Here is a 51,915-nt window from a genome sequence, read left to right as displayed (position 1 = left end):
TTAACATTGTGAATTTAATTGTAACAAAGTAAGCTAACAAACTAACAAAGTATTTTTGTTTCCTAAACCTAACCAAGTATTTTTGTTGCTTTTGCACAAAACACAAGCAGTGCATGCACATAAATCATCACATCTCAAGTGAGAATTTTGCAGCTGTGAAATTGCCCTCTAATCAGGATTTGGAGGTGTAACGCCTCACTGGCTCTTTGCACCTTGATCCTCTTGGCTGCAGGCCCCAAAGCTTCTTCCTCTTCCTTTTCATCTCCTGAAAAGACATTTTTCATCGAGGGAGGATCCCTTTAAGTCCCTCCCCACTGACCTTCTCCTGAAATCCTCTGATAGAGTGAACATAAAGGAAAGAGTGCATCAGAGAGATTGGAAAAGCTGCAAGAGTTGTGCATAGAACATAACTCCTGCATGCCTGGCATTGTCAAGCCTGTCATCTCCTAAGAAAAGAGGTGTATCACTGAACCTCGCCTCGGGCAGAACAGTGATACCATACACTATGATGTGCAGATGGGTTATTTTCAGGAAGCCGCATCAAATACAGTGGCTCCCTTTGGTTTTACCACAAAACCACATATTTGCCCACATGAGCTTTAGAAAAAGGGAAATTAGTCCCAGCTCGATAGGCAAATTGAGGTTATTTTCACCGTATTCATCCGAGGGAAAAACAGAGTCACTATGTGGTTAAAGGGTTTTTCTGTTCTCTGTAATTACTTATCACTGCCACTCAGTGAATGGATGTTGTGTCTTAACTGTGCGCGCTCACACTGTTGCTGTGTTCACATTCACACGGATAGACAAACTCGTTTTTGTGTCGCAAGGTCCCTTCACTGAGCAAACAACTCACACGGCACTTGCTATCTGTGTTGTGTTGTACTTGCACACACACGCACACCGCCTTTAAAGCGAAAGCGAAGGAGTGGTTATCAAGCATTTTCCTCTGGAAGTGCCGGGGGAAAATTCACTGGAAAGCCAAAACGAATGCCTCTCGTGTTTCTTCCATACAAGTTAAGTTTATACACCAATCAAAGTAGTCTCCAGAGGGAACTCTCTCTTTGACCTAGTAATCAGAAAGAGGAGAAAACACTCACTCTTGTAAGGAAGTGAGGGCACGCGTCAAACAACAATACAGAGCCACATAAATAGCTCTGCTGACCCAGTTAACAGGCCCTCATTCTATCATTGTTTATATGGCATACTTGTATGTATGAGGCAAGTGAGGAAAAAGAGGTGGATATAAGCAGTTTGCATGGATACATATAGGTGTCTATTGTGAGATATGCAGCATGTGTGTGTCTGCATAATTCTGCACACATTAATTTTTTGCATGCGTGTCTGGGCTGATGTAATGCTGAGGCTTGCTGTGTCCCAACAATACCCTCCTTCAGATTCTTCTGCAGCTTCTAGTAAAGAAGCAGAGCCTTTGTGTGTCTGCCAGCCTTCCAGCCTGGGTCCTATTGTAAAACTGAACAAACCGGTCTGCTTAGGCGATGCACTAACGTATGGTGGAGAGCACAAGTCCGAGGATAGGGAGGAAGGGGGAGGGAGGAAGTGAGGAGTCGGCAGAGGAAAATAGTTTCGAAAGGTGGTAGAGAGTGAGGGTGGAGGAGATGTGGAGTGACAGCGGAAGGAAGAAGAGATAGAGAAACTTCATTGTCTGATGACACAAAATGGGGTGACTCGCTTAATGTTTTCCCTCCTTGTCTCCACCCTTTTCCTTCCTAGACACTACCTATTCATTGTCATTTCCCACATGGCCATACCCTCCCTTCTGCTACTGCTAGAGGTAATTTCATGTTCTGTCGAAAGTTTGGGCTGTGAGGAAGCGTGGTGCACCGAAAGCAGCTTCTCTCTGACGCACAGAGGTCGTAGCGACATCTTCCAGTAAAGATTACAGCTGCCAGGATTTCCTCGCTTCTTCCCAGCAGCAGTGGAGCAGCAGCACAAGATCCTCCAAACCTCCCCCCTCCCCGAAAGAAAAAATCTCTCTCTCCCTCTCCGCTCTGCGTGTTGACTCAGCTCCACAAGTCCTGCTATCAATTTACTACCCCTGTCAAAGCCAGGAGGCCCAGGCTTACCGTAAAATACCCCCTCTTCTGGTCGACACGGATGACTGAAAATGGGAGGATTGGAGAGAAACATAGAGAGAGGGGGGAGATTTGATTTATTGTATACCACAGGTCTTCAGTTTCCCACTGGAATAAGCATGCAAAGTGTCTTGAACAATGAAAAACAATCTGCCTCAAGAACCTGCACTAAGAATAAAGCCCTGCAGCAACACCTCCCGCCACAAAAAGAGCCTAGACACTTGCTGATACGTCATCCTGACTCAAGTGACTGAGCAGTATCAGGCCCGGTGTCATGCATGTCGTCCGTGGCATTGCTTCTCAGCTGGCGACACAACAACCTCACCCTCAGACAGGCATCCTCGCAGCGTGCCCGTCATCACATGGCAACAAAAACTTTTCCAGACAGGTCGTCGGTAGTCAAACTTGTTTGTGATTCACGTCAAGCGTCACAGTGTCGATCAAGACACCGACTAGGAATTTTTATAGTAATGTAATTCAGCTTTACCTTGAACCTTCTATCTCTCGCCTAGCTTCCATTCATCCATTTAATACCTGTTAAATGGATAATTGCGTCTGGTTTATACCTCAAAAAACCTTATCCTTTCATGCAAACACACAACCTGTTCAGACATCTGTAGTCATACTTTGTGCCAAGAGTCAGTTCAATGCTTTCAAGTAGCTCTGAATGAGCTTGTGTGTGGCCTTAAACGCTCCAATTATAGTCGCTAAATTGCTCCAACCCTTAATGAAAATAACACTCTCATTATGTGTCCCTATGGCGCTTGTGGCCCGTAACAAAGACATGTAATGTTTAGGCCACAGGTCGGTGCTGTTCATTGACGAGCTGTCACTTTGCTAATGCCACACCAGCACACAAAGAGGCCTTGTCCAGTTTTTGGCAATTTAAGGAGCTAATAATATTTACCTCAGTCCCTCGTTGTCACAGCAAATGGTCTCAAGGTGTGATGTAACGGGACTCAGGTGCTCTGCTGTTTAGATAGGATGTAAACCACACAGTCAGAGGCCATGCATGTGTATGCTGTGTCTGATGTTTTTCAGTTTATGACCTCTTGTTAAACACATGAGCTGTTGTGCGCAACATCTGTTAATGGGCACTTAGCGCTAATAGACGCCTGATGTCGCTCCAGAAGCAAACAGACACAAGAAGTTGCAGAAAACTGCTGCAGCTGACGAACTCAGAAACTTTATAAGATCTACTTGAGCTGTGCTGGCAATTTTTAACCACTGTGCTGTCCATAATAACTCTGTGTTTCCTGTTGTCATACTGTATCTTCCTGTATACACACTCTGTAGTTCCCCAGCAAGCAAAAGACGTCATTCAGACGTCTCGGTTAGAAAGAGCCCCAGTTTCGTCGACTATCTATAACCCACTTCTGGCCAAAAGGATCTTTTTTTTTCGATTGTGTTTTAGCTGCTGCAGCTTGCAGGACGTATGATATTTCATCACGTAAGAAAAGTGATTACAAGGTGAAAACAAGGCAAATAATTAATGTAGTTACAACATCTTGGCTTTAGTTCTGATTTAGACCAGCAGCAACCAGCTAAAATATGGTTACAACATCAACATGTGACAAAGCACATATGTGGTTCATCATCTTAATAATTTGTTCAATATTGAGACAATATTGATGAGTTTTAAGTGTTTCTCCAGAGTCACTGGTGGGGGGAATATGGCCGACACAAAGGCATCATTTCATAGCATTTGATGTTTCATTTAAAATGTCATAACTGAGCTCGCAAAGTCCTTTTTTATTATCCAAATATCTTTTTTTCATATTCACATACAAGTCAATTGTGCATTCAAGAGTTACTTTCATGGATCTTACAATTGTGTACCCAGCATTGGATTCATGAGGGGGGAAAGTAACAGGCACACAAGTAACATCTAAATAACTTAACAAACAGACAGTAAAGAAATATCTAAGTACAGAAAAAAGAGTCAGAGAGCATTTTAACTTCCCATCGTATATCACGAGACTGATAGCTGTTTGTAATATTTAACAAAAGCTTGCATCTTTTAAAGATTTATTAGTAAATTTGTGATGTTTTCTTGCAAATGTCCTCCCCCCACCAGGACACTTCTCCACAGTGACCCACTGAACTTTGACCCCCTGGCCGTCGGCTCCCTTTTGTTATCTTGTTTCCAAAGCAACGCACTGACAAAGAATGATGGGTTGTTTTTGTCTACCTGTCCGGTTGGGTTTATAGCCCATTCAGCGTCATTGTTGCTCTCCATGTCAACCTTTTCTCTCTCCTCCGGGGAATGTCACTTCTTATCAAATCAATATCCTCAGTGGCTGTGGCCTTGCTGTTTTTAGACAGAAAATACACCACGTGAAGTGTCAGATCACGAGGGGATACATTGCAGATGCTTATAGGAAAATTATCTTATAATTCATTCATGTGAGTGTAGATGTATTTCCACTGCAGTTTCGTTGAAGAGAAATGTTTGCTGGGTCCCAGAGCTCCCGGTCCAAACCGCTAGCTGCACGGCTAACTGCGCTAACTAGCTAAAGGCAGCCATAATGATCAGCAGTTAGCGGTTTCTCTGGTCATATGCAATTTGTCATAATTTGTTTTGAGTATGAATTTGACAGGATGCCAGTCCATGAACTACAGAGTAATATAAAACTGAAGGACAATTCCAAGTGTAAAGCATGGCTTCAGTATTTATTTAAAAATTTCAAACAGTTCACACAATATTACAGAATATTAAGTGCTGCATGTCATACAAAAACAGTCGTGCCTTCTGGAAAAAAAGGCCAGTATGAACTTTTCAAACAATTCAGAAAAAATAGGTATAAATACAAAACAAATTATGTACAAATACCAGAAAAATAATGCTCATTGAAAAAAAACTAAAAAATTCTGAATTTAAATTCTCTAATCTACATCGTAAAAACTCACAACACACAAACACACCATGACACCACCCATTTCCCAAGCTGTCAAATACACACACAAACGCACACTTTTCAAGTTTTGTTAGGACAGGACAGTTAGCTTATCTCTGCAACGTAGAGGGAAAGCCAAAAATACATCAGCATGAAATTCATAAAAAGTCGCAGCTGCACCACATCGTGTGGTGAAAGACTTCATGGGCTTCAAAAATGATCTCATCGTTTCTGTTGCTGCGCGATCAGCAGATTTCATTCATTTCAGGACAAGAGGGAAAAAAACACTATTCTAATTGAACTCTAATTACATCAATTAACCCCCCTTCAACACAGAGGCTGCATTTAATTTATTTGTTGGGTTATTTCCTTAGAAATACAATAGTAGTTTCACACTACTAAATCAAAAAATCGTCTACTAAAATCAGCAAACTCACATCAATAGAGGATTTGAAATAAAGCTGCCAAACCAACAAGAGTGAGTGTGACCCACTCTGGGTCCAGTATCAGTTGTAAGAGGCTGCCTTTCACATTTTGGCACGGGACACGACACCAAACAGGTACGAGGCCTGACATAAAGCTTAAGGCAGGAGAGAGCAAAGACAGAAGCAAAAAAATCTGATTTCACCAATACAGTATGTTCAAGCTGTAGGACCGGTTATTCACAGTTAATTTGGTCAGTGTTGAAGGACTAGGACTCTTGAAAAACAAAACACACACCCTGCGTATGGTTCTTTAGCCTTCTCTCATCCAGTGATTGAATCCTGTAGAGCTGCATGGCAGTTAAAGCTGACATAATACAAGGCTGCCCCCTACGGGCCAAAGAGTGGCACAAACATTTAGACTTTGGAAACAAGGAAGAAAGAAAATAATTCCTGAGTTGTCACAGTGTAAACACTGCCTGATAGCCAAATGCATCAGATTTAGTTGCTGGTGGTGTGTTATGCATATGAACTGCTGCTTTTGTACAAGTTTCAATCTGAAAATGTGACAGAAAATCTAAACAATCCTTTCTTTTTAAACAGTGTTTCCTAATGTTTGGAGATGACATACATTAGTGTCTATCTCAGCATCACCCAACCTCCCGGTTTGATCCTTTTTTACAATCATATGTACAAATGATTTTTATTTGATCAAAATAAACAAAGGGGGAATAACTCCTCCTTTATAACAGGCATGGCAATAACAAAGATTGATGGCTTCATAGTGTAATATTTCCTACCTCGAGAAGGCATTCAATTAAATATCCCACCCCTTATTCTCCCTATCCCCCCCCCCCCCAATCATCTATACCTCAGCTCTTCAACAGATCTCCGAGATCATATGTGTCAAAGAAATCTGACACTCCCTCACTATCCTCTAGGCTCCACAGGTAATCGTCGTGGTCCAGAGGTGGAGAGAAACTGACAAAGGGGGTGTTGGGGTCTGGGGTGAAAGAGGTGCAAGGAAGCTGGTCCTCGGTGATCTGGAGCAGGCTGGGGGGCAGACCCAGCAGACCCTCAACGTCCAGCAGGGTGGAAGTTGAGGCTGGAGCTGCTGTTGACATGTTGGCTGTGTTTAAAGGAAGAAGAGAGCAGGGGAGAGATTTGAGTTTGAGTGTGTGTTTCTGCACAACAAAAAACTTTGGCGAGGCTATGTTTAGATGCTGTCCTGTCACCAGCATCCCTGAGTATAAATGTATTCCTTTTAATTCATATATTTAGCCATGTTTACAAAGAAAAAGCCTCAAATAGTGCAGCACCACTGCATTGGTGCAACCAACCCCTGACTATGCTGACTATCTTAAGTGTGAAGATAAAGTCAGAATCATACGTGACCCTAGAGTGAGCTCAGCTTACATTCAACAGGCTCCTCTTTGATGCTGTAGCTTGGCAGTGATGGCACTGTTGGGGTCGTAGTCGGAGGGCCGAGGGGTTGAGGGAACTCTTTTTTAGGGGTGACAGCACTTTTGACTGGGCTAGCATCTTCAAGGCCCTCCTCTGGACACAGGTAGACTTCAATGGGGCCATTCTTACTCTTTAAATAGATCTGTAATGAGCTCTGCTGTAAGGAGGAGAGGATACAGAGAATTTGTGTTATCCATCTGTCAGCAGTGTTGACACATGATAACAATTTACATCATGGCACAGCTGCCTAGGAACTGAAAGACTCAAATGAGGATGTGGTCTCTCACCCCTGCCGTGTCTGGCACCTCCAGCTGGGTGTCAGCGGGGGCCTTGACAGCGATGACGGTCTGGTCTCTGAGACTGCCGACGGAGCGGATGTCCTGATACGTCACATAGCCCAACGTAAGTTGTAGGGTCAAGGGTCAGAACAGAAACATTAAGTGGACTTTTGCGCATATAATCAGACCAAGAAGACACCCAGAGAAACGTGTAGACACACACACAACGGCATGTAAAGGATATCTCTGATTATCTTCATATTCGGTGAGCTGTTTGAGCTGTGTGGTGCTGGAGTGGATCAGTTCATCCAGAGATCTCTCTACTCTCTCCAGGTCTCCGAGCTCTTTCCTCAGGGCGCAGGCCTTCTCTCCTCCGCCTGCACCGCCCTCGAATACATCTCCAACCCTACGAGAACACATAAACAAAAAGTGTGATGATGTGATTGTATCAGAAATTATCTGTAGCTGTCTAAAGGTGTTGCAATAGCCCCTGACCACCACTAGGGGGCAGATAAGCTAAGTGTAAGCAGGAATAGATACGCTGATTGTTGCCATTGTGATGCAAAGAAACCATCTTTTTTAGTAAACATAAACACAATATCTATCTTCTGTTAAGGCTATTACTACACTTCCTCTTCCTCTATTGGTACTCACAGCCACTGGATGTTGTTCTTGGACTTCTTTCGGATGAGCTGGACTCCCTCCAGGACGTTGGTGATGTCATATATCCGTCTCTTCTGGACCTCCAGGACCTCGGTGGCCCAGTTCAGGTCAAGAACTCCATCAGGAGACTCAGCGATCAGACCCACAAATTTCTTCGTCAGCAGGCCCAAGGACGTGTCATAGCGCGTCCGCTCGCCTGGAGACTTTGGAGCTGATAGCAAAGATGAAACGAAGGACAGAGGACGACAGTTAACATGGAATACTATGTACATATATGAGACAAAAAGGTAAGAAATAATGACAATAAGACATAAACAATGAATATCAACACTTCACTTCCTTTTATTTATTTACACAAAACGTTGCAGTAAAATTTGACATGTTTCAAATCTCCCTCCAAGAATGTAAAAGGCATGAGAAGATAAACAAACACTATTCAGAACTAATATGAGTAATTCATTCAGTGGATCTGTCTATTATGCAGAGAACTGACTCACGCTCTTGTTAAATCAGTCATTCAGGCTGTTGTAAATAGTCTATCATGAAAACAAACTGTTAGATGAATGTGTCAATTGCCTTAATTCCTGTGTGAATATGACTCACGCTGCAGTCTGTGTTTGCCACCTTATTTATTGATTGTAAACAACATTCACACAACAGATTAGAGCCGCAGCGATTAGTCTATTAATCAATCGTTTCTATTTTGATAACTGAATAATCCTTTCAGTGATTTTTCAAGCAAAAATGTCAAACATCTGTTGGTTCCAGCTTCTTGAATGTAAGGTTTTGCTCTTTCAGTAAAAGTAAATGAAGGGTCTTTGGGTTTTGGAATGGTGGTTGGACCAAAGAAGCAATTTGAAGACGTCACCTTGGATTATGTTATGTTATGTTAGATAAACTGTGATGAGCATTTTTCATTTTTTGACATTTTATGGACTAAATGATCAATCCGTCGATAGTTAAAAGAATCTAAAGTTGAATCGATGCGGAAAATACTGTGATAGATCTCTGTTATCTCAAGGCACATGCATTTCAAAGTATTGTACAGAAAAAATTACATTAATGCTCTGCCTCCCACATGTTGATTATTTGTGTCCCACACGTTTTAATCTGACCACATCTCCCTGGTTACCATACAATCTTGCCAACTGCTCCACCCACCATAACGTCAAACCTCTCCTCTCCCTGCCCCCCAATGTAAAGACCTGTAATTAGACAACTTCCTGAGACTTATCTCTTTGTACTCACTCTACTTACAATTAAACTGGACTTAATATAACCCTGTGTTGACCAAAAAACTTGATATGACTTGACTAGAAGCACTACAGTGATATTATCAACACTACTATTGGTGAACCTCTAGTATGTACCCACAAAACCCACTAGGATAGACCATTTCGGTCACACTCCTCTGATCTGTACTTGTTTACTCACTCCTTGGACTTGGTATCCTGGCCGCGATGCTACATTTGCCTTTTGGTGTGCGGAACTCTGGCAGGTAAAGAGGGTCTTCTAGATCCAGCTTCCTTTTCGCCTGGAGAGAAAAGAGTTCATGTACATTAGAAAAAGAAATATCAGAGCAAAGAGGGTGTTTCTTCTCTGACGATATATGAAGAAAGAAGTCCTTCCTAGTCTTTGGTCTGCTGCACACAATCATTCATCCTTCCTGCTTAGCACATCCTATTGATGTAACATAATGGAAAGTCAAAAGTTGAATTGTGACAATGAAGTGTGTAGGGCAAGTCCAGCCCATCCATGGAACCGTGACATCAATGTGCTAAATAGGGGGTCGTTGAAAAGTGCCGTAAATGTGCCAACAGCCCTCAAGTGCAGGAACAAAGCACCCCCCTCACACTTTCCCAAGCACTTCACAAGAGAGCCTGATCCTGTGTGTATGTGTGTGTGTGTCGGCGGAGAGGGAATGAGGTGGTGGTGGGGGGGGGATTGGCTCTCGACCTACTGCCAGCAGAATCCAAGGAAATCCCTGGAATCACTCAATGACCTCTCCTCCCCCTCTAAAGCCTCCCGACGTAACTCCTCTAGGCAATTGACTCCTTTCCCTTTGCCAGTAGACAAGTTTTCCTTTCTGCATTTTTGTTCTCTGGTGTGTCACTTTCAATGTCACAAACATGCCAGAAAACAGGGAACAGGAGAAGGCAGCAGATCATATATCTCACCAGACTGCATCCAGAAGACGATTTAAAGTCTTAAATCAGACACATCATAATTAGACACATTTTTCCCTGAGCAGATAATGGTAAGGAGTGATCCATATGGAGGCTTGTGACAATGTTACGCTGGTTACTTTTATATATCTTTTACCTCAGTCTCTCTTTCAAACTCCAACTGAACGATGTTCGAGTGTTGCTTGAATGGAGACGGATGGAAAACTATTCACGCGCCAGTGTCCTTAAATTCAACACACTTGTTGGCATCGCACCTAAATAGGGGCAAAGATTAGCATGTGCACCGGGGTGTCATGTCTCCATCACTGCCTATTGGGGCTGCTGGTAAACACCCACGACTACTGCAGGAACATTTGAGCTGGGAGTGAATGTAAATCTTACCCTTTTCTGAAGGTTAAAGCTAGCTGCTAGTGGGTACGTGGGTTTCCCATCCAGTGTAAAAGGGGAATATATTCAATCCAAAGAACACACACAACCTTTGGACATAATATAAATCAAATGTGAGCATTACTTCTTCCGGTGACCTACATACTGTAGGTCCGTAAAAACAAAAGTGAAAATCACATGAACCCTGTCTCCCTCTCAGGGAAATGAAACAACTGGTGACACCCTCACATGAGGAATTCCTGCCAGTTAATTGTTAACTCCAACAAATGTTTCACATCGGGCGAGAGAGTTTGCAGTCAATCTGTAATTATTCCCCCCGTCACGCAGTGCGACCACACAAAACACTCTGGTGACTGAGGTAACAAGGCGTGTGATTTCAGCTGGACGCCACAGAGGCTGCTGGGTAATTTGCGGCATCTGGTTGGGGACCTCATCCCAGTCACCTACAGTTGTGTCCTCTCTTACCCTCTCAGCTCTGTATTGTCTCGCTTTTCCTCTGCTTCTCTTCACAAATACTTGGCAGCAATAATCCCTTTTCGTCTAATAGGTTTAGGCAACTGACTTGTCAAAGATGTGGAAAAGAGGCGACTCCACCACGTGTGGATGTGCCTGTGCGAGTGTGTGTGTGGATAATGAAGGCTGCCATTGTCCCAGTGTGTTCCCTGACATGTCCACCTGTTGACTGGCGACATCTGGAGCAGCACAGCAAGTGTATGTGCTGTTGGTGGGGTAGATTTTAAGCCCTACAGCACACAGGGAGCCATACAGAAACTCTGAATCAGACGGGCCAGGACTGCATTTATTAAGACCTCTTGTGGGATTAAAAGCTGTGTTTTCTGTTGGCTTGGAGTCCTGACAGAAGCTGTCAACCACCAAGGGTCGCAGAGAGGAATCTGATGACACGGGTTGTGCTTGTAAGGAGTGACAGCTGTAGTTTAAACAGAGAAGATCTATCTGGGCTTACTCGGCTGTCCAAACCATCCAGTCCCAGAAAAAGCATTGAATAAAAAGAGCAGCTTGCGCTTAAAAATAAGGTTCACCAAGCTGCACCTGTGTCTACATTCTTCAGGCTTGCAGGTCGACAATTTGAGAGTTGCAGCCACAGAACATGGCGACATGTTGTGAGAGGGGAACCAACGGTTTCACCCTGCAGCTGTATGGGTTGGGTGGGGGCTTGGCTGCTCCCATTTTTGCATGAAGGATTTCACTGGTGAGTCAAGCATATTACGCAAACACCATTGCTTCTGGTGGAAAGACAGCCTGCTTGCAGACTACTGAGAGTAAACGATTTATAGGCAAGCACACCAGCATGTTGCTTGAGATATATAATATCCTTTCCGTCTTAGACAGAAAAGATAATATGGTTTCATAGTTTCAAACCAGTTTCCATGTTGTTACTGTGCATTGAGCCACCGTTGAGGCTAATTGCTGTGAAAGGAAATGGGAAACGCCCGAGCCAAATACACTCCTATTAGCTCTTTATCTCCAAGACTTGCAGCATTCACAGCGCTCACGTTTGCCATAACCTCACCCTGCATGCCTGCCCAGTTACACCCAAACACTACACGTGGCCTCTTCCGTTTGCTGTGCATTCTTTGGCTGATTTTTCTAGACACTGCGGTGAAATCTCCACAGCGCCGGTTCACACACATTGTCACAGTCACGTGAGGGACTTTCAGCAGCCGGGCCTCTCATCAAAAACCAACAAACCTCGTCCGTCAGGCTGGGACGTGGGACTCTGATTCCCACTGAGCCAAGGGCAAGTTACAGTATGCCTGCAAATTCTCTACTCCTCTGTACACAAACCCCTCAACACCACACCCTTGGGTAGTCAAAAGAAAAACAATGGCTGCATTGCTGAAGAGCTGTCCCTCAAGAGGTAAAAGAGAAGGGTGGATCTGCCCATTTGGGTAGGTGGTGGAGCGGGTGGGAGCAGGCTGCTTTGAAATGCAAAACTCCCCCTATTGAGGAGATTGTGCTCCAGGGCCGGCGAAAGACTGGCGCTGGGGTAAAACAAGGTGAGTGAGAAGGAACAGAGAAGTGGGGAGACTTTGGGTGAGTGCATACAGTTGGCCAATGTCACACCAGAGTGTCATCAGTCTGAAATGGAGGCTCACCAGTGGGGCTGTAGGAAATATCCCAGAGTTGATTCAAGAAGAAGAGGTTTGTTATCCTAGAAAGCGGCAGAAAGACTAATTCATAGAGCTGATATCAGTGCTGATGCATTTTTGGCGGCCTGTGCGCATTCCATTAAAATCACCAAATGCGCACATGTGACATAAGCAGGGAATAAGCGGGACATTGTTTCAGGTCGACATTATGCAGATGCAAGTCGTGGCCAAAACGGCCATTCGGCTGCAGTAAGCGTTGCTTGTTGTATCTGAAACAGACGACTTCATTCATCTGTAGCGCCGCAGAGCATCATCACATCACGATCATCGCCATCGAGTGAAAAGGTCTTCCCTGGACTTTGGAGGCGGCCCTGACGCCTGTAACACATTTACATCACTATCAAGCTGAGCAGGAAACAGGAGTGACACAATGGCCTACACACCCTGGTTAAAACTCACCTGACAGTCACTGATACATTGACTTTTACTACAGTTAACATGGTCAAAAGGTAAAGACGAGATCTCGGCAGCTAACTACATTCAGTCATACATTAACTTTTTCTCACATATCGCTTCTCCCATCAGTAAATTTTTGACTGTTATGTAGATTTGTTTAGTTTGTTTGTGCTTAAAGGAACTCAGACGTCCATGCTGAGCTAAGCATCCTGTTTCAAAAAGCCTAAAAGACAGTGGTTGTAATGTTGTTTAATTTGAAGGAAGTGAGATGTACATTAAGCACTTCCTGTTAATGTGAGAACATGACTGAACATACAGTGAGGCTGCTGTGTCAGCAAGCACATGAAGAAGACATTCTCACTGCTGTTTTCAAGTTTGATAATGTTAATGTTTCCAACTAATACTCTTATATATTGCACCTTTACTTATCACTGGCTCTTAATGTCCAAATAAATGGGCATTTCCTATGCTTGAGTCATGTTTTGGTCTTTAATAATGTGTGACGAGAAACAAAAAAACAACATTTGTTGATGAAACCTGAGGATTTAATTTTAGCCACACCAGCTGCAGTCAGAAGTAATGCTCTGCGACTTAAAACAGAAGCTCACATTGATGTGTGCACTGATCTGTGCATCCAAATCTCTGTATTTAAGGGCGTTTGAGCGGTGAAGATAATGTGGCAGTATTTGGGACGTGACCGGAAAATGAGTCAACACTGCATGAGCTGCTGCCGAAATACACATCTGTGTCAGAGACCATGAGGCACCGACCGAAAGGCAGAAAGCTATGACTACCTCTAAGCACTACCTGAAAATTCAAGAAAAATGAATGGGAAATAAAACTAAAAAGAGGAAGCTGTAAGATCATCATCAGAGGTTTTTGAGGCAGGGCAGAAGCAAGGAAGGAAAACAACCCACTGTGTCTGTTTAGAAAAGGGAATCAAATGGGATGAGAAGGCTTCGTGTTTCTTTAGTGTTTTTTGAACAAGGTAATTTTCACCTCAAGGCTTCTAGGGGCTTTTTTCCCCTCAAAAAGAAACTTTACCCTATTTACTGAAAAGTGCTGAGGAAGTTTCACAATCATGGGGCTTTGGGACTTTTGAAACCTGCCCTGCAATTTCAAAAGTGCATCACTCTTTCTCACATCAATCGAGACTTTATTTTTGTGGTGAACTACACCTGTGCAATAAGCAAGAACACTGGCTTTGCTCAAGTCGCTTAAAAACAGATCTAAAAGGTGCAATAAGTAAGAATTTGCACCCTGTCAAATTCATACTGAAAAGAAATATGGGTAACTGCCGCTAAATGTAGATGACATTAGCTAGTTAGCTTAGTTAGCTGTGCAGCTAGCAGTGCCGTCAGGGAGCTCGGAGTAATGGTCTGAGGTCACAGTCTGGACCACTAGCAGCAGCGCTAACAGTTAGCAGCAGTTAGCGGTTACTCTGGTGGTATGCTGCCCTCTTTTTGTTTTGAGTCTGAATTGGGCACATGGCATCTTACCATATTGCACCTTTAATATGATGACAACACAGGGTGTCTGCAGGGATCAGTCGCTTAAATCTGAATCAAATGTAAGACTGAGCTTTGGACGAATCATCCGTCTCTTATTCAAGCATTGCCGGTAAGTATAAAGCTGAGGAGCATACATGTTGTCCCCCCGAGGTAGGTTTTATGTCGAATGAGTAAGGTAAATCTACATTTTGCCAACAGGTAACGGCAAATATGAAGTAAAAAGACAGTATTAGGGTCAGTCGTAGCTTTAAAAATCCCCAACATCAGAAATGTGGAGTTTTTATGCAGAAGAGCTTGACTAATTTTGATAAAAAATAAAGTAAAAGATGGATATGAGATGAAATAAAACATTTGTGGCAAACAAGACCTGACAAATAAAAATGTTAAACTAATAACTTTTAAGGCCTAAATATTTCTAACATTGAATTTAAGGCTTTTTAAGGACCATCAGACCTGTATGTGTGGCAGGGAGAAAGAATGGACAAACCCACTTATCAGTGTGAAAACACACTCAACCCACTGGCTCCTTATCACCAACTTGTCACCATCCTATGACGATAACATTGCAGTATATGTATAATAAACCCTAACAGCCCACATCCAAGACACTCCAGCCTGGGCCTGCTATAGAGCAACTATCTGTCACATGAACTGCTCTTGACGCTGGATTAAGAGGAGAAAAACAAAATGGAGAATTGTCACACACGTCATGTGAGGAATCCAAGAATATACACAGCCTTGAATTGTTATTATGTTCACCTTGGCATATGATAAGCCAGGTGGTAGCCTGTTTCTTCCTTTACTTACGTCCCACTAATCCTCTTGCGGGGCCTATTAGTGAATGAAGGCTCCAAGGGCAGGGGGTTAACATGAGATTTGGAGACCCTGCATACACCCTCTCACCCCTAACCTATTTAGCCTCACTGCAATTCTCTAGATCTAAAAAGGCTGTGACACTGAGTAGGGCTGGAAAAAGGAGACCATATATAACAAGCAACAGCAGGTGTGGAGCCCAATCCGTTCAGATCATCAAGCTTTTCAAATGCGCCATCAGGACTATAGGACACGTACAGTAGGAACACAGCAAACATGTGTTTGTCTTGCGTTTTTTAGTGTTTCCAAAGGAGCAGCTCACAGGAAGAGACACCAGTTGTTCAGGCATGACCTCTGACCCTCCACCTCCTCCCTACAGTGATATGAACAGGTTACACAGGTTCTGTATTGCCTTAATGACAGGTGCAGTCGGAGCAGCTGTCATACGGGTGTAATCACGCAAAAAGCTGTCCAAATAGAAAGACTCAGGAACATTTCTGAGCTGATTCTTTACAGTTAAGGGAGACAGAAAAATCCTGTGTTTACATTAGTGTCTTCCACCAGCCTGCTCGTCCCCCAGCATTGTTTGATTGTGTAAAAGCTATCTCCCACTGTGGGGGCCACTGATCCGTCCTTTTCACAACAGAGGGGCCCCCCCCATCCACCCGTCACCAAAACCATCAAACTCATCCACACGCAGCGTCTGGTCTCGTCTGACTACAGCTGGACTGCGGGAAAAGATGTCACACAACTTAACATGGCTGGCAAAAGGGAACACACACACACACACACACACACACACACACACATACATACACACACATCCAGTAGATTTGGCCACAGTGGCTCCTCTGTGGCTTATCACGTCAAAACATATTTGAATGTGGCCCCTGTTAAACATGCATACCAATGGAAATCAAGACATTTGGTCACTGAAAATGTGTATGTGTAGTGTGTGTTTGATTCCCTACCGGCAACCTCCCGGAGGATGATCTGATGGGTTTAGCCTCTGGTCCGTGGGGGGTTGAATACAGGCTGTTGGCTCTTTGTTCGGCCGCGGTGGTGTTGCAGATCTGGGTGAAATAGCCGGCCGGTACCGTGTTCATGAGCGGGCTGGACAGCCCGCTGCTGAAGAACTCGGTCTTCACTCCTCCTCCGGTGGACAAAACCTTCATCTTCTGCTGAGAGCAAGGAGGCAGCCCCGCTGCTGGCCGACCCGACGCCGGAGAGACGCCTTTGGGCATCCGCATCATTTTTCCCTGAGTAAACTAAATTTAACCGGATTGGTCAAGCGGAGGGAGAAGTGGCTCAGCTCTCCAAATGCTGTGCTGAATCGCTTCCTAGCAAGTTGCTGCTGCTATGAAAATATATATTTCTCAGCTCAAAATATCCAGGAGCGACACACACAGCCGAGATCAGCCTGTTTAAAGCGAACTACATGAGTTAAATAAGCAATTTACACCTAATTTCTTATAACTGTACTCGGTAAATGCGGCTGACTGCTCGGTGTTGTTGTCCTTTGTCCGGTAACAAACTGCAGAGGAAACTAGCCTTAGAGGATATGAAAAGAACTGCTGCTTAAATAAATAATATCAAACACTCAGTATTTTAAAAGTCCAGTACTTCTAGGTCTCAGTGAGATCCGGCTCCACCTTGAGATTCACAGCTTCTTGTGTTGACCCCCTTTCTGATGCGGAATCCGACCCGGTCTGTGACTCCTGTCCGTCCACCTCAGAGCTCCGGCTCTCCATACAAGGGGACAAGAGCTGGGGAAGAAGAGCTTTTTTAGCGCCAAACCTGCTCCCGCGAAATTTAGATCTCCCGCGGTTCGATCTCGCCTCTGATTGGCCCGCGGCACGTTCGGCTTGTCATATTTGCATAAAACAGTTGTACGAGGACGGGGCCGCTCTTCTTAAAGGGCCAGTAGCACGATTCAGGGACATAATGTTCTTTTATTTCCAGGCTGGAGTTGGAGACAATGACCTCTTATTATTCTGAATGTGAATGAGTCTAGTCTATACAATCAGTGGTATAATAAAAGACTTGTAACATTGTTGTTACCACACTTTTTGTGGGTATTAAAAGCCAAATAAGCAGCTTTTTGACCCATACTGCATCATAAAGCACCCCCAACTTCAACTTTCTTGCCTGTACATAAATACAAACCTCATGATGTTGAGTGAGCATGTTGTTAACATTAACAAAACGTTATTCTAAACTCTAGTCAAGATCACAGAGTCCTTAAAAATTAAAAATTAAAAGGAATATTCTGCATAAAACATACAGAAATTCATATTTGATGTAATGGTACAGCCCAAAAAGTGCATTGAGACATTTGAGACATTAATATTGATTAATATGCTTGTTATTAACATGTCAGGTTTAGCCTGGGGGGAACAAGTGTAACAAGAAATGACACTGACCCTTGAATATATTTTTCAAATAATAGGAAAGGTTTTATCTTGTGGAAGCTAATAAAAAATTAAAAAACGAGTCTGTCTTTGGTCAAAATGTTTGGGAAATGTGTTGAACAATAGTGTTCAAGGGGTTTAACATATACAATATGTGATTATGTATAAAACTAATCTTCCTGGAGCCTTTAAAAGAGGGGGCATTTCATTGTTTCCATTGGAAGCCATTTTCCACTTGATGAAAGTGTATTGTGGCCTGCTGCAAGGTGCTACTGGGGATAGTTTGTAGATGATAATTGGATTCATTCAGTACCACTCTTGCTTATTGGCTCAGAGGCGATATTGAAAGAAAACAACCCCTCCCCCATTCACAGCCTCACACACCCAAGCCATATGACTTGACCCCCATTGGCCAAGGCAACATAGCAGAGTCCCAACCAAAGCAGGCCTATTGTCATGCCTCTATTTGAACTACATTTCAAAATGCAATCAAGAAATCTGAAAATGTTCTGAATGCAAGATAAGATCATTGTGATATATTCACTCAGGAAAACACCTACAGAGAACTAATGGTGGGAAAGCTGACACAGCCCGTTGCTTATTACACTGGATTAGGTAAGATAAATCGTAATTGTCTGTTGGTTGAGAAATCTGCTTCGCATGATGTTGCAACATTTAACACATGTAAGAGACAAGAAATACAAACAGAACTGGCAAAATAATAAATCTCCACCCTTGGTTTCTTCCTCTTTCATACCAAACTACAAATTGCAGTTCAACTCTTTAGAGATATTGCATAACCCACCACTGTCATGGGAGTCCAGATTTATATGCTGTTCAGATCAAACTATTAAGAAACTGTTAAAGTAACTGTCTTTAAATGTGATTTTTAATGTCTTCTTTGGAGAGCTCGGATCAGGATCAGGCACCCGTTCTGATATGATCTGGCAAAGTATGATACACTGGGCTACGCACATGAAACTGGTCATACTGGTAAATATGACACAAGCTCTTACTATATCAGATTTCCACGACAGCATTATTGTGGCAAAAAGAATTCAGGATAATTTTATTATTGTGATATCTGTACAGAACTAATGCTGCCAGCTGGGCAGGATCTGGGCACATGCCTAGGGCCTCCTTACCACTAGGGGGGCCAACAAGGAAAAAAGAACATCAACTACATACATTAATGTTTAACACACATTTAAAAAAGTAATATTAATTACCTAAAAATATAATAATAGGTAATAACTAATGAATAATTAATGAGCATGATCACAATCATGTGCCATTTAAGTAATTTTATTTGTTTACCAAATATTGAAATATGAGTTTAGGGGGCCCAAAAAATACAGTCTACCTATTGTTTTCCATCCATTTTATCCGGCCCTGGCAGTAAAATTAATGTATGACTTTGTTTATTGTGTGGTTTGTCTCTGTGATTTGAATGAATTACACTAAAAATATGAGTGTAGGGGGGTGGAAAGAGAACAATGACACTTAATGAATGATGAAAAGGCCACCAGATAAAATGATAAACAAACGTAACATCTGCAATCAATACAATGTCACAATATTATCACATGTTTATTATTAGTATGATATAAATACTTCACTTTTTAAATATCAAGGTTATTGTCAACACAGATTTATCGTGACACCCCTAGACACGATACTGTATTTCATGATATCTATATTTTTATTTGACATTGACTGTTTTCTAAACTGAGAGGCAACAACTCATGAAGTTAGCCTGGACTATAAATGGTGCAAAGTAAACATATCATGTGTCTTTAAAGTGGTTGTAAGTTTGGTGTGAAATAGCTCTCACTGGAGGCTCACTACACACCAGACAAACAGAAAAAGTGCTCTCACATCAACATACATACTGTTCCCAGCAGTGATGGGCTTTTGTTTGACACATGCCAAAACTTGTCCATGTCATCGCTGCAATGAATCAGAGTTGGTGTTATGTGACTGATGAAATCCTTGGATTATATTTAGGCCTGACTTGTTTTGTTCATCACTTGATGCTCAGTCATCTCTGTCCTGTATCAAACCAAATTTGGGTTTGTTGCAGGGTCAAAGGGTTGCATTTCTATGTCAAACCAACACTTGACCTGCGGAGGTGCATTTTGACATCCAAAGCAACAAGTTTATCTTGTGCTCACAGGGTTCACATTCCTGGGATGTCAGGAGGACATGAGTTGTCGCATCCTCATACAACACCCCCACCTTGTGGTGTAAACTGGGACCTGATCTTTTGTGCTGCAGCCTCAAGCATTGTTTCTTGTTTACTTTGTTTGCTGTTAGCTTCAGGCAATCAAATTATCTGCATATTCCAACAAAAACATTAGTCAACAAATACTGCCTTTGTGAAAATTACAATGTTTATTTTTGACACAGTGTCAGTCAGTTGTTGTCTCTTCTCTATGCTAATTTGTAGCTCATTGTAAGCGTAATATACATTAAGGTGATGATGGTACATTGTCCCCTCATTTGCATGCTATAGGTGAGGAACAAATGACATTAATGACCTGATCTAACTACACCCCTGAAATGACCGAAGAGTTCAACACTCACACAGTCTGAGCAATAAATAAATCAAAAACAGCTATTGTGTATGTGTACATATACAAGGAATTTGACTCATTAGTCATTCTCAATGTAATTCAAGTAAAAGAATTAGCTGGAAAATAGAAATAGACACATAAAAATGTAACTATAATGTAGATGCTTCGGGTTGGTGGCCAGCGTAACAATCCAAAGTGTCAGTATTAAACGAGTTGGGAACAGCATGCTAAGATTTATCTTTGACACTGATGATGATGGATACTTGCTAAAAACAGTGTTAAACAAGTATATTATTTAGAATTTGCAGGCACAGTGGATGTTTTTGTGCGGCAGGATTGTTGTAAACCATCAAACCATTCAGTGAGCCCTTGTGCCCTGTGGATGGGGCATTCTCATCCTGGAAGAACCTGCGTCCATAAGGATAGTTTCCTCACAGGATAAACGTGATCAGTCAGATCAACTTCCATCAGCAGCGACCCTTCCATCTAACAGTGCCATGCGCCCAACATGCCCTCCCACAGTAAAACAGATCCACCATGACCATAACCTTGTTATGTTTGTCCACTCATTTATTAAGGGGTTTCCTGTAATTTGTCACCTGTTTACAGTCTGTGTTCCATATTTTTTCCCTTTGGAGGGCCAAAACTGAAACTTAATAGGATCAGATAAAGTCAAAGGGTTAAAGGGACCTTTGAGGCCCTCTTATGAACTATACAACAAGTGAACTGGTGTTCTACCCCTGGCCATGGGACAAAAGCAAGCACCTATTGTAATGTAATGCATTATAATTTATTGTATTGTATTGTTAAGATGAAATAATGAAAAATAATAAAAATCCAGCAGGCCAAATTGATTATTATTGCAAGCCCACTTTGGGCAGCCTGAACCTAGACTGAAAATGATTTCCAATAACCTATTTTCACCACTAGATGGAGCTGTAACCTCATTATTAGCATATGCTGAAGGTTAGAAATAGGTCAATTTATTCAATTCTTCATCATATTGAGGAGTCTGACTGTTTTATTTGTCTCTCTTTTAAAGTTTGGTAAGACCGTAAATAACAAGACAGGTAATAGGAACACTGAACAATTATTTACTGTTGCTGATGATCCGGATGAGGCCACATGGTGGTATGTGCCAACATTTCATGCCTCATACTCCACAAGGTGGAGTAGTTTGATCAGCTTTTGGCACCAGCCAAGTACAGTAACATTTATTTCAGAATGTACTGTATGTTTAGACAGTTATATTCTTTGTGTAGGCCTAATTGTGATGATGCATGGATGTCACAGGAGATGCTCTTCAGCTTCCAAGGTCAAGGCAGCACATGTTCAAGTATACACATGCTGAAGTGGTGCCATGAATGTTTATATCCATCTGCTGAGCATGGCCCTTAAGATTTATGAATGATCAGAGCGGTGACATCCTCTCTTCTTCACCATTTAGGAAGTTCAACTGTTGTAATCTGATGGCAACTCATTCTTTGGAAAATTAGAAGCACTCACAGGAAACTCCCTTCGTTTGATTTCCAACCACTCAACCTCAAGATTCATCTGAGTACATCCTGTTGTATCAGCATTTCATTGTCATCCAAAGCCCAAAAAGTCACGTCAGCGTCAACCTTCACTTCTGAATAACACCACTTCAGATCAAACGCATCTGTGATATCAAAACATAACGATAAAGGCCAAACTGTTTCACATCTTGTTTTTTTATTTCATTACATAAGAACATACATACATACATACAAAGCACACTTTATAATAAAGAGTTTATGAAACTCACAGCACATTGTCTGTAGAAATAACACAATCCCTACAAACATTTACAATTAACTCTAGTATAGAGTTCTGATTATACCTAAGAAAACCCAAACTCCCATTCAGCCTTACATACCCACAGCAGATATGTACACATTCGGTTGAAAGTTGTAACAGTCTCCAGATCGTTAGAAATCAGATTAGGGTGGGGAAATAATTATGTGATGATGAGATGATGTGAGACTAGAAAGGGTTCAGGGTTGGGTGTTTAGGTTGGGAATGAAACACGCACAAAAAAACAAAACAAAACCAAAAGGAAAAGGAAAATAAAAAGAACAATGTACCAATATTTCTACTTCTAGCTACAGGGGATCCCAGGGTTTTTTCTCGAAGGAGGGCACATAAAGCCGGTTCGCTTTCGCTTTCCAATCCTGGCTTCTGCTTTGGTGTGTTGATTTGTCTGTCCAGGGGCCAAAAGAATGAGTCTCTGTTTTCTTGCTCATGCACTACTGTTGATCCCCCACTCATCTTGGAAACAGTTTTTTCTTGTCTTTTTCTTTCTTTAAAACCCTTCACCTCCCTCCTCCTCCTCCTCCTTCTCCTCCTCCTCCTCCTTCTTCTCCTTCTCTTCCAAATACCTATCCCACCCTTTCTTGCCCCTCTTGTCCTCTTGCCCGGAGTGAAGTGGAGACATGTGTTTCCCTGCACCTGCATGGAGAGAAAGGAAGAAAAGTGAAGTCAGATCTCTCCCTCTCGCCCTCACCCCTCCCCTCCCTGCAGAGGCGAGCAGACAGACTGGCGCCTCGCATGGAACTTTCATTAACCCCAGGCAGATAGCGATGAATCCGCTACACAGTCACTGGCCTGTCTAATTGGCAACCATGGCGAATGTGCAGGGTAAAGAGACTTTCATCCCTTCAGCACATCAATGCCAACACTATTCTCGCTTGTTTTGTTGGTTGTTTTTTTTTTAAGTTTTATTTTGAACCTCACAAAAAGAACACAGTGGTGATTCTTAAACGAGTTGCCTGGAGATGGGACGTGTTTTTCCAGCCAATTCATCTTGTGATCTTAATAATAATAATTTCTAAAGATGTGACGGATTACGAGTTAAACACACACCTACCGTAATATGGAAATGTCATCTTTAGTGGCACAATCGTCCTTCTTCTTTGGAGAAATTGCGAGTAAGATCCGCAGTCTGGATGGAGAGCAGAGGAGAAGCAGGGTTAGACGCTTGATAGGCTACTCTTTATTTTCCACTGCATGTAATGAAGAGTAACAGTGTTGCTTGTAACCGTGACACATTAGAGGACATCTGCTGCTGCATCCTAACAGACTAAAAACACAGAATAAGCGCCATGCATGCAGGCGCAGACGCGTGAGTGAAGCAAACTTTACAGCAATCCGCAGACACACTATGAAATCAAATCCACTTTTCAGCTGCAGAACAGAAAAAGCCAGTATGCTGCTGAAGGACACGCATCCATGCCCGCACGCTCTCTCTCTCTCTTTCTCCCCCCACCCCTCACCTTTATTGACAAAACCATCTTCGGCGCGGCTGCGTCCTCCGCCTCCAGCGCGATCTGCAGGTCGAAGATGTAGTCGATAACGTGCTGCAGGATCTCCACCTGGCTCACCGCCTCGTTCTGCGGGATGCTCGGCACCAGCTCCTTCAGCTTCGAGTAGCAGTCGTTCATGTCGCACAGCGCGCTCACCTGCTCCTCCAGACACGAGTGTTTATTCCGGCTGATGACGAGGCTCTGCTCCGAGAGGCAGCACACGGCCTTGTAGCAGCTCCTCACCGAGCGGACGGGACTGATGGCTTTCATGATGAAAATAGACGTGTGGTAACGAACGACAACAACAACAACAACAAGAGTCGGTTCGGTGCGTGAATAGAAGTAAGTTGGCGTTCTTGTGGTCTCCGGGAAAAAGCGACAGTGCTCTGACAGCGACGTACAGTCAGGGCTTTATACGCCGCACGCTCGCTCACGCCTCCTTCCTCGCATCGCGCTCCGATTGGCCAGTGTACAGAGACAGCCCGCGCTCATTGGCTGATATCACCTTGTGGAAGAGCTGGAAAGAATGAGGAAATTAGGCTGGGATGCCTGGAGGGGATTGTCAATCAATTAGTTACCTCTTTCAGGTGGTGGGATTTATTTGAAACGGGTGGCCTAAAGTAGGACACAACAAGTTTGGAGGAAAAGTAAAAAAAAAAAAAAAGATGAATACTTTGACTTTACTACTGCTCATGTCTCCAGGAGATGGCTGTTTTAGGTATAGATTTATCACAGTTTCCATATTACTTTTACAATCAGCTATAAATCCTGTAAGATTTCAAAATAAAAGTCTTGTCAAGTAGAGATACTCCAGAGATGTTCATTATGGGTTATTTTATTGATTACTGTAAATGTTTCATGAAGTTTGGCTGCATGTCAGACTGTGTCAAGACCTTGAAGACACAGAATTTCTTCAAAACGAGGCTAACTATGATAATACTATGTAGAGAGGTGGATATTCACGGGGTGTGTATGATTATTTCAGGACACACTGTCCCCCAAAAACTCGCATACAAAATTAAAATGTTTGAAACAGAGCATTTGGATGATATAGGTAAAAGGTCAGTGGATTATCAGGCTGTTTTTACAGTAGATAACTGCCAAGCACATGTTATTCTGGTGATCGATCATTAGTTATGGGCTTATTGATTGATTATATATGTTTTAGTAGCTTATGAACCGTCTTTTATAGTTCAGAAAGTCATGTTTAATAAACAATATCTCAAACCCGCAAAGAATATTAAGGCTGCACTTCATCTGTCACGTCTAAATGTTCAATTCTAACCTCCTTTGGGTGAAACGGTTTCATGATTATTATATTCTAACAATTCCAAATGTTGTTCCCTTTTAGTTTACATCAAAGCACGTCCCGTTCTGCTCCTATTTGGGTCTTATTTTCCCCTTTTCTCACAATCCTGTTTTGTGGAGGAATGCAGGCCTGAGCCAGCTGTGTGTCCTATCCCGGCCCAGCTGTGTTGATCTAACGCGCCAGTCCCAGACATGCTGGCGCCAGCCTCCCGACGTCATCCATTCACCCCGACGCGCACTCCCCTCTTTGGCAGACGGCCCGCCCTCCCCCGTCCGACCAGCGGAGGGGAGAGAAGCAGAGGCGCTCGGAGATCCGATTGGCTGAGGGGGTTTGTCACTCATGGACATGGCTCTACGCCCCCTCCAACTCCACGCTTCCCTCCCTCCTCCTGTCTGTAGTTGCACTCAGAGAAGTTCATAGGAAAACCTTTCCAAATACTCCAAAACTTGTGTAATGATGAAGAATCGAACATGATCTGGAGTGACAGGAAAGTGATGTTCAGTGACAACATGTGCCCTTTACTAAAGCCAGGACAAATCTACCTTTACACTTGTAATGTAGTTTTTGTACAGTAGTTAGATAAAGTGGTTGCTGAATGGACTGTGGGTGCCAGAATGGTAGCCTGGTATTTTGCAACCACTGCGAACGTCCCACCCACTCAGATAAAAGAGTTTGATCGATCCACTTTTAATCCACTTAAAATGGAGGAGAGGTTGTAAGCTAGTTTGACATTTTACTAAGTCACATGCAACAAAAAGAGTGGGTTGAATTTACAAATTTCAAGATAGTGATCTGGACACATTTGTGCGTAAATACGCACGGCCGGAGATATCCTCCTCCTCCTCCTCCTCAGCGCGCAGAGGGTTTACCAGATGTTCAAGTCACTGGCTGCCTTCTTCCTGGCAGTCATACCCCCCTCACCCTCCCCTAAGCCACTGACCCTGTATGACAAGTCACTCTGGAGAAATCACAATATTGAACCGTGAGACAGGACTTCAGCCCAGCGCTATTTTAGAGATATATTGTGTGCGGTGCAGAGTATCCAAACAAGACTTTGACCTTAAATATCTGTCTTAAATATGTCAAGAGGAGGACAAATATTGCCCCGAATTTCCCAAGTCTTGTGGGAATATAATTGTGTATATTTGCTGACAGAGCGAACTGCTGGCTAAATAGATAACAGGCCTCCGAGTCGAGTTGACTTAAACGTTATTTGAATTTGATCATCCACAGAAAGCGCTGTTCCTGAGTTCATTTTCAGGAACAACAGGAGCTATTTCTAGGATATCAAAAATGCCAACAGAGTGTATTTTTCCCCCCCTCCCATGACAACGCTTGTCTGCGGATTCCAGAGTTTTCAGTGCGTAAATCTGTGCCACACACACACACACACACACACACACACACACACACACACACACACACACACACACACACACACACACACACACACACACACACACACGAGTGTGTCTGAGCAGGGATCAGGTGCTTGTCGGAAAGGCCCCGGACACAATCGGGTCTCTCTTTCAATGGATGGGAGAATTCCGAGCCTGGCGTCAGTGAGTCTGCCTCTCTCCCCGCCCTCCCTCTCCCTCTCCCCGCTCCTCCGTGCAGCTGGACGCAGACAATCAAGCCATCAACAATCGCCATGCATAATTAGCAGCGCCCCCCCCCTCCTTCTCCTCTCCTCTCTACTTCTCTCTCTCTCTCTCTCAATTAAATTTCGAACCACTTTATTTCATTGAAATATGGAGGTAAAAAAAACAAAAAACGTTCACATTATAATAAGCCTTAACATCTGTTCCACTTTCATGCCTGAATGTGTGTGCTTCCATACCTGCCTCCTCTCCCTCCCACTCATCTCAACCTCTCAGAGCAAAGTGTCTCTTCTCAACACAACCAAGTGCACAGTAATGAGGGTCATCTTGTGAGATGAGAAGGAGAGACAGAGGGGGTAAACCACCACACTGTCATGTGGAGAGGCAGTGTGGGGTATCTTTTTCATCCACAAGTGCAGGCCCATCTTGTAGGGGGGGATAATGAAGTGGCAAGAAACACACTGAAACTTAATTCTTTGTATCCCTGGTGTGTGTCGTGCAGGATTCCTCTGCTCCTCCTCTGCTCACTCCGTCCTCCATCAAAGACGCTACAGTGTTCTCCATCAGCTTTGAACAGCCTACAGATCCCGAGCTTTTGTCCCAAGTGACCCAGGCACTGACATGACATTTTATGCACACTGTTGATTTGTACTGGTCACTTGTTCGCTTGTTCAAGCTTGTGCATAATGATCTTGCTTGATTTTTTTTTTTTACATGAGAGGGGGCCCAATGTGTTAAGAAAGAAACTCACCCACATACTTCATTCATTGGTTCATTCACTCACACACTAGGTGCCCATTGTGAGGCAGTGTAAACTCTCCACACCAGGGTGAGGAGGACTTTTGAGCAACTTTATGTCAATGACTGTGGCTGTCAGGTTAACACTAAAATATACAGCATCTTGGTTGAGCCAATTACAAGTAGCTGGTGTGATTGCATTCAAACACATTTGAGACATATGAGGATCTGACAGCTGGGACCAAATCTGATGGTGGACAAGATGTAATGATAATAAACACAAATGTGCTCCCTTACTTCCTTTTTCGGTCTGTATGTTTCAGCAAAAATGAGTCATTTGTCCTTGCAGCTGTAGCAAAACTGATAAACATGTGGTCAATTGTGACACATATGTCAGTTAACTTGTCACACCGCATAGGCTACTGCACAGTCAGTCAGAACAGTTACACAATGTCCTCTTTGACGGTGTAGGAGCTTCAGTCAAGTCTGAAGAAATAACCCAGCGGACGTCATAGTGATGTCTTCAGGGTTACCTTGTCTTGGAACTGCAGATGTTTAACAGGAAGTCTGAGTACAAGGTGGGGGTGCACAGTTTGACAGGTGTGTATTTACCAAGCAGGGAGCATCGGATGCTGCAGAGTTGCATCATGGGAATTGTAGGATGTAGCAGTTTTGGGGTAAAAATCAGTTAAACATAGACTTAACTTGTCAACTGTATGGATTTTTCCATTTCACCTAAGTGATCGTCATGTGAAGAGAAGATGTATATGGGACCGTAAGAAGTTAATTACCCTTTTAAGCCAATCGCCTGCCAACCCCTGTATATAAATGACATGATTTTGTTTTCCTCCATGCTGTGATGAAGGCCACTAGGCTGAAACATTAGCATGCTGGTTGACGTGGCCAGAACAAACTGGCGAAATTGAGATTTGTCAGCTCCTGTCCTGAAGAAGCGTGTGTGTGCTAAGCTGAAGGTGAGGTTCGCCCAGGGCGTCATGCAAGCTAGGACCGCCACTGAGTTTGATTTACTGTCTGGCTCCACTAGTGGTACTAGCTCTCCTACTGTTGATCTGATTGGTTGAAGCTAGCCCGTGATAGACAGATTGTTCGTCCGATCACCTGCCATGTAGTTTTTGAAAGTGCTGTCCCTTTTCCAAACACTTTCCAAGGACGACATCCCGGATGGTCCTGTGTAACAAACAATCTGGCGGGTCAGGTTAGCTTAGAGGCAGAACCTTTGACTACAATACCTTGCAGAAGTCGATAACATAAGAAAATAATGTCACACCAACATGGCTGGCCGTTGTGGGAACTTTGCTGTTGTGATTATCATGTTGTGATGAGGTGAGACAGGTGGCCCTGTCTATGTCCTTGGGTGTTTTACTGATCCATGCAGGAATGAATGGAGGTCATACAACTGTATTGCAGGTGGGACACAGTCCACAGAAGGCCATAAAGCCCATGGCCACCACACATAGGGCCAAAACAAGCTGACTGTAATGTTGAGTGTGCCTGTGCGGGTGGAGAGGCTGCCAGCTGTTGGTCACACTATTGTTTTGGCGTTTTCAGCGTCCCTGACTGGAATTTATTCTGCAGGCATCTGATGAGGATAAACATCTGGCTTTGTGTAAGCACAGTTAAGGTCAGACTTGGTGATCATGGCCAGTTGGTGTAGGCGAGGATGATCTGATTAGTCATAACACCTTCCATCATTTCTCGCAAACGAAAGGTTTTTGAATTTTGTCATGTTGTAAGAACAAATTGACCAATACAGAGCAGACATCACTGCATTCTTCAGCCTGCTGACAGACTGTCAGGCAGTCGGACTCAGAATGATTATTTACAGCCTCCCTGGAGCTGACAGCAAACTTGCTGCTGTGGTCTTCCACTGGATGACCATTAATGGAAGCATTAAAACCGTTCCTCTGTTTTCAAAACTGCAAATAAACACCAGAATGAGTGTCTGCAGACAGCATGGAGTCAAACTGGCTGTCTGTCTGCTATTTGTCTCATCATTGCCAGGGAATCAGTCGGAGGCTCTCTGAACTCAAATCAAGACCTATGCAACAATTTGCAGATGACTACCAGATGATGACCATAATAATTACAAAATCCTCTTGTGTAATTGCCGTTCTTGCTGTTGTTTTGCAAATGGCGACATTTGTGGTAAATACACATTAAACTCACTTGAACTAGCATTTTGACCTTGTAATTAAAGACAGTCTCGGTCCATACTTTGTGAGACCCCACACAGAGTGTAGCCTGTACATACAGACACAAAGAGCGTATATTCCTGCACTTAAATCCATCCAGGATACCCAAAGCGAAGTCCATTTTGGCTTCTAAACTGCTGTTGGGTATAATACTGGGAGAAAATACAAGTATTCAGACTGCAGCTTGATCTTTTCATTAAAAGACACCAAAGCTAGATGAAGGAGAAGCCAGCAAGTTGCGGTGGAGAAACAACTCGAATGGAAATAAACAAATCCCAACATTTTTGACCCATTGTGATGGTGTATTAAAGGGACAGTTCACCCCAAACTCAGAAGTACATATTCTTCCCCTTACCTGATGTGCTATTTATCCATCAAGATTGTTTAAGTGTGAGTTGCAGAGTTTTGGAGATATCAGTCGTAGAGATGTCTGTCTTCTCTCCAATTTATTATTGAACCAGATGGCACTCGGCCTGTGGTGCACATAGCACCAAACATTTATTTTTTAAAAAGTTGAATGCAATGTCTTTCCAGAATTCACGACTCGGTTACCCAAGATAGTCCACAGACCTTGTCGTGTTTAATTTTCTCCTCTCCTCCGTATGTAGATGCATGCTTCGTTCTGCACGTTGACACAGTTGGTGGGTGCAGTTTGGTAGAAAGAAAATAGTTCCTACATGAAACTCCTCCAACCGAATTGCCTAATAAAATAGTCTAATAAATGTTAGACAAGCACGTTTCTGCAAAACCACTGATCCATTAAAACTTAACATTTCTTTATGTGGCAACTTGATGTTTGTTAAGGTCCAATTTTCTATTACTCTCTTGTCCCAGCGCTGTGCTTATGCTGTGCTTAGGTTTAGGCCTGGTTTGGCAACCAAAAAAGCCGGTTTTGGTTGCTACCTTAAACGACTGGGGGATGGTCTGGCTTCCCGTGAAAAATAGCTGGCTTTATTCTCCATAAAAATGGCTGGAAATGTCCCCAGGTCTCCTTAAAAAACACCCAGTTTTGTCGCCACAAAAATGGCTGGAGATGGTCCGAGTTCGAGTAAAAAAAGGTGGTTTTCGTTGCCACAAAAACGGCTACAGCTGTTATCTCCAAAAACTCAGCAACTCACACCAAAACCATCTAAGGGATAAATAGCACAACAGGTACGAGAGAAAACATCTATTGATTTTGTGATGAACTCGCTGTAAGTTGCAGTGAATTAAGTTCCGCTAGCAAGCTTGTGCACATGATTAAGGACAGATACGGATCTTCATTTTGTCCGCAGACCCCACACAACGCATGTGCTCATGCATGTGTTTTTGTGCGGAGGCGTCATGGACTGGGGCAGCGAGATGGGGAGATACAAACAGGAAATTTGTACGGGTGATCAGGAAGCAGAGTCCAATGAAGAGAACAAGCTGAGATGAAGGCAGAGAACATTAGTGTGGAAAAAGACTGCAGGAGAGACTTGAGGGAGAGCGACAGGGAGGAGGAAAAGACACTCAGCGAAAGAAAGAAAGAAAAGAAAGGAGAGGGATTGGGTGAAAGGAAGTCAGAGAAGAGCCTGAAGCTGTGGCGGCTGCTGCATGGGTTCAGCTGGTTAGGCTTCACAGAGACTCACAGACAGAGGCCATTAGGTCCCTGGTGGGTATCTCTGCACCTGTGTGTGTGTATGTGTGTGTGTCATGTGTTTCTAGGTCAAGTGGGTCCCTGAAATCTAAGATGAGCTGCAGCAGTGACTTTCTCTCTCTGTCACTCGCATTGTATTCTTCTAGCACTTTTTCTTTCTTCTCTTCCCAACCCCCTACACACACACACACACACACACACACACAGACAATCTTGATCTAGCACATGTCCACGTACAAATGGATATATGTAAAAGCACACATGGATGAGCACACACACACTTGCCACCCCTCCTCATCTGTCTTGTCCCTTCCTTGCGCTGCTAATGAATTGAAACTGTGGGGATTGAGACATGATACACAGCTGATTCCTCCCCCTGCACACACACACACACATACACACACACTCAGACACATATACACACACTTACCCCTTTCCTAATCTGGGTCAGCGGTGCCCCTCTTGGTCACCCCTGGCGGAGCCCTCCAGACGGAGGGGGCAGAGTGGGAGCAGAGAGGTCTGGACTGTCGGTGACCTGATTAAAAGCTCTTCCACAGACTACTGAGCTCCGTAACCAATCAAACACAACACACACCCTGTCCTTGCTACTGGACTGTCTCTCACTTTGTCTGGCTGGCTGTCATATACTTGTCTGCTCATATTCTTTTTCCATTTAGGGTGATTTATCTTGTCTTGATTTGTGGGTTTTTCTTCACCCACAGCCACGTGAATCCCCTCCTAAACACTGACATGCCCTCTTACCCCGAGTTGGCTTTAATCTTGGTTGTGTGACGTGCACGGCATCATGGTGCGGACTCAGGGAAAATGGACACTCTGCCAGCTGGTCAGCTCTGCATTGCCATGTCCAGCTGGGCATTATGGAGCAAGTCTTAATTGGGTTTTGTGCGTAAAACCATCAAAAACACATAACTTGTGTAACTGCTGTTCTTGTTCAGTTTTCAAACCATTTTAGGCCATCAACCAGGGTTTAAAAGACCATCCTCTCACATCTACTGCTGTCGTTGCTAAGCTAACATGCATCAACATCTGTGTATTGTTTCTGAGAATAAAAAGCTGAAGTAACACCACCATGAGTCACTCCCTAAGAGAGTAACACTACCAGGAAATGCCTATATCTGTGTAGCCATGTTTGGTCTGTGTGTATTGTTTTATGGACATTTCCTGCGAACATTCTCCGGCCACTCTGTAATTTACTTAAAATATCCTCACACCACTAAGTTAAGACTCTGGCCAAAGCGGAGGGTCAAAGCCACTCAAGATTTCTAAAAATGTTGCTTCCTCCAATTCCCCAGAATGGCCAAACGAGGAATATGGACTGTTCTCACAGACGGGAAGCACTTACAAAAACAGAAGAGAGAAGATTTATATTTATAAGGGGATGCAGAAGAAAAGGCTAAAGTAACTCAGAAATTCAGGCAACACTGATATATTAAAAAGATATATGGAAAGGTTGGTTCATCCGAACGATTAAAAACAAAACATAATTTCACTTACACTTATGGTTTGAAATGCAGATAGTTATGGTTTTATCAGCCCAGTTGTCAGGATAAAGTGCTGATATTGTACTTTCTGCAAACCACAGATACAATTTTTTTATCACATGTATCATATCAACATTTCTACAATACATATATTACATTCAGATGCACCTAAATGAGCTGATTTCTTATGAGGCAGTGGCAACATGATCTTTACCCTAAACAAGCGTTTTTTGTGCCTAAACCTAACCAGACCTGATAAGATTTATCACCGATTGTGATAATTGTGAATATTCTCATGTGAGAGACTTGTAGTAGTAATCTAGCTTGATGAAGTGCATGATTTTCCATTTTTTTGGTTAAATTTATTTTGTATTTTATGGAAAAAAAGTGATATGCTCTGAGAAAGAAACAAAAAATGTGGCCAATTCTTACATATTGCACCTTTAATTTTTTATATTGTCCCTTGCATAGTTGCCGCAAAGTTCAAAATATCCATGTTTTTTGGGGTTTCATTTGCCCAGGAAGTAATATGTCTACCTCCACCCGACAACAATAGAGACGAATGGGAGTCCATGTGTGGTCCTCACAGCATTAAAATAAATCATTAAAAAAAAATAATAATAATAGTAATATGTCTTTCTAGAAACAGTTCTGTCTTTACTCTGGATAATCCAGACTTCACCACAGTTTTCACAGCGACAGACGACTGTGGAAGTCAGTACAAAGAACCGTTCTTAAAATCGAAGATGACACAGCACAGTCTGCTTCAGGGAAATGAGTCACCACATGGACCTGTGGTTAGTGTTTTTGCAGAGTGGTGTGATGAACATTTCCAAAAACCAAAGATATGGTTATAGACTTCCAAAAGATTTCACTTCTTCTGGACTATTGTTAAAAGACAAAAAAACAGAAAGAAGAGAAATTGCAGAGAGCTACCTCGGCACTTACAATGATAAGAAATTGAGCTTTGATGTGAACTCTGAGGCAAAATGCAAAAAGGGACAAAAAAGGCTGCATTTTATTTTAATGTAGACAGAAACATAATGACGGTATTCTACAGATCAATCATAGAGTCAGTCCTTTCCTTCTCACTGGTATGGAAACATTGTCAAGGCAGCAAGTAAAATCACTGGTGAGCAGCTGCCCTCTATCTGACATTTATAACAGACAAATCACACAGAATTTGAATCCTCCATATGGGTCAGAGGTACAGGTTCCCAAAGATTTGGTGCATGTTCAAGTTTTCATTTATCCCACTTTTAATAAGTGCTCTTTATTCTAATGTAAACTGCCTCTTGGATCCCTGCACACCTGGTACTTTGGTGTACCCTCTGATTTATCCTGAACATAGTACAGCACTTTTAATGTCTTAATGTCTGCCTTTGTGCAGAAAGAATTTTCTCCTGTGGGACTGTAAAGATCTGAACTGAGCTGAACTGGACTGATGGGGATTATGTGCTGATAGAGACCGTGTCCAATGAAAACTGCTCACAATGAGGTCTGTGTTTTATCCACAGTAATCAATGTTTTCGGTTTGACGTGCAATTTCTTGATCCAACATTTTTACAACGTATTCCTTTTTTTAATTTTTGTTTTATTTAGCCTTTATTTAACCCAGTTAATCCCACTGAGATCACAGACTTCTTTTACAAGGGAGACCTGGTCTCAACTGTAATTTCATCAGTGCATTTTTTTTTTTGTTTTCCCTGTAATCATTACTGCAAAGGATAACATGACCGCTGCAGTGATAACGTTGTTTGTATTGTATTCCCCAAGGAATCCATATTTTACACACACACTAACACAAACACTTTTTTTCCCCCCTTTTTTTCCTTTGCTGGTTGGTTGGTTTGTCGTCAGGATTACACAAAAGCTACTAAATGGATTTCCATGAAACTTAGAGGGAAGATGAATCACTACACAGAATAGATCCTATTCACTTTTGGTGCAGATCTGAATAAAGGGACGGATCAAGGAATTATTACTCACTTTCTTTAAAGGTGCAATATGTAAGAATTGGCCACCTGTCCAATTCGTACTCTTAACAAATGGGGGCTGCTAACTGTAGCTGGCATTAGCTAGGATCATCGGTTAACCATGCAGCTAGTGGTCATATTAGTTTACTCTGCCTAGACGGGGAGCTTGGAGCACCGGGGGGAACAAACTGGTTAGGGGCTAGCTGGTTAGCATGCTAACTTCAATAGATACTGTATGTCTGCAACACAATACATACATGTCTTTGAATTAACATCAGTCTGTTATTACTTCACATTCTGTAATTCTTGAATGGTTTAAACTAAAATTCTTACATATTGCACCTTTAACATTGCATTTTCAACATTTTGGTTAAATTATCAGGTAATAATGCATGGATCTTGATAAAAAAAATATATCAGGCATATTTAGGTGGCTTGTATCTATGAGTGAGTACAATTTGATGCTGATCCAAATACAAATCTGTTTCTAGCTGATTTATTTATGTTTTAATTAGATATTGGATGATCGAATTAAAGGGGACTGTTTGGCCTTGGGGGAGGTATGCGCTCTACTGAGTAATTAATTATTTAAGTGCTATTGTGTCATCTGTTGCTACTTTTAGTCTGAACACCCACTTCGACACCTACAGCTTTACCAGCTCGGTTCAAGACAGGAAACTATGTCATATGCCATCACCCGCTGTCTTTGTTTACCGTCTCATACTATCTGATTAAAGACACAGTAAAAAACCTTTTTTTTTTTCTTTCTTTGTAAATCTTAGAGTTGGATATCTTGCAAGTAAAACCTAGATTATCTGCATGGCTGGACACCAGAGAAACAGTGGAGGCAGAGATAAGGACCACTGGGTCAGGCTGATGACCTCAACACAGTGAGCCGAGATAAAGACGAGCACTTCAAACACCACTGATAAGCTTCACAGTGAAGGACGCAGAGCAGCTCCTCTGGCCAAAAACACGAGATAGGCCCGACAAAGCCCAGTTTATGAGAGGTGAGAATTGGTGTTAAACAGACAGAAATCACCACGTCTTTGTATTCACGAAAGGGCACAAGTGTAGAGTTATGTTATTTGCATGTGGGTTTAAATGTCAGCAGATGGGATGTCACCTTTATCTGATCAGTGTTAATACAGCCAACAGTGGCATTTTGTAACTGAATAGGCCTCAGCCTGATGTGACAGACAATGTTAGGGGGTCAATCAAATGTGTGTGTGTGTGTTCATTCACATCACAGCAGCCCTATAATGACTGTTTAACAACCTGAGTAGTGCTCACCTGTGTCAACGCGCTGAGTGACTGAGTTAATTATTGTCCTCCAGACGTCTGCAAGGCCTCAGCGCGATTACAGAGGACAAAGCCGAGATTAGATCAACCAAGGATCGACTTTTTCTTTTCAGCTGCAGGACGAATCAATCTCCAGATTCAAGATTCATTCTGATGTTTAAATATCACGGTGCTGTTATGTTATTCACGCTCGTTTAAGATAATGCTCATAAATGAGTTTTTCTGCTCACGCCAGATGTGTGCCCCCCCCCTTGTTAGGGAGGCAGATGATTCCACCCTCCCCGACCAACAACAACACTCCAATGTTAGGCTAACCTCCTGGTGACTTTACCGCAGCATCTGGCAAACGTTAGGCTTCACCTGAACCCACCGTTTACGCTGTAATCCGAGCAGCGTTCTTACAGATGTGGCTCCAATAGGCAAAGCTGTGTGTGTGTGTGTGTGTGTGAAAGTGTGTGTGCGATCATGTATGTACTCTGTGCATCTGTGTGCTCTCTGGGCGCAAAAAGACAATTGTTCGGTTCAGGATGGGAACCAAAGAAGCCGGTGCAGGCACAGCAGGGGAGCCCTTTTCACAGCGCGCACAATAACCCACCCAGCCCCAGAGAACACAGTGCCTGGCTTGCCTTGTGAACGCACAGCAGCGACAGTGTGCCGCGCACGTGGGCGAGACTGTGTCCTTTTGTTAGCAGCGACTGATAAGTGAAAAAAGAAAAAAAAGAAAACAGACAAGACCTGTAAGACAATAATACCCACACTCCCTGCACAGCTGGCATATTTTCTGAGAAGCTATTTCCTGTAAAAATTCTGACACGGGAATAATGATGGCTTTGATTGGGCCCCAGTTAACGGGAGGCACTTCCTGTTCCTTTGTATTGGTTTCATTGTGAGGCGGTGGGGCGGGAGGGGGAGGAGGGGGGGGGGGCGAGGCACGGTTTGAGGGAAACAGCTGCTGGAGATGACACAGTCAAGAACATCCCCGTGACCCCCCACCCCTGCACACACACACACACACACACACACACACACACGCTATCACCTCTTTGTGCATTGGCAGACCTCTGGTTTTGACCCGGTTCAGTCTCACTCGGGCCAGTTGAGACATCGCTGTCTTTAAGTCAGGACATGACCTTGAAACTCTAAACTGCCAACACAAATGTTACTCAGAGATCAGCTTTCAGGACAATCTTGGCATCTCAAACACACTCAAATTAGTCACTGATACCTGTCACCTCTGGTCGAGAGTCCTACAAGAATATCTAGATTAGTGTGGAGAACAAAGGGGTAACACCTACTAACCCGATTACAAGAAAACAGTGTCAAATTGAATTTTTCGAGTAATTCTGAGAATTCTTTTTTTAATCTGCTTGGAAGACAGATGGATGGGGTTTATTTCAACACGTTATTCGGAGTATCTGTCAGACTGTTGAGTATTTCCTGTGATTGTCAAACACAAGCTCTATTGCCTTATGTGTCACCAATTCGCCAACAGAACAGCCGCGAAATAAACACAAAATGTCGAGCACAATATAACCCAGGTTTTTAATTAATTACTGCCACAACTAAACTGCGAACGACTGAGCGGCAAGCGGAAAGAGGGAGGCTTCAACAGCAGTTTTTATCTCACATAAAATCAGCAGTTAGACCAAATATAGCTTGACTTTTGAAAACACAGTGGTATTTTCAGGTTTAAAAAGCTGTGAGAAAAAGTTGTGAAAAGGTTAGGGTTTGTCTCGTCTGTTGTGTTTGCACATAAGTAAGGGAAGTCTCACTTGTTATCTGTAAAGGAAAGTCTGTGGTTCTCAAGTTAATTGCTGCAAAAGCAGATGTACGTTGCATTTATTACTCCTTAAGACACTGTACCTCGGTTTGCACCATCTTTGGAATAATTTTGACAGATTGCAACTCACATGCAGGTATTCAGATGCACACACACACACACACAAACACACACTTTCGTGCTTGTATGCATACGCACCCATGTCTTCTATCTGAGTGAGGTTTTCCATTAGTGTTTTTGCAGAGATCACAGGTTGTTCTGTTTCCTGCCACACACAGCGTTTCGCCACAGAAGCTAACCAGTGTTCATGCTGTCTCTCTGCTGTGCATTGAAGATGATCACTGGAAAAAGTCATCAGCACAACACACACACACACCTTACCACAAACACAGATGCATGAACACAAACACAGTTACTGACAGCAGTATCTGGCATCTGAATCATGTTGGGAGAGTCCCTTGACAAAAATATTTTCTCTGCTTATTTTTTAATCTTCCGTTTTTACTTTTCTAAACTCTATTATTACCTTTTCTGCCCCCTCTCTTTTAAACCTCTATACTTTTCTTCCCCTCCCTTTTTCTCTTTCCCTCCTCTCATCCCTCTCTCCAGCAGTGCCAGTCTCTGAGGAGGGCTGATGTGAGCTCCAGATGTTGGCGTAGACTGGCTGGAGACAGAGAGGGCAGAGGGCTTCCCCGTACCTCCTTCTCCTCTCCTCCCCTCGAGCTTATATTACCTGATATTTTTGTGTTTTGTTGGATCCCTCTGGCGTCTGTGGCTTCACAAAGTTGCAAACATTTGCTGAATTTTAAGACCACCTCAAGTACTTAGCAAAGCCATGTCTTTATTTGTCTTCATATTAACTGTATATGAGCTAAAAATGATGATTATTCTCCCACCACAACCTTATAGCAGAGAAAATATTGTCAAAGATATGATGCCACATGTAGTATTTATTATTTATATATTTATTATTCTGGTACTATCTATTATTAGATAGTACCAGCAGCAACTCTTCCTGAGTACAAACAATACACTTCAATATGGAAGCCCATTTCCGCCAGTTAAAGAAAAAAATGATGAAAACTTAGCCTTGAAATATATATATAAAAAAAGTATTCCCATGATAAGTCAAAATGATGAGATATAAAGCCAAAATGATCTTTTTATCTCATAATTATGTTTTAACACCAAGATAAATTTTCTTATTTTATTCTTTAACTTGCGAAAATGTGCTTCCATACTTCAACCCTATAAACTAGTCAAGAACCATATCAACCTTGTTTCTGTCGAAATAGCATTAAATCTATGATTCATTTGGAATCTCAGATCGCTTTATATTAAGATTTAGGTAAAAGTTAATAGGGTCCTTATAAGACTGCATAACATGCTTATCAAAATTACTTTGCATTATAATACACAGCATTATAATAAACAAATTAATTGTGATATATATTTCCTATTATGTCATTATTAAACCTTAACTAAGCTCTTTTAATGCCTAATTAAGATGATTACATATTTAACTACCAGATGAGCTACTGTACCTGTTGACAAAGGGTTTATAAATGTCTTATAATGTAACAATAAATGTAATAATGCTATAGTCAAAAATAGGCCTCTTATAGGGATTTATAAGGGTCTTATTACTTATCAACTAACACTTATTACAAGTACAAGTACTTTGAATTCTTTAACAGTTTTGTCACAATCAAGTATGGAAGATTTTTGCTGGAAAATAAAGATCTGAACTCAGCTGAATAGTATACAGCTATAGAAATTTCTATAGGAATACAGGTGAGGAGAAAAACGGAGCTTATGGAAGGTCAGTCTGCTGGTAGCGTCTCTCTCTAGTTATTGTTGAGACTAGTCTCTTGTCCTTCACAAACACGCCTCTGCCTCATGACCTCTCTCTCTCTCTCTCTCTCTCTCTCTCTCTCTCAGTTTCAAAACAAATGTGTGAGTTGTTGTCTTCACATAAAGCCTTATGGGTCAGGTCAGAGGCCATCCAGCCTCCAAAGATAGTATCTCTCTGTCTGTGATCATCCATCAATCACTTTAGATACAATGTCACCTTCCTCACCTCTCGTCCCATCCTGCATCTATCCTCCTCCTCCTCCTCCTCGTCCTCACCCCCCTCTCTCCGCCATCCACTCTGACTCCTGCGTTCGCTCACCCTGTCCCCTCTCCTTCGACCCCCACTTGCTGGTGCTTCCTTCAAAGGAAGCATTGATCACCGGCGGACACAGATAGACATTTAAGGGAGTCGCGCTGGTTTCTCTGTGTGAGTGTGTCTGTGCAGCAGCAGGGGTCACGCTGTGAAATTAGGCTGCATGCCGGGGCTAATTGAACTCAGAGGTCACTAACATGCATCGTTGACCATGCATGTTACTTAGCATATCTTAATCTACTGATAAGACACTGTGTGTGTGTGTTACAGCTAATTGGAAGTAAAAATAACACACTGAACAACAAGGTAGCTGTTAGATAAGTGGAGGTTTAGTGGTTTCAAGTGTTATTGCTTCAAGTTGCGAGAAAAGAGTGCAGCTTTCGCAGTCGAAAAAACAGGGAAACACGCTGATTCTCTTTAATTAGAGAAACACATGATGCCTGTAGAGGAGGTTTTAGAAATTGGACGCAGTCTGCTCTCAGGCAGCTTCTCCCACTTGATGTCCTGGCTGTTTTCCTCATACAAAAAACCACAAATCCTGTGTAACTCAATTTCATATACTCGTCACTCCCAAAATAGTCCCTTCACATTATCTTTACAGCCACTCTGCACTGAGACACACACACACACACATGTGCGCGTAAATGTCCATCTATTCAAAGGTCACATTACAGAGCTATTGGGCATTTTGAAATAGCTGCTAAATCCACTTTGCTGTAATTAGAGCACTTAACAGCACACCAGTGTGTAATGCATTAGTCCGGTCATCTCGAGGCAATTAAGACTTGTTTCATTTCACCTGCTGTGACCCGACATCTCACTGAACATTATGAAAGAGCAGCTATTTTGGATTTCCTGTGAGAATTTACAAAAAACACACAGAATAAGGCCACAGATAGAAGGGCAAACAGTTCTTATCACACCTGTAAAAATGAGACTACGTGACTTCTTTTGGCAAACAGAAGTCGTTGTGGCTACAGGTGCAGGATAATGCAACATTAGCACGAGTAAAGAGTCATGAAGTCAGTCATGCATCTAAAGAAAAAATTGCTAACATTAGCCACCATAAGCTACACCAGGGGCCCCATTTATGACACAGACTTGTGATCAGTTTTGATCTTAAAGGTGAAATGTAGCATCCATCTCCTCTCTACCACTGCAATCACGTCACAACACTGCTGTTGATCCAAACATCTGCCAGTTTGCTGCACAACCTAACGTTGCTAACGCTAACTAGCTAATGTTATGCTGGGCGCGTATTTTCCACAACTACCAAGACTCTTGATCGTTGACGAAACACGGATACCATGTTATACCAACGGCGTTATACTGCTGGCTAACAAACCTCGCTAGAAGCTGGAAGCGACTGTCAGAACACAAAACGGTAAACAAAACAATCATTTTGGACCTGACGAAATTATTTAAATTATTATTTTTAAATCATGATAATGTTATTTAGGAAAATAGATACTAATATTCTGCACCTTTCTAAAAGCTCGGTAGATGTATTATTTTAAAAAAATTATTTTTCTACATAAAAATGTTATCAATATGACCTTTTAGTATGACTTTAGCAGTATACTATATATAAGTACTTATTTTTAAGCCTCAGTTTGGCAAGGAAACAATCTTATCTCCAAGCAAAGTCTAGACCTAAGTGATTTTCCTGCTGGTTATCAGGGGAATTGCAGTTTGGAACACAAATGTCCAAATCTATGGTGAACTTTGCACAAGCTTTATGCAGCACGGACACACTCCCAAGTCGCCTGATTGGCTTTGTTTGTCAATCTTATATTAAGTCCAATGAATGAAACATGTTTGGCAGATAACAGTTTGATCTTCTCTTTCGGCCCATGGCTGTTCCCGACTAAACTGGCATTGTATGAGGGTAAATCGCGAGGTAGTTGATTAGTACAAATGGGTATAGAACTTGCTTAAGCAAGTTGCTTAATTAACTTTTGGTGTGGATCCAGATTAAGGGACAGATCTCTCTAATATATGGCTCTTTATGAAAACAATCAGACGTATCTGACGTCTTCTTTAACACATTATAATAATCAAACATTACATCTAATGTATATTTAAAATACAAGGAGTAGTCAAACGGACAGTCAGAGAACATTTTCAGGAAAACATAAAAATGTTATACAACATATTTCTTTCTAATCTCCAAAGAATGAAGGGAAACATATTGGGAACTGATCTATTCAGCTGCTCCTTTGATGTTGACTCATGTTGTCCTCCCGGGCTTCTTATCAAATGATCACAACGATGAGTCAGTGTGTGCGTGTGTGTGTGTGTGTGTGTGTGTGTCCAGCCTTTTACTTCAGATCAATCTGCCTCTACATGCAGACAGAAACATTCTCTGCCTCCTTTGCCCATCTGGAGCAAAGGCTCAAGAGTTGCAACAGTGTTAGAGATGACTAACAAATGTGTGTGTGTGTGTGTGAGGATGAGTTTCTGTGTGCATGGTGTGCTCGATGCCCCTCGTGCTCCTCTTCCCTCGACTGCGGCTCTCTGTGGCTCGACCTTTGACCTGGTCATTTGACCTTCCCAGTGCTGACTGCTCCTCGGTCGCCCCAGCTGTGAAATAGACTCTGTGTGGTGCGAGCACATCTGTGCTCTCCCTACATCCTGGAGGTGCTCTGTTCACTTTGAGTGTAAAAGCCCGATAAACACATTTGTTTGTTTCCTCACAGTGTGGGTTCCTACGTGGTTTCCTCTTATCGTTGCCCTATTTGCTCACACTTCAAATCTTCACTGTGAAATCTCTCTATCACTGCTCTTCCTTTCTTTTGTTCCCAGATTCCTTGCCCCCTCTGCAGAAGAAGAGAGGAACTGCATCCCAGCATAGACTGACACAATTTCCACATAATGTATTTGGGAAGAAGGAGACTGGGAAGACAAACCACAATTGTCAGAAATATATAAATCAGTTACAATTAAAAACCGTAATATAATTGTTTTACTGGGTGAAGCAGTGTGCAGATAAAGCTTACATACACTGCATTTCCTGTCTTTTGAGAGATCTTATTAATAGTGCATACACAGGGGTTGATTTATTAGATGCCTACTCAAATGACAATTATGTTCTCACCCCCGTGCCGATGGAAAGTTAGGTGAAGTTTCCTAGTAAACAAACATTTCTGAAGCTTTACAGCAAAACAGCGTTGCAGCATTCTCCTAAATCACTGAAGGAGATGGGGACTTATTAATAAATGTAAAAACAACACAAAAAACCCTGAAACAAAACCATAAAAAGGGTCCATGCAGCTCATCCGCTGTAATCCATGTGAAATCCATGATTTAAAAAGATTGTACATGTACCCTCGAGCTTGTTCATCCACATCAGATGTGGTTCGTGCTAACACGGTTAGCTTCGCAGCTCCCGCAAAGATTTCATCTTAAAAAAAGAGTGTAAATAACATCTTTTGAAATCATTTTTTATTTTTATTTTGGGTTGTTTGTTTTGTTTTAAAGCAAGTCACCATCTACTTTAGGAGAATGCAGCAATGCTGTTTTGCTGTGAAGCTCCAGAAACTACAAAACCTCACCCGACTTTCCATCACCATTGTGGGTGAGTAGATAATGACTGAATTTTCATTTTTGGGTGAACTGTTCCATTAAGATTATTGTCAAACCTTTACCCGAGACAAGAAACAGAGCACACACTGATTTCCGTCACATGTGGCTGACGTAGATAACTTTAACCGACTGATTCTCATAAACAGAATAAGACCTTTTTAAAGGGCAGTTCCAGCAACTTTTAAACTTGCGTGAGCTCATGCTAATGCTAAGTTACTGTGCCTCGAAATCGTGTCCTTCTTTTTCTCCCCGCATCTTTCCTTCGTTCTTTCTATCTGAACTCGTCGGGTCCCCGTTACAGCACACACAGGGCCCCCTTTTCGTCTCCTCCCATCCCTCTCTCTTTCTCTCCTTCCTCTATCTCTCTCTTTCTCTCTCTCTCCCCCCTGCTAGGATCCCCACAGCTGCGCGGACCAGGTGCGTTCCGCCCCGACACACACACACACACACACACACTCGCGCACACTGACACACACATATATGGACGCACACACACACACCATCACACCCGCCAACGGACGCAGCAGGAAATGCCTAATACCAGTTTTAGAATGATGCCACTATGCCGGCTTGACAGGGAGGCTGCAGGATCTGTCAGCACAGAGAGAGAAAGTGAGACAGAGGGAAGCATCTCGCAGCTGACTGGAGAAAAAGTAGAAACTGAAAGGGCGAAACAATCGCTTTATCTCTTATCTCTCTTTAACATTATGTTCTTGTTTTAAGTCCAGACAGTTGACAAAAGTTAGAATTTCTTAGCTCATAAACAGCATCTCTCTCTCTCTCCATGAGGTCCATTTCCAGCGCTGGATATCAACACACAATCAGTACTGGCACAGCCAAACACATCCAACTACACCTCTCCCCAGGGATCCTCAAGTAAAAGGGACCTCTGTCTGTGTGTGACAGTGCACGCATGTGTGACTTTATGAGTGGGTGGATGCACATGTGTTTTTATAAAAAAGTACCAGTTATTTTGGTCTGTGGCTCACCACAGCTCACACTCTCCCCTGTCTTGTACTCATCTCACATGGCCCCAAGAGAAGCAGGAGGGGAAAGAGTGCGACAGCCGGCGAAGCGAGTGAGCAAGAAAAGACAAAGACGAGAAGAAGAAGAGGAGGCTGGAGAGGAAGATGTATTTGTCATCAAGGGTCATGGTAAAAGGTGAGATTTCATGGAAAGTAGTGAATCACCATGCAATGTGGTAGCAGTCACAGATGTTCATGTGCCTTCTCAAACCATAGACACACAAAATATACCGTAGATCTCTAAAATAGCTCTCAAAATAAAAATATTTCTGACACCTGAATCTTGGGGAAGTTGGCCAGTACAGTTTACAAACAATAAAAGTGCAGTGACAAAGAATGTAAATCGCCTCTGTCATTTTATTTTCTTCATTAATTGATTCAATGTTTTGCGTATGAAACAGAGCTGCAGTGATTAGTCAATAAATCACTTTGTTGATCGAAAAAAAATTAGTTGGCATCTATTTTGATAAGTGATTAATCGTTTCGGTCATTTTCAAACAAATATGTTAAACATTTGCTGGTCTTAGCTTATTAAAAAAAGGATTTGCTGCTTTTCTGTGCTTTTTATCATAGTAAATGAAGAGTCTTTGGGTTTTGGTCCGTTGGTTGGAAAAAAGAAGCAATTTGAAGACGTCACTCTGAGCTCTTGAAATGTCAGAAAATGGAAAATTGTCACACATTTCTAAAGCCGAAAGTGACTTCTTCAGACCATTAACATTTAAATCTCCCCCAAATATGCAGTTCGCTGTCAGATTAGGCAAAGAAAACAGCAAATTCTCACAATTTAGAGACTGAAATGAGGTCAAATTTAATGTCCTTTCAAAAAAAAAATGACAATCTGTTTGATCGAAATTAAAAATCTTCTGTTGACCAGCATTGCAATCTTTTCAGATTTATTTGACAACTGTGACGACGGCCCTGACAACAATGAGCAGAGTAGTTGAATCAAAATAGTAGAGCTGCAACAATTAATTGATTAATCTATTAGTTGTCACTATTTTGTCAACCGATTCATTGTTTTGATTCATTTTTTAAGTAAAAAAAGTCTAAACTCTCTTCATTCCAGCTTCTTAAAGGTGAGTATTTTCTGGTTTCTTTTCTCTTCTATGACAATAAATGGAAGATCTTCAGGGTTGTGGACAAAACAAGACATTTGAGGACATCATCTGGGGCTTTGAGAAACACTGACCAATATCTTTCACCCTTTTTCTGACATCTTACCAAACAACTAATCGATTCAACAAGAAAAGAATCGACAATGATAAATAAGTGTTGCAACCCTACAAAATATACTTAAGTGGAGAAACACTTTGCAATAATAGCATCCTGGAACATTTGGAAACTGGGTCACTTTCAGCCTTAGGAAACACCAACAAAACGTGAGACTTAAATCAACATAAAAAATCACCCAAACATTTTGGAGGAAATCCTGTTCTGTAATTTGCCAAAAACTCTAATTTCCTTCAATAACAGCAATCCGCTTTGAACTGGCACCACTGTAATGTAATAGTCTATTAGACAGTTTTGGTGCAGAACACGTGCTGTTCCCCCATCATTATGGAGCAGATGTACTGTATCCTGCCACAGCACCAGCAGCAGCACCACCAGCAGCACTCACATATGAGGAACAATACAAAAGAGGAACCTCCATTCATCACAGTATTCCAAAACAATTTGATATCTCAATTGTCTGGCAACATTTGATCAGTTGACACGCTGGCTGTGGTCTACATGCACAGCTGAGCTGACAATGTTATCTTGATAACAAATGTGTGTTTAGTTCAGTTAATTTTGTTGACTTTATGTTGATCTGACTGTAAAGCAAACTCTTCTCTTTCAGCCAGTGAGGACTGTTTGCTTAGACATTACATCACTGATAAAACAAATCCAATTTGATCTGGCTTTAGTTTGTTATTGGTCGACAGTAGCAAAATGCAATGTCATTATCAAACACAACATATAGTAGTTTATTTTAATATGCGTTAGCTCAAGGTCAGAGCTGCACAGTTAATTGAAGTATGATTGAATGGCACTATGTCCGAGCGCAATGATTAAGTCACAGGAGCTTTGCCCAGTCTACAAATCTTGTTCTCCAGATGTAAGACAACATGTTCGTTTGGTGTAGACAACAATAAATGTCACATTATTGTAATGTTATGTTTGTTCAGAAAAAAATAAAATATTTTTATATATATAATAATAATAGTAATTTTATAGAATTCTCAGTAATTGTAACTCATATCGCAATCATAATATGATTATTTTACCGGCAGCCCTTCTCAAGATTTGTGGGTCTTTGTCATATTATATATTATTTCCTGTGTCTTTTTTTATACAAAGTATTTACTTTCTTGCATTTGACAATATAGCAACAGTCAAGAAGTTGAACGCTTTAAACTACATTCTTCATTCTTCATTATGGTTCACAAATGGTATGGGTGGGTGATACCCCAAAATTTGGTTCCGGCCTGATACCAAGTAATTTAAGGATCAGGATGCAAGAAACACCATTTATTTATTGTTTATTCACTTATTTTTGCAGGGGCATTTTTTTCCCAGTGTAATAGCAACTTTTGAATTTATTTAAAAACCACCAAGTAATTTCCCAGGCTAACATGAAGAGTCTCATTTTTCATGTCATGTTAAAATCCCCTACCATATGGCCAATAATATTGTGATTAATACATATAAATTGCTACAAATTGTTAATAGAACCCCTTTAAGCTTAAAATTTTGTGGACAAATATGTTAGAGGTCAACCTGAGCAGATACAAAAGGCACAGCGAACAGTTGTGTTACATCAGTGGTGTGGTGGCTGAAACAGACCTTTTGCATTTCATTGTGATGGAAACTTAGAAAGACCGCCACACACAGGCACATAAAAATACATGTACACACAGTCAGAGGTACACAATCGAACACCCTGCTGACACCTCAGCATGGCCACAATCTCACCTCAAATGTTTCCATTCACTCCATTGGCAGATACTTTTTACACTTGCATGAATGCAGTTAGTAAAGTAATTTGCCAGACAAAGGAGGAGTTTCTTTTACTATTCTCTGTTAATATATGTTTAAATACAACACAGATTGCACATTTTGCAGCTCTAAGAAGTGTGTCAATGTGCCCAGAATGTGAGCGATCCATTTTAGTATTGTATCAATCCTATTGACGCTGTGATCGATATACTCAAAACAAGACTTTATATCTGTAGTATCGACACTTTAAGGACAGGCCTACTGAATAGAAATTAAAGGGGCTCTGTCGAACTTCCGTATCGTGCTGGCAGCCGGTTGTTAGTTTATGTTAGCGGACTCTGGTGAGGAGAGAGGCACTGAGACGAGGCACTCGAGAACGTGCATAAAGTCACATCCTTTGGATCGACGTGGAAAATCTGACGACTGAGTCATTCACAAAGTAATCCACAGTGCAGCAGCGTTAAACAACTTTAACAAATCGTCCACAGGCTTGTAAAGACAACTGACAGAGAGGGAAGGCTTTTTTCATGTCATTTTTCATGTCAGGTTAAAATCCCCTAACATATGGCCAATAAAAAAGTGATTAATACATGTAAATTGCTACAAATTGTTACATAGAGCTCCTTTAAGATTAACATTTTGTGGAGGACAAACATGTCAGAGGTCAACATGAGCAGATACAAAAGGCACAGCAAACCCACCGCCAGTCAGTTACATCAGTGGTGTGGCGGCTGAAACAGACATTTAGCATTTAATTGTGATGGAAACTTAAAAAGACCGCCACACACATGCACATAAAAATGCATGTACGCACACAGTCACAGGTACACAATCGCACACCCTGCTGACACCTCAGCGTGGCCACAATCTCACCTCAAACGTTTCCATTCACTGACTGTCAGGCCAGTGTTTCCACCAGCGGATGTTTTTTGAGGCCAGTGTTTCTTTGAAAAGACACACAGGGCCTCAGGCAGGCAGGAGGAACCTTCTTCAGCTATTTTAGACTGTGTCTTCTGTAGGATACCTGAAGTTTTCAAGAGTTTTCAACTCTTTTTGTTCTAAGCCGTCTTTCTGTTTGATCGTAGATGATTGATCTCATCTTTACCGCACACTGTTTAACCCTATTTAACCCTATTTTGCCTCTAAAGAAATGCCAATAAGCCTGTAAAATGTCTGGAGAATTTAATTTACATTGGAACAATACAGGTTCGTCTATCCTTATGTGGAAGTGAGACACTAAATCTATATACAAAAAGTGAACACACACGCACACACACTCCAACAGGAAGAGTGTGGGTGTTTGGGAGCAGCTGCATGGAGAAGCATCAGACTCAGCTTCCTCCTGGTGCAGTCAGCACCATCTCTCCTCCCTTCTCTCCCTCCATCTACTCATTTCCTCCACATCTTTAACACAGACAGAAACATAACACCAGTCAGAAACAGATGACACAGCCACCACCTCATGTTGCCTCTTATCCCTAAAACTGAACACAAGAACATTTCAATCTGCACCGTTGGCAGAAATCAGATGTCTGTGGCAAGCCTACAGAAAACATGTTTTGTGCGTGTTGCAATACGAACAGCATGTGTGTGTGTGTTTGTATGTGTCCTGATTCTGTCCTGGTGACACAACAGCACATCACCACCTGAAAGCCCAAATGTTGCACAACACTTTCCTGTGCTGAGCTCTAATCAAGGGGCCGTTGGTGGCGTTAAAAAACTCTCACACCTGCGAGGTGAGGCTCTGATGACTCAAGGCGCAGATGGACGGAGCAGATAAAGCCAGAAAATGAACATGAGAGATGTTTTGGAAATGTGACTGTTGCGCCTCAGCTGTAAAATGTCAATCTTTCATCGTTGCGCAATCATCTTTGTAGTGGCTTGATTATAAAACGAGATGATAAACAGGATGCATTTGCCAGTGGATACGTAAATGTACCATAAAGTTGAACAAAGTGTCTGAATCAAGGCCAGTGGAATCTTCTTTTAACACATGCCTGCACAGGTGCTAGCACCCTCACAGCTTTGTGTTTCACTTTCCTTTCCAGCTTTCTATTCTTACTCCCTAATGCTGCCAGCCATTCCCAGTCTAACCAGTATTCCTTTGTCTTCTACTCTCCTTAACCCCTTTCTGTCAGCAGCACACCCCCAGTCAGTGGTTACTGCGCTGAAGACACTCAGCAGTTATTTCTGTGTTTCCTGTGTGTCATGTGGTGGTAGCTCGAGTTAGCTAGCATGGCTGACAACACACAGGCTCCCAGGTGCAAGAGTGTCACAGCGTGGGCCGTCAGCCAGAAAGCCAGTGGGCCAGTTAGCAAGCCAACTAGGCCCCTGCAGCACGTGCTGCCCTGCACCCCCCACCCTTAACCCATTGCTATTCCCTGTGGAAAGGATGTACAGGCTTCTGACCTTTTCTCTATGGGAAAGAGTGCACGCCTGTGAGGGTGCAGGCATGTGTGAGCTTGCCTTTTATTGTTATTCTTGTGAAAGCTGCACCAAACTAACCTGTTTGAGGATACAGTTTGTCTAATAGTTTCACTGTGTCATTAATCTTTGCATGACTGAGACAGGAGCCTATCTGGTTTATGTTCAGAATAAGCTTGTGTTTCTCCCTCAGAGTTCAGGGGTCAGGCTGCGCACGCAGAGAAGACCTCAAGTGAAACCAGCATGCAAGGGGGCACCAGGGTTCGCCCTCTTCCCCCAACTCACCCCCGGGCTGCAGATGCACCGACCCAGACAAGGCTGCACTTCTCTGGGCAGCACAGAGACACTGCTGTGCTCCGGTTCCTGGAGCCCTGACGCTCTGATTGAGACCCTGCGCCCATGCAGGAACCAGAGGGAGGGGAAGGGAGAGCAAGGGAGGGGATGCAAACACATCTGGCATCTGCAAAAAACCCTGCACACAACTCTCATAACATCATGAGAGAAATGTACGGGCCATATAGAAGAGCGAGCTCTGTTTTCCCTCCGCTATCACACATGCGGCGGAAGATACACACACCCACGCACATATCCAATTGTGTGCCTACTACCTCTACAATCTAGAAAAGTAATTATGTGAGGAACAGGACAAGAAGGCACAACAATTCTCCAGCTGGTAGGGCATCACCAGAATACTCTCCGCTATTGTTCTATTTATAAAGCTCACCAAACAATGCTGTGTTGGTGTCTAAAGAAACAAATTAGTGGAGCAGCATCTAAAGAGGAAATGGTATAAAACAATGCTATTATCAATGATGTATACACGCAGGGTGCTGCATATGTATATGGTTAGATCTATTAAAGCTGTCAAGGAGAAGATAAATGAAAAGCCGTGAAAGGAGGCCACAATAGAGAGCGTATCAGAGTGCAAGAAATTTGTGTGGGTGCACGTCTCTGCAAGGTGTCTTGTTGGCGTGTTTGTTGCTTTTGCGTGGGCGCTGCCTTTTACATTAGGCGGAGGTACAGGACGGAGTTAGAGGTAGTGGTTGGGACGGGTGTTTATACGTGTGTGTGGGTAAGAGTGCAGAGTAGTTCTGATAAACAACCAGCACCTCTCTCTCCGCTTCAGCCCACTCTTCCACGCATTTTTCGCAAACCTATTCTTTTCTTCAGATGATTGGGCGAGGATTTCTCTTCGTGAAGTGTAAAGAATTTGACGAGACGGGAAGGAAGCGACGCACGAAACATGCTTTTAAGAGTATAATAGAATACGATATCAAATGTATGCACACACACGGCGGTGTTGGTGTGCCTGTGAGCTGCCCCCTCTCTTCAGGGTGACTGAGTATAGGACAGTGAGAGGCATAGCAGCGAGCTGGAGCGGTATGCTCTTTGTGGCCAGCTGTGGGGCCATTAAAGGCCCATCTGCAGACAATAGGCTCTGTCTGAAGGGCACACACAGCCTGGTTCCTGTCCTGCCTCACTGTGTTTGTGTATGGATGCGTATATGAGAGTACCATGCATTTCCATGCCCCATTTTAATCTATCACAAAGGAATACACAGAAAACATACACTCACTCATGCAGCTTCTCCTAAATGTCACTTACTTTAATGTGTCTGCATTAAACATGGTCATTTTCAGCAGGAAATCTGAATCTCTCCCTACATAAAATAGACCCTTAGCTTTACTTTTGGCTTCTCCATAATGTGAGAGAAATAAACAGATTAAAGCCTTGGTTCACTGAGACAAATCATGTTAAAGTCAGACGTCATTGCAGGCGGCAGAGAAACTGATTTCACCGTGCGATTAAAGCTATCATGCCACACTCTCTTCAAAACCGAGGAAATGAAGATCACTTTATTAAAAGGTTATCTCCTATCACACACTCGACAAAACACAACAGCATGCAAAAAAAAAACGATAGGCAGGCACTGGAAAACAGCTAGCTGGCCCAACCACATACCACTCAGCGCGGTTCGATCAAGCAAGCCACAGCTTCACATGCCCCGGCACACACACACATATGCACATGCACGCGTGCGAGGCTGCTGCATGCAGACACATGCAAAAAATATCTGTCCCAATACTAAAATAGGCCCTGAGAGG

The 51,915-nt window shown here is 42.5% G+C and overlaps 2 protein-coding genes across 2 annotated transcripts; both read right to left on the bottom strand.

Annotated features, from left to right (window-relative positions):
* Positions 1–4,745: 4,745 nt before the first annotated feature.
* e2f2 (E2F transcription factor 2) lies at positions 4,746–17,049 on the bottom strand. Its single transcript, XM_073484099.1, has 7 exons — positions 16,253–17,049; positions 9,252–9,351; positions 7,809–8,028; positions 7,399–7,560; positions 7,164–7,278; positions 6,829–7,033; positions 4,746–6,541 (listed from the first exon to the last, which is right to left on the bottom strand). The coding sequence occupies exons 1-7, from the start codon at positions 16,532–16,534 to the stop codon at positions 6,285–6,287; spliced, it is 1,341 nt and encodes a 446-aa protein (XP_073340200.1). The 5' UTR covers positions 16,535–17,049; the 3' UTR covers positions 4,746–6,284.
* A 4,913-nt stretch (positions 17,050–21,962) lies between these two features.
* id3 (inhibitor of DNA binding 3) lies at positions 21,963–23,973 on the bottom strand. Its single transcript, XM_073484204.1, has 3 exons — positions 23,562–23,973; positions 23,156–23,230; positions 21,963–22,737 (listed from the first exon to the last, which is right to left on the bottom strand). The coding sequence occupies exons 1-2, from the start codon at positions 23,859–23,861 to the stop codon at positions 23,177–23,179; spliced, it is 354 nt and encodes a 117-aa protein (XP_073340305.1). The 5' UTR covers positions 23,862–23,973; the 3' UTR covers positions 21,963–22,737; positions 23,156–23,176.
* Between the last annotated feature and the right edge of the window lie 27,942 nt (positions 23,974–51,915).

Source organism: Pagrus major, chromosome 16 (genome assembly GCF_040436345.1).
Source record: "Pagrus major chromosome 16, Pma_NU_1.0".
In the NCBI taxonomy this organism is placed as follows: domain Eukaryota; kingdom Metazoa; phylum Chordata; class Actinopteri; order Spariformes; family Sparidae; genus Pagrus; species Pagrus major.
Note: the sequence above shows the minus strand (reverse complement) of the source record. Positions and strands in the feature narration are given on the sequence as shown.

Excerpts from the sequence above, each read along its gene's own strand:
- e2f2 (XM_073484099.1), bottom strand. The coding sequence starts at position 16,534 with ATGATGCGGATGCCCAAAGGCGTCTCTCCGGCGTCGGGTCGGCCAGCA. Across the intron at positions 7,279-7,398 it reads GAATATGAAGATAATCAGAG|GTTGGGCTATGTGACGTATC; the intron begins ATATCCTTTACA and ends CCTACAACTTAC. Across the intron at positions 7,034-7,163 it reads AGGTGCCAGACACGGCAGGG|CAGAGCTCATTACAGATCTA; the intron begins GTGAGAGACCAC and ends TCCTCCTTACAG.
- id3 (XM_073484204.1), bottom strand. The coding sequence starts at position 23,861 with ATGAAAGCCATCAGTCCCGTCCGCTCGGTGAGGAGCTGCTACAAGGCC. Across the intron at positions 23,231-23,561 it reads AGATGGTTTTGTCAATAAAG|ACTGCGGATCTTACTCGCAA; the intron begins GTGAGGGGTGGG and ends CTCTCCATCCAG.